Genomic DNA, 72,089 nt, shown 5'->3' on the forward strand with positions numbered 1-72,089 from the left:
TTCAAGTCCCCTCCAAAGACGTCAGATAACTCCACAGATATTGAAGAAGCTCTCGAGGTGAAAATGAGCCGCAGAATCGCGCACTGGAAAATGTCACGTGTATTGGGAATTGAGATTTTGATACGATCTCCGTATATTCGCGTTCGTGCGCATCGTGATATTAGAGACGGTGTGAAGCAATATCTCGTGCTGCAGCGGGGCACCAGCGCGCAACGGATGTGATTGTTCCAGCTACCGCGCTCAAGATGCTTTCAGGATGATCTGAATACCGGTACAGTGGCATATAACATAACAGAGGGCATGGATGATAGTCAGCACATAGCCTTATCAGAAGGCCATGTTCCTGGAGACAAGTACATCAGCACATAACATTATCAGAAGGCCATGGATATAGGTGAGAGTACACCAGTGCATAACATTATCAGAAGGCCATGGACCTAGGTGAGAGTACACGAGCACATAACATTATCAGAAGGCCATGGACCTAGGTGAGAGTACACGAGCACATAACATTATCAGAAGGCCATGGACCTGGGTGAGAGTACACGAGCACATAACATTATCAGAAGGCCGTCACTCCACTGTAATGTAGCCTATACTTCACTTCACGACATAAGAAGCCTGCCCTGATACTAGTACCTACTGTACCATATTGTCTAGGTCTAAAATGCCTTTTACCGAGCTCGATAGCTGCAGTCGCTTAAGTGCGGCCAGTATCCAGTATTCGGGAGATAGTAGGTTCGAACCCCACTATCGGCAGCCCTGAAGATGGTTTTCCGTGGTTTCCCATTTTCACACCAGGGACTGTACCTTAATTAAGACCACGGCCGCTTCCTTCCCACTCCTAGCCCTTTCCTGTCCCATCGTCGCCATAAGACCTATCTGTGTCGGTGCGACGTAAAGAACTAGCAAAAAAAAAAAAAAAGCCTTTCTTTTTGAGCTGTGACTGTTCGGGAAAAAGTTTATAACTGTTGTCACGATTACTATTTCACTGTCCCGTTTCTTTATACGGGGTCGGGAACGAGATGAGATGAATTTATATGGCATATTTTGTACGGCCGAATGGCCTTTCTGAAGCTAACCGCATTTGAAGGTGAATGAAAATGGATAAGGAGGTGGAAGGAAACAGTTGTGGCCTATGAACAGGAACTGTCCCGACATTTGTCTCGAGGTGAAGTTGGGAAACCACGGGTTACATCATCACTAAATTGACATTTAGTACCATGGCCTACAAGCGAAATCTTATGTATTAGTACAGACATATAAACACAGACTGACAGCGCCAGGAGGGCGAACGAATGTGCTTTGCCGCCGTGTTGACTTTACCAAGATACAAGTTTGACTCCGGTAAAGATTCGTGATAAGAAGGGAAGTGGGCGTAAACACGTATCCAAACTGCTAATTGTATAGAATTTGTATTTAATACTAAACCGAACAACATTATTCAAACGCGGTTACATATAAGTAATTATAATGATAGTCAACATTGCTCAACACAGAATACAGATGTTTGAATATACGAGGGTTGGGGCAACTATTTTTTTTTCTTTTTTTCTTTTCTTGAAGATACCAGTCCGGTTGGAAAATGTGACATATACAGACGAAAGGACAATGTGTTAACTACATGTGTGGACAATGAATAGCACTGAAATATCGTAACACACCAATTTATTACGGTAGTATACAGGGCAAGGAGCCTCCGTGGCTCAGACGGCAGCGCGTCGGCCTCTCACCGCTGGATACCGTGGTTCAAATCCCGGTCACTCCATGTGAAATTTGTGCTGGACAAAGCGGAGGCGGGACAGGTTTTTCTCCGGGTACTCCGGGTTTCCCTGTCATCTTTCATTCCAGCAACACTCTCCATTCTCATTTCATAGCATCTATCAGTCATGAATAAATTACTTTGGGAGTGGCGACCCCATCGTACTAATAGCCTATATATGATTCATTCATTACATCCCTGACCCGGTCAATGACTGGAAAGCAGGTTTTTCATTCAGTATACAGGGCAATATGGCCTTCCCAGTGCAAAAGAATGACAACACAGTACACATAAAGTTGACATGACAAACCTGGGTCTAAAGACCGTCAAAGTAGTCCCCTGCTACTGATACCACATGCTGCCAACGATGTGGAAGGCGCTGAATACCATCTGCCTCAGCATTTGCCGCACTATGTGTGAATCAGGTCACATGTTGGCGCACAGCATTAGCAATGTCCTCTCGTCTTGCAAACCACCTACCACGTAGTGGTTCCTTAATCTTTCGAATGAGATCAAAGTCACAGCGCGAAATGTCGGGAGAGTACGGTGGGTGCTCCAATTCTTCCAATCCCCAACGTCGCAGTAGCTGCCCTACACACTCTGCTTTATGTGGTTTTGCATTATCGTGCAGGATTATTGCACTGTCCTCAAGATCCGGACGTTTCTCCCGAACGCCACGTCGTACCTGTTGCACCAGGAAGTCCCTGTAGTACTGTGCGTCACTGTTCTGCCATGTGGGACAAAGTGGCAAAACAAAGACACCCCTGACGTCATACGCGACGATCACCATCAATTTGACTGGGGAAGGATTCTGACGGACCTTCTGCCTCCTTGGTGATCTACTCCGCGGACTGACGTTTCAGTTCTGGTTCGTATGCTCTGCCCCAAAATTCATCGATGGCAATTATTCGTGACAAGAACTGTTCGCCGTCCTGCTGCCAGCGTGCAAGGTGGTCGGAGTATATTGCATAGCGCACCCACCTTTGAACTTACGTCAGTGCATGCGGTACCCACCGCGATGCGATTTTGCGCAGTTGCAGCTCATTACGCAATATCCTATGGACGGCGCATTTCTCGATGCCACTTTCCCTCTCTAACTCCAGTAGCGTCCATCGTCTGTCTTCATCCAGGAGCTGCTCGATGACGGCACGTGCCACGTCGGTCCGCACATTGACAGGTCGTCCCGAACGTTGCTCATCACTGGTTGACACACGTCCTTGCTGAAACGTTCCTACCCACCGTGTTACTGTGCGGTATGGTAGACCATTATTCCCAAGGGCTTCCACTAATTCACTGTGACATTCCATCGCATTTCTCCCTCGGAGAACGGCTATTTTGATGTAAGCGCGCTGTTCAACACGGGTTACTTCCATCTCGCACGACGCTCACCAACCGACTGTACCACTATCAGCTATCACAGAGCCATCTGTTGTTCTGCATACACACTATGCCTGCAGAACTTCCACACGACACACATACGTTTGTGATCCGTTCACATATCTACAAGAAAAAAATGGTTGCCTTGACTTTTGCCCCAATCCTCGTAGCTAATCTATTATATTCTGACTTGTGCTCAGGGTTTCACCTCGTATTACCCGGTTCTTTAAGAGATGAAAACAAGCATTTTTTGTGGTCTTGGGTGGTTCCCTACAGTATTCTGTTACCGATCACCGCGGTTCGATCCCCGATACGAATATTTTGCGAATAAAAATTGGGAGTGGAAATCTTTAAGAACAATAACGAAATTACGAGAGAAATATGAGTCTTTTGAAGTTCTAACGATGACTGCAATTTTAATAAAAAGTTCCCTAACTGTGAGGGTACATCAAAGTGGGAGCGGGTATTGCAGACGCTTCCTCCTATGACAATCCACTGAGCGAAACCACACCAGATGCGCTTTTACCCCTCGCACGAGGCCCACATGACATGCCCTATGCTTTGCTCGACGTTGTGGAACAAACATATCATTTCCCAGCTGCTATGTGATACCATCTATTAGCATTGCTAAACATGTCTGTTAGGCGGCAGGAAGATATCTTCCAAATGTTTGATGGGCTGTACGCACGTGTCTAAATAAAATATTCATTTAGGACCACAAAGAAACATTAATACCAACAGTTGGGGAATAGAAACATATCAAAAGGTAGAAAAAACTGCCTTCAGTAAGATAATATTCATACATGCATTACTCTACTAATAACAAGCGTGTGCCGCCTTTCATGCACTGCGTTAATTGCTGGAATATTTTTTGTATACACAGGGCGAGTTGGCCGTGCGGTCAGGGGCGCGCAGCTGTGAGCTTGCATCCAGGAGATAGTGGGTTCGAACCCCACTGTCGGCAGCCCTGAAGATGGTTTCCACGGTTTCCCATTTTCACACCAGGCTGTACTTTAATTAAGTCCACAGCCGCTTTCTTCCCATTCCTAGGCCTTTCCTATCACATCGTCACCATAATACATCTCTGTGTCGGGGCGACTTAAAACAAATAGCAAATTATTATTATTATTATTATTATTATTATTATTATTATTATTATTATTATTATTATTATTATTATTTACTCGCTGTGGTCATCGAGGACCACGTTAAGTCTTGTTACATTTGGCAATGAACTTTGCTTTCTTTTGAACCCAGAATTCCCTCATTCTTTCTGAGTGGGCCTGCTTGCGTTCCTCTGTCCAAAGGACACCGTGTCTTCTCTTCAGTTGTTCGTCTCGGTTTAGCCCGTTCATCACTATCTTCTTTTGGAAGAAAAAATATCTGTCAAATGCGTCTTCCGGTTCGATTTGTAGCACTTGAAGGTCTTCTCAAGGTATTTCTAAGCCAAGGCGTCTTGGTTTTAGGTTTTTAATCAAACAGGTGAAAGATCTATTTGCCATCCATTCGTTTGAGGTGGCCGCAAAATCGTGTCCGTCTTTTGAGGATCGTGTTTGTAATGTTCTCTACTTTGTTATAGACTTCCTTATTGGATCTTTTTGATGGCTGCAGTTCTTTTAGTGAATCCCATGATTCCGCTAATCATCCCGCGCTCTTTTTTCTCCAGTTCTTCGAGGATTCCTTTATTGGCATCAAATACAGTAGAGAGAATACGCGACACTTCCGGATTTAGCAAGTGGCGCTCCTAGTGGCGTGACCTGGAAATTCGCGCTAAATTCAAATATCAATGCAAATATATATACGGAAATGGATAAATAAATTACGTCTAGAAAGAACGTGTTATTAAGATATTAACTTCAAAGTTGGTAAACCAATTCTGGATAAATGAATGAAAAATTATTTAACAGGTTATTGTTTAAAGACTGAAATTAGACATATAGGTAATCAAGATGTGAAATGGACTGCTGTGAAAGGGCTTGATTTTTCATTTATGCCTTACTTTTTTAGCTCTGCATTCCTGCCTGAACTTTCACGGCTAGATTTCTCTTTTTCTCATTTAAAAAACAATGTATCATCACATTAAGGCATTTATCAATAAAAATATCGGCACATTCCTTACCCACACGTGGTTCAGTTAACTAACATTTAAGAGCTGGACAATTTTCCTCTTGACTTGAAGCCTACCAACAGAAAGAAAATCAATAAATTTAGCCTCAAAAACATTCAAAATTTCCCTATAAGCAATGCTTCCCATTACATTAGGGTAAAGCAAATTTGCATCATCATTTTGCTTCAACAAAATATATATATATTTCTTAAGTCACCCAAATTTTCTTCAGTGCTTGACAACGCATTATGACATTCCAAATGGGGAAACTTGGAACACAATCAGCCACACACACACATATGCACATGCATTTTCCTTAATGAAATCAAAACCTCCGAAGTTAAGAACATTGGGCGTGGGCAGGAGTTGAATGGGTTGCCACGCGCTGTTGGTGGGGGGTAAGGGAATGGAGAAGCGGAAAGGAACTGGCCACCCTACCGCACGTAAACTCCGGCGGCTCAGGAACACCTCTGCGGAGGTTCGGACCTGCCTTCGGGCAGAATAACCCTTACCTTAAATCAAAACCCACAGACCACACCTACAACAACACATCGGTATATTGAAGGTTAACTGCTGCACTATACAATAAAATACGCTTATTATATTTTAAGCCAGTTAAAATATGGGTCGCGCACGTCAGAAGTTTAGGAAGTACTATAAAAATCTCGTGTCACTGGAAGAATATATATGCAATTACAATATTTACTTACATTTTGTTGTCACGAGGGAAACGGAAGAAAGACCGCGAATCCTTCTACACTTCATAGTTACTGCAGCCAAACGCAGCACATATATTTCCACTGATGTTGAGAGGAGATATACAGGAATGACACACGCTACTATTTACTTCTGTCAACTCATTGCAAACACATAAATAACACCAAAAACTTCGCAAACAAATTCACGTGCTCTTATGACAGAATCTGTAACTCCAGGTCACTCCGCTAGACAGAGCTCTAATCGCTGTCCCTCGACATATCGCAGACTGTCGCGTATTGTCTCTACTGTATTTGTTGGCATTTAAGGATAGGGTTTCGGCTGCATACATAACTGCTGGCTTCAGAACCGTTTCGTAGTAACGTATCTTAGCGTTTTGGAAAAGGCATTTTTTGTTGTAGATCGAGCGTGACGTTTGGTATGCTCTTCCTAGTTTGCGGATTCGTTCCCTAAGTGCTTCCTTGTCCAGTCCATTTTTCATTATGATTTCACCCAGGTACTTATGTATTTCTACCAGTGGCGGCTAGTGGTATCTGAAGCTGGGTGTTGCATCAACATTTTCAGTGTCACATTTTCATAGCTAACAGAACTAACAAGAAACTCTATTATCGTTAAGTAATGAACTACACTTCTACTAAAACTGTAATATATCTGCGAATTACAACCCAGGCTGTAACTACAGTTACCCTTAATAATGATGTTATTGGCTTTACGTCTCACTAACGACTTTTTACGGTTTTCGGAGACGCCGAGGTGCCGCGGTTCTTTTACGCTACATCCCAGTAAATCTACTGACACGAGGCTGACGTATTTAAGCACCTTCAAATACCACCGGATTGAGCCAGGATCGAATCTGCCAAGAAGGGGTCAGAAAGCCAGCGCCTCAACCGTCTGAGCCACTAACCGTCTGGCCTCACTTGAATTGAAAATTTGCCGTCCTGTGTTACATTGAAGCAAGATATTGGTAATATTGTGGGTGGTCTGGTATAGCATGGAAAATAAATTACCCAGCAAGTTGGCCGTGCGGTTAGGGTAGCGTAGCTGTGAGCTTGCATTCCGAGTATAGTGGGTTCGAACACCACTGTCGGAGGTTTTCCGCAGTTTCCCATTTTCACACCAGACAAATGCTGTGGCTGTGACTTAATGAAAGCTACGGTCGTCTCCTTCCAACTCCTAGCCCTTTCCTATCCCATCGTCGCCGTAAGACCTATCTGCGTCGGTGCATCGTAAATTAAATTTGTAAATTTAAAAAATGGAACTGAATTATCTTTGCGAGAGGAGAGAAAGTAGGAATGAAGTAATCTCCGCAGAGTGGGGCAATCTAACGGGGACATTTGGAACTGGATTTGCTAGTCTCGTGCAACTCCCTGAGACCGATACTGGCGAGCATGCTACCTAATGAGAATATGCTCGTCCTTGCTGAGGTACACTGCGCCGCGCTGTCCACTAGGGAGTTGCCGTAGGAAAGCAAACCCCCTGAGTTTGATTCGAAGCCAGCAGCGTTTGTTGGTCCGTTACGAAGCATTAGTACAGCAAACGACCGAAGATGGTTCATTTTAACATGTTTTCGAATACATGTTAGGTTTATTAAACTAAAACGTTACAAGAAAAGACGACAAATGAAGTGCAAAATTATTGGGAGTTTTGCAACCCTGCAACAATACCACGCACCGCCCCTGATTTCTACACGCCTGATGTCCGGTATTTCGTCGGAAGTTTTGGTGGTGCGTCTGTGACGTTAGTCATTACTTATGTCTTTTCAAACGATATCAGCAGGCTAGTTTGTTCGGCGATTTCCCATAACAGATTTAAATCCTAGCGGTTTCTACGTAGTTCGACAGAATGGCGATATCATCGGCAAAAGCTAGACAGTCTACCATGATTCCTTTGGATTTGATTCCCATTCTCAGTGGGCTATAGTCGATTTCCATTAATCTCGTTCGCCAGGTCCGAAATATATTCTGAAAAATACGGTTGAAAAGCATCGGGGAGAGAGCCCATCGCCTTGTCTGATTTCTGTTTTTACCTCAAAGGAATCAGAGACACATTCTTGGAATTTTATTTTGGATTTCATATCTGTCAGGGTGGCTTTAATTAATGCCAGCAGTTTCAGGTCAACCCCGAATTCATTAAGGATGTTTAGTCAGCACCTCGCGGTCTCTCGAGTCGTATGATTTCTTTGTTATGCCAAATTAAAGAGCGTGCTTGAACTTGTTAGCTTGATTTGACGGCTTCTTCTTCTTCTTCGCCTCCTCCTCCTCCTCCCAAAATCTCTTCATGAATTCGCTGTGGTATTTTACCGTTTTTCTGTCCACTGTTTTCCAGAGGTTTTTTAGCCTTTTATTATTATTATAGAGCGTTATGCCAATCTGTGGAGCGCGATAGAACTTATTTAGCTGATTTGTTTCTTATCTCAAAATCTTTCCATCTGGGCACTGAACATTTTCCTCCGTTCTCCAATCCATAATTTATTGGACGGACTGGTATTCATTTTCTCAGCAAAATGATGGTTGTTGACTGCTTTTTTGAACTGGAGTCGATCTTGAACAATTTCCTGAAGGTCTTTTTCTATTTCACTGAGCCAGTTGTTCTTGACTTTTATTGAGAGAGCAAGGTTGAGAATCCTTTTGGTGAGTCTGTCATTGTTCATTCTGAGAATGTGGACATAGAACTTTAATCGCCTTTTCCTGATGGTGTCGGTGATCTTTACAGAATGCTGATAAAGTTCCAGAGACTTCCGTTCATGGATGGAAAGGCAATATGGTACATTAACTAATTCTCACTAAAATATCTTGTTAATAAAAATAGCTTAAAGCTGTAAAGTTTGCCATTGTCACTGTTAATGTATCGATCAGGTGAAAGGAAGCATTGTGTTTTTTTTACTTCTTTTAACATCCTTAGATGATTGACTGATTGTAATATAAAGGAATAAAACTAGGTAGGTACTGCAAATGATAAGTTTAATTTTGTAGCCCAATATTTGAGCGGTTTTATCCCAATGAAAAGCACACGCAGTACTTTGCAAGGGATTAAAATATTCTAGCAGACCACTAGGCATATAATTACATAAAGATACACAATTAATTTTCCGAGGCTTCAGTACACGTGTCATCATACTTTTATTACAGTGGGTTCAACATTCCCAAAGGCATTTTAGAGCTACTGCCAGCCGAAACGTGTAGGCCGCTCCTAACATTGAGAACAGACACCTTTTGTAGCCACTCCTCTGGTGTACAGACGCTGCAGTTGATATGGGGTTTTAGTGGCATTTTCTCCACTGAGGGCCCATTTCCCTTCTATAAGGACTCCTCCGCCCTTAGCCGTTGGTCCTTATAGTGGGTCAGGCTATTTACCACCGCCCAACACTCGGCATGGAGACACCGAAATGAGGAAAAGAAGAAGCGTGGGAGTGTGTAAACTTCAATAAGAGATTGATATAGCAAAGCTAAAATGGTTTGGACACATGATGAGAATGCCAGGAGAGAGAACATCGAAGAGAGCATTCATAGATACAGAGGCTGGATAGAGGCCTAGAGGACGGCCTAGAATGAGATGGACCGGGCGAGTTGGCCTTGCGGTTAGGGTCGCGCAGCTGAGAGCTTACATCCGGGAGATAGTGGGTTCGAACCCCACTGTCGGCAGCCCTGAGGATCGTTTTCCGTGGTTTCCCATTTTCACACCAGGCAGGGGCTGTACCTGTACCTGTATTGCAAATAGAGGAGTTGATAGCAATAAAGTACTAGAAGAGGAATGGTGGAAATATCGAGTAAGGTAGACGGCTTTGGTACACTGCCCTACCCAGAGAGAATCTGGAAAAGGGAATGGAAGAAGAAGAAGACACAATTAATTCTGAATGTTGGTTAAGGTTACCAGCCTATCAAATTGTTTTAACTCGATCACTCAGCTGTCTTGACCTTGTTAGACTCTGCAAATTGAAGGTAAGGGTAGGCAGTTAATCAATACAAGGAAATTGCTAGAACCAGATAAGGGGCTGGAGCTGTGCTGGTTAACATTCCATTACCAACATAAACCACAGTTTTCTTATCGACAAGATTCTACCCCAGTGCACTGTCACACTGGGATAAGGTTACGATGTGTCCCCCTTTTCATCGGACAGTACCCGAATTTTAATTTTTGTCCCCAGATATCCCCAGATTCTCAGTGTATCAATATTGTTAACACTAAATAAAGCTTAAATGTCACATGCATACCTATTAACACTTGTTATTTTCAAAGATTGAAAATTTCTAATGTCGAATTAGAAAGTGTAAGTATGTCCTTTTAAATGTATCAAACTGTTATACATAGATCAAAAAATGTTTTGATTCACTTCCAACCAAAGACTAACCATCTCTTTACAAGAAGAAGAAGAAGAAGAAGAAAGAAAGAAAGAAAGAAAGAAAGAAAGAAAGAAAGAAAGAAAGAGACATACAGAGGTACCATATCATCATTACTGCCCAAAAGAACAACAAATAAGGGACTTTACAACAATAAAGATTTGCTTTCTCAATTTGGGTTACTGGATACGGTACATACCAGTACCTTTAATACCAAGTAACGTGTTTTCTTGCATTGATGAATGCCTAAATCCATCTTTGAATACTGTTACTAGATCATCAAAGGTAATGTTGGTCCAAATTGTCCCACTTCTCAATGGTGATTCCGCGTTGATCTTGCGGAGAGTTTGGTGGGTCGTGACATCCATAGTCTTCTTTAATTTATCTCTGGCTGTTCAATAGGGTTCATGTCCAGGAAACACGATAGCCACTCTAGCCACACTAATTTTGTAAGAACATGCTCTTGGACTTTTATGATAGTGAAACATTGGTTTTTGTCCGCACATGGTTTATTGTTTTTAGATTCAGAGGACTTTTATCAAGAAGACGTATATTCATAGTTTTAAGACAGTTGGTGCTATTTTTTAAGTTTAAGTCATAGGTTAATGTTTATGGATCCCGTTTTTAATTAGGTCTTGCCAGTTCTGTAAAATTTGTATGTACTTTATGCATTGTTTATTGTAAATTTGTCTATGTTTATTTTTCTTATTTTTGGCTGATGATGATGCACACCAGCATCGAAACCGGTACCGAGTATAATAAAATGTTATAATTTTTCTTATAACATTATATGGTATTGAATAGGTGGACCTCTCTTGTTTCCATTAAATTCTGACGGACATATAATATCGGATTTGGCACTCCAGCCAGTGATGCTTGCTCGAAATGCTTGTTGCTGAAAGCTAAGATTAGTAACTGTAACATTCCTCATGAAAAGAATAATATCATAACCGAGTTAAGAGTACATAAATTAAGGGCACAAGCATTTTATGATGTTCTACGTAATCAAAAAAATAATGAACTGATACTAACTTTTGACTGCTAAAAAAATTTACCTTTACAAAAATTACCAGACCAAGCCACATATTATTCCAGACAATTGTATATGTACAATTTTACAATCTGTGTAGGAACATTGCATGAGCGTCAAGCTATACAAAACACTTTTATATACCAGTGACTGGAATCATGTCGTCCGAAAGGATCTAACGAAATAGCTTCCTGTGTTTATGACAGACTTAATCATCTTGATCTTACAGATATCACAAAAGTTTATCTGGTTTCTGATGGCTGCGGGGGTCAAAATAAAAATAGTATCATGATTGGAATGGTTACCTATTGGCTTTTTAACGATTCCCCCGCACAAGTTAAAGAAGTGGAAATAGTATTTCCCGTTGTAGGCCAGTCCTTCATACCGCCAGACAGAATCTTTGGGAGAATTGTAAAGGAGATTAGAGTGAGGGACACAGATGCCTGCGCTAAACGGGAAGTTTTCTTTTGATGTCAGGCCACCACACCAACCAAACTGTTGAAGGACAAGTTCATCTGCTCATTCTTCTTCACGGAGCCAATGATTAAAGGAAGAAATGCTACGCCACAACTTCCGTGTGGTGAAATGAAATGGCGTATGGTTTTTAGTGCCGGGAGTGTCTGAGGACAAGTTTGGCTCGCCAGATGCAGGTCTTTTGATTTGATGTCCGTAGGCAACCTGCGCGTTGTGATGAGGACGAAATGATGATGAAGACGACACATACACCCAGCCCCCATGCCAGCAAAATTAACCAGTTAAGGTTAAAATTCCTGACCCTACCGGGAATCAAACCCGGGATCCCTGTGACCAAAGGCCAGCACGCTAACCATTTAGCCATGGAGCTGGACTACCTTGCGGTGTGATCTTCTAACAAGGTGGCACATGGTGCTATTATGAGGAAACTGTGAGAGTTTACTAGGACCATGAATAGAGGCAATCATCCAATTGCTTTGTCCCTTAGAAGCCCAGACATTACATGCTTGATTTTTTCCTGTGGGTTTAGTCAAGAATCAAGTGTACCAAATACTTGTACGGCTAAATATCTTCATTACTTCTCAAGTTATTAAATTTCCCTTTATTACACCTTTAAGGCTGTACATTGGACCAAGAGGAAAACGGAATGAACAAGTGCTTCTTGTAATACAAGAGAGGTAAGTCTCGCTGATGCCATCGAGAGAAGGAAAACTCAACTTTTCGGCTACCTGATAACACACTTCAATTTGTGCACCACACTGCTGGAGGTTGTGTTAAAGGCAGAATATCCTGGCTGGAAGAAGGCAGCTAATACATTACTTCCACAATGAGAAGATGATTTCTTAACAAATGCTTAGCAGACATATTTATTCCATAAAAGAATATCCCTATATTCATTAGACTCATCCTTATGTGAACTACATAATACACAATTTAGAACTATCAACAATGTGGGTAAAGATCAGAATTTTACAAACATGTATGTCACAACTGAATGTATAGAATGCTACTTCACAAGATGCAATATATTGTTTGTTCTTTGGAATATACACTCGAGCTAATGAATTAGCGTGTAGCACCCCCTTTCACCTTGATGGCCAGGCATGGACTCCACAAGACGTCAGAAACATTGGGGAGCCAAACTGGTTCATGATAGCTGCACAGTCTATCACAATCCACAAATACTGGACATGTATTGCTCTTGACAACATCTCAGATATGCTCAAAGGGATCGGGGCTTCACAGGAACCAAGTAAGCATCTGCTGAGTGGTCATCAAACCAGTCAGCAAGAATCTGGATGTGATGGGTGGAGCATTGTCTTGCTACAGCTGCAGAATGTTGGAGGCAGACAAAGGAGTGAACATGATCTGTCAGCAGGTTCCTGTAAAGTTGACCAGTGAGGGACATTGTCAGATGTACCAGAGGTCCCATTTCATTTCAGGTAAACATTCCCCATATAAGGATAGCCCACCAGTGGCGTGAACTGCACCTAGCTGACAAAAGAGATTTCCCTCATGTGACTGACAATACACTCGTATAAAGCCATTCATGTGTACCAACTGGTACCTGCACCTATTTGTCCAGATTACCTTTTCCAATGCTTCAAGCTTCTATGGTGATGTTCCCTTGCTCATACCAGTCATAATGCCTTGTGACGGATGTTGAGCAGAGGCTTTAATACCCTATGGCGATGAGGTAATTCTAGATAGTACAGCTGTTCACACGTATTCATTACCTAGAGCTGAATTTAACAATTGCTCTGTGGCTTGCTTATCTGTTCTTACGATCCGAGCTAGTCAACAGCAACCCCTCTCATCATTGTGTCGCTCACCATGATAGTTGACCAAGGTGGCAGTTATTTTGCCCAAATCCACATACACACAGTATAGCTCTTGGAAAGCCCAGTGCCTGCAAGCCTTCAGAGATAGAGTGGCCCATATGTGTCATGCCGACTACCTGGCCACGGTCAAATGAGCTGAAATCTCATGTCTAACCCATCCCATAGTTAACTGTAACTCATACAATCCATAAAAGGTCGGACATCCTCGCTGTTACATTTTCTGGGCCGAACACAGTGCCGTTTCCCTACCACGGCAGCTCTTTCTAATTCAATTGCTCACGAGCATAATTTATATCCCGTAAATATGAAATGAACCCACCCCTGGATGCTACAGCCCATATGGGCCTTTTGTTCAGCCCAAAGGCCTGCAGATTATGAGGTGATACATGGTCAGCATGCTGAATCTTCTCATTTGTTATTCTTGGCTTTCTAGACCGGAATCACTCCCACCGTAACATAGCTCCCGAATTGTTCTCATGAGGGCTGAGTGGACCTCAACCAGCCCTCAGATATATGTTAACAGACAACTGCTGTAATTAACAAAAGCAAAATTTTGAACCAGTCCACTGGGCCTGCTGCTACACTGGGGCAAAATGCTGGTAATTTCATGACTGAAAAAGCCTTAAGAGTTAGAATGATTTCCTTGTGTGAACTTAATTTTTTATACAAAAACCAAACACAGGCATTTATACAAGTGGAGGGAAATACTTCCCCTAGTGCGCCGTCACTGCATTATTCATAGGAGACTTGTAATGGTGTCTTAATAGCGCACTAGCTGCCAACATCCTGGAAAGGTGTAGCAATCCAACTGATGAGCCGACTGCTATACTGGAGCAAAATGCTGGTAATTTGTATTAATGAACTTGACCATATTCATCAAACCTGTCAAACAGTAGTACATGTTTACTTCCAAACCCACGCTGCAGTCAGTGAATGAAGGTCCATCCCAGCCTGTTAGCAAGAGAATATTGCAACGAGAACTGCATGTAATGAACATTCAGATTCAGTCACCTCACAAGAGGCCATTACTGACACAAGCACATAAACCTGCATGTCTTCAATGGGCCAGAAATGATCAAACGTGGACAGCAGCTGATTGGCAGAAGATAATGTGCTCTGATGAATCTCATTTTTGCCTGTATTTAATGACACACATTGTCCAGTGCCCCGCAGGCCAAATGAAGCATTTCATCCTGAATGTGTGCAAGGTCAGGTTCAAGCCGGAGGTGGGTTTGTGATGTTTTGGGGGTGTTTCTCTCTAGCATAGATTGGGCCAGGTCGCTGAGGTGACTGCTAACATGAACCAGCATGTTTATTTAAACATTCTTTCAGTAAACATCTGCATAATGAGTATGCTATTGATACCCGGATTTTTCAAAATGACAACAGCAAAGTTCATTAGGTTGGATGCATATGCGACTGGTTTTAACACTCCCCCACCCTATTTCATCCCAATTAGCCTGTAGAATCACCTGACTTGAACCCCATTGAAAATCTATGGGACATGTTGGAATAGCAGGTAAAATGCTGACATCAGCATCTCTGCAATTTGGTGGAACTGTGCAATCAAATCCTCAGTGAGTGGCTTAACCTAGATGCTATGTACCTGCACAACCTTGTAGACTCACTTCCTAATCAAATGCAGGCAGTTATCAAGTCCAGAGGCGGAGTTACATGCTATTAAATGATGCTTGTAATGATTTCTCCAGGGGTGACTATTTTTTTTGTCCAGTGAACTTATTTACTATATCTTAACATTGTACATGTTTGAAGGAGAGATGTATTCTCTTCTTCACTGATAAGATCTCAAAATCCCTACAGAGGACATAACCCTACAATATGTAATAATGTCAAAACAAACATTCACATTAAAATAAAATGTATATATACAAATCTATGTTAAAATACCAACAGTTCTGTTTCTTGTTGCAATCTAAAACACATTCCGAGAAAGAAATGGTTCATGCTAATACCCTAAAACTTGTTTGTTACAGTTCCAATCACTAAGCACTCCATTCCTGGTGGAAATGAAATGAAAATCCACAACCTGCTTCCAGTTTCAACCAGGTCAGGAATGGAATGAACGAAGCCCCCATCTAGCAGTAAGTATAGGAACCGTGCTGGCTGCTGAAGGCAGTCACACTCTTCTACAATGGAAGATCCATGAACTATTAGTGAACTCTATCTTCTTCTTCTTCTTTTATGACCACATAGGATCACTTTAGTCAGTCCGTCGTTCAGGTCTCTTTGAAGGGATTGTTCGGGCTTTGCGGTCCTCCCAGTACTCTTCAGATGCTCCGATCTTCGTGCCCTTTCCTCAGTTGAAAATATGCGTGTTGTTGGTTTGTTTTGTGTAAGGGTAAAGCAGAGGTTTGTATTCAATTTTATCTTATTTGTGGTGTCTTCAGATCCTCTCTTCTCTCATCCGTTTACATCCTGTTGTGGTATTCTTTGAGACGAGCTTGTGTCGTACTAGTCGTTTCAGAAGTCTCGAATCCTGCATCCTCATGATATGTCCAAAGAATCCCAGTCTCCTCTTATGCATAGTATCTGTAATGGGTTCTAGCTCTTTGTACACGATCTTTGTTAAGTATTAACTGCCACTGTCCATCTTTCTGGTATTTTTTGTTGATGCAGGTTCTTCCAATTCTCCTTTCAATTTTCTGTGCTTTTGTTGCGTATGTAGCTTCCTGCTTTATAACTATGTTGTAGTGTTTTATTTTTGCATTTATTGAAAGACAATTCTTTTTGTGTATATCCCATGTTAATTTTTGTGCTTTAGCTAATCTATTTGTTCTTGTCTGGACTGAGATTTTTTCATTTAGGTTGCATGATATTAGTTCTCCAAGATATTTAAATTTACTATTTTGATTTTATTACCATTTATGGTAACTTCTTTTAGTTGTGTGGGTTTTTGGGGCATAATTTCTGTTTTTTCAAATGATATTTTCAGGCCAATTTCATTTGCAATGTTTTGAAGTTCCGATACGTGGGTTTTCGCTTCTTTTATGTCCACTGCTAGTAATGCTAAATCGTCAGCGAAACCCAGGCAATTTGTTTTGATTTTTCAGCCAATCTTTATTTTGGGAGGACATTTCCTAAACCATTCCCTCATTACCATTTCTAGAGCACAATTAAATAATAGTAGTGAAAGCCCGTCTCCCTGCCGTTGTCCAGTTTTAATTTTAAATGTCTCTGACGTTTCACCCCTAAAATTCACTTTTGATTTGGTGTTAGTGAGAGTCAATTTAATCATGTTTATTAATTTGGGGTGTAGTCCAAGGTGTCTTAAAATTTTAAACAGAGATTCTCTATGGATGCAATCATAAGCTTTCTTGAAATCACAAATGTTATCAGCATATCTTTGTTTCTTCTCCTGTTATAGTCCATTATCAACTTAAGACTCATGATCTGATCAAGACAGCTCCTCTAGGGTCTGAAACCTCCTTGATATTCTCCTAGTTCTTTCTCAACTATTAAGGATGATTATTGAAAATAGTTTGTATATTATGTCTAAGAGCGAGATTCCCCTGTAGTTATTAGGGTCGGTTTTGTCTCATTTTTTGTGCAGTGGGTGAATGAGGGCTGTTGTCCAGTGTTCTGGTAGTTCTTCTGTAATCCAGATAGAGACAAGTTGTTGATGGAGGGCAACTTTTGCTGATGTTCCTGCATATTTCCAGATTTCCGCAAAGGTCCAGTCTTCTCCTGGTGCTTTGTAGTTTTTTAATTTATTCAGAGGTTGACAGACTTCCTTTATTGTGGGAGGGATTGATGTTCTCTGGTGGTGTTTTTATCGGGGTGTTGTGTCCAAATGAAGGAGTTCTGTAGGTTCCTCACAATTTAAAAGCTTGTTGAAATATTTAGCCAGAATTTCTGCATTGTCTTTATTGTTATGAGCCAGCTTACCATTTTCATCGTTCATCAGTAGGGTCGGGGGTTCATATTTTTGGAGCTGCTTTCTGAAGGTTTTGTAGTAGTCCCTTGATTGAGTTTTAGTGCATCGTTCTTCAATTACGTGCAGTGTGTCCTTATGATGTCTTTTTATTTTTCTTAAGACTTGGGTAGTTTCTATTCTCTGTTTTACTAGATTTTGATAGGATATTTCTGTCTTTTGGCCTGATGTCTTTTCTCCACTGTTTCATCACATTCACTGTTCCACTATTGGTGTTTTTTATGTGGTTTAATTGGAGCCAGGTCTTCTGCAATTTGTTTAAGGTTGTGTACTAAGTCTTCAAGTTTATCTGTGATTTTTATTTTTTCAGTTGCTTTCTGGTAATTTTTGTTGTTGATTAGCTGGATAGGATCTATTTGTCTTTTAGTTTTAAGGGCTTGATTTTGCTGCCTCCTCTGGGGAGTGAGTTTAATTTTAATTTTAACTACGTTGTGATCTGAACCTGTGTCTATTCCTCGGAGGACTTTGACGTTATAGATCTCTGCAGATGTGATCCAGTTGCCATTCTCCTTTAGTGTAGTCAGGGTGTTTCCATGTTTTGAGTTTTTGAGGTTTCCTCTTAAAACATGTAGATTTTGAGATTAAATTATGGTTTCTACACAGGTCAACTAGTCTCCATTTTTATTTGCTTTCTTGTGTACTGGCTATTTTCCAATGATGTCATGGTATTTTCTTTCTCTACCTAGTTGAGCGTTGAAGTCGCCTATTAATAATTTTACATGGTGTTTGGGGATGTTATCTATGGTCTGGTCCAATAGGTCCCAAAATTCTTCTGTTTCCTCATTGTCTTTTGAGGAGTTGTTTTTATCATTAGTGGGAGCATGGGCATTTATTATAGTATAGATTTTATTAGATGCCTTTAAGGTGAACGTTGAGAGTCGTGGAGACTGTGATTTGAAGTCTTGAACTGAGTTTATTATTTTAAGGCTGACCAAAAATCCTATTCCAAATTGTGGGACATTCTTCATCACTCTCTTCCCGGGTATACCTTTATAAAGTCTGTACCCTTGAGATTCCAAGGCATCCTGGTCAGTGTTTCTAATTTCCTGTAATCCCATGATAAGAATTTTGTGTTGGTCCATTATGTCGGTGATCACTTTTAGTTTACCGGTTTGCATGAGTGAGTTTATATTGTGTGTAGAGAAGTATGTTATCTGCTTTGGTTTGATTCTTGATTTTGTCTCATTCGTGTATGAGGTACTGGGGTATTTCCGTGCCTCTGACTTCCTGGTATCTTCTAGGTGGCAGCTCACCATATCCGAATGCTGCCTTCTCTGAACTCTTGGTTCAGCCGGTGGAGAATTCCTTAAAAGACCTTACATGGTTGACTGTCAAGGTGTCACCTGTATGGAACTAGGTCCCGAATTACAACTCTGGATGTGATCCAGTGAGGTGATAATAAGGCCGCTCCTCTGGAGTACAGGCGCCTTGTGCAGCCGCCCCTAACCTCGAGAACAGATGCTGCATAATGGATTCCAGTGGCATTTCCTCCACTGTGGGGATCATCAGCCCACCTAAAGGGGCTCATTCGTCCGAAGCCGTTGGCCCCCTTAGGGAGTCAGGTCATATCCTGTCGCCCAACACTAGGCGTAGTGAACTCTATATAAATAAAGTAATAAAAAAAGACTATTCTACAAAGTGAGGAAAAAAAGACTATTCTACAAAGTGAGGAAAGCAACGGGAAACTACCTCACTCCTCGTTTCCCTAGTACGCCTCTTCAGTGATGCCTAGGCCATCTATGACAGCTGATGGCAGAGCTGTTGAGGATCCAACCAGCCTTAGGGCTGAAGACTGAACATACATTCTACAAAGATACAAACTTACAGTATTGAAAAATGTATGTAAGCATGGTGGCTGTGCATTTCGCGAGCTGAGCAGGCGCTGAATGAAACTGTTAAGAAGATTGACTTGGGGCTGGCATATACTGTAAGTTAACTTTTTTTGCTTCACCGTTTTGGTACTATAACATTAATACAAACATACGCAATTTCAACATGATTAACATATAAATTCTAATTGTGTTGTTTTTTTTGCTATTTGTTTTACGTCGCACCGACACAGATAGGTCTTTTGGTGACGATGGGATAGGAAAGGACTAGGAAGTGGAAGGAAGCGGCCGTGGCCTTAATTAAGGTACAGCCCCGGCATTTGCCTGGTGTGAAAATGGGAAACCACGGAAAACCATCTTCAGGGCTGCCGACAATGGGGCTCGAACCCACTATCTAATTGTTTTAAACAGCAGTTCAGCCAGTAATGGAGTGCGTAATGCGCAATGATTGAAACTGTAACGAACAAGTTTTAGAGTATTAGTATGAACAGTTTTAATACAGACTTACATTTCTCAACAACGGGTACAAGGAAAGAAATATTTTAAGGGGATTTTAATGTTTGGATAGAATGCATATATCGCACACAGTATTTAACTTACCATTATGTTTAATGTCTCAACTGACAGATAAAAAAGGAGGCTATCTATTGCAAAAAAGTCTGAAATGCAGTTTTCCTGAAATAGCACTTCAAAGTACAGCAAAATTTGTGCTCAGTATATGACATCACATGCACACTCTTTTGTAAGATGGCGCTGTGATGACTCGCATTCTCAGTTGGAGGTTACCTGTCATTGTAAATACATCGTGGTCAGTTCTATAGAATAACAAATTTAATATTGGAAAAGAAAGATTGACGTCACACGCATACTCTGTTGTAGATGGCGCTGTGTTGACTCGCGCACTCAGTTGAAGGTTAGCTGTCGTCAATACATCGTGGTTAGTTGTATAGAATAAATTTAATAATGGAAAAGAAAGATTGACATCACACCATACTCTGTTATAAGATGGCGCTGTGTTGACTCGCGCGCTCAGTTGGAGGTTAGCTGTCATTGTGGACACATTGTGGTCAGTTGTACAGAATAACACATTCAATAATGTAAAAGAAAGATTGACACCACATACATACTCTGTTATAAGATGTCACTGCGTTGGCTCGTGCGCTCAGTTGGAGTTTAGCTCTCATTATGAATATCGTGATCAATTGTACAGAATAACACATTTAATAATGCAAAAGAAAGATTGACATCACATACATACTCTGTTATAAGATGTCACTGCGTTGGCTCGTGCACTCAGTTGGAGGTTACTTGTCATTGTGAACACACTGTGGTCAGTTGTATAGAATAACACATTTAATAATGCAAAAGAAAGATTGACATCATATACATACTCCATTATCAGATGGCGTGTTGACTCGCATGCTCAGTTCGAGGTTAGCTGCTGTTGTGAATACATCATGGTCAGTTCTATAGACTAACAAATTTAATAATGGACAAGAAAGATTGACGTCACACGCACACTCTGTTATAAGATGGCGCTGAGCTGATCGCGCGCTCAGTTGGAGGTTAGCCGCCATTGTGAATATTTGTCTTTTATTTCTAATAAGTAAGTATACAAAACCCTCAAAATCCTGTGGCCGTTACAATAATGACAGCCTAACACCAAATTTTTCTCAGAAGATCAGGAAATATGTTTTTTAGACTGCAACAAAAAACAGAACTGTTGGTGTTTGAATGTAGATTCCTACCTAGACAATTTATTTTAATGTAAATGTTTGTTCTGGTGTTGTATATTATTTATGCTCTCCTTAGGGATTTTGCGATTTGATTAATCGCTGTTTTTGAAACATGCACAGATGTAGTAACATGTTAGGATGTAGTAAATAAGTCAACAAATACTAATGTATATTAATTGTATGAACACTGGTAATTTCACGATTGAAAAGAACTAAGAGAGCTTGAATGTTTTTAACCTTTTCAACTGAAGAAATTAAATTATGCTTTCCTTCTGGGAGATTAAATTTTGAAAATTTTGAATGTTTCATATATATTTTATTGTTTTATCATAGGGCATGATGTTTTGCTGATTGTATAGAAGTTCTGGTTATAATCCATTCAGATCTGATGGAAAAGTAGTAATATTTTGAATTTAATACATACGAGTATGAACATTTTGTAATTTAATTGGTCTGTGGAGAAAGGAACTAACTACCTTTTCACATTTTCATGAATTACTAATAATTTCACTAAGATGTATTGTCTTGTGTTGAAATGGAAGAGGGTGTGTGTGTTGTATCTAAGGGTAGAAAACTCGTATCAACTTTCATCATCATCATGAGGAGAAAGGAGTTGTTATAATAATAATAATAATATCCGACTCATTGGCTGAACGGTCAGCGTACTGGCCTTTGGTTCATAGGGTCCCGGGTTCGATTCCCGGCCGGGTCGGGGATTTTAACCTTAATTGGTTAATTCCAATGGCACGGGGGCTGGGTGTATGTGTTGTCTTCATTATTTCATCCTCATCACGACGTGCAGGTCGCCTACGGGTGTTAAATCAAAAGACCTGCACCTGGCGAGCCGAACCCATCCTGGGATATCCCGGCACTAAAAGCCATACGACATTTCATAATAATACATTTAATGCAGCCAATGGACATGGATAAACTCACATATATAAAAACGTAAAATTTTCAATTAGACAGTTGTTAGTTGGTTATGCCAGTGACATAGTTCCTTTCTCCACCTTAAGGTGACAACCAAGACCAGCTACAACACTTGTTTTTGCAAGAAAAATGTACTGTCTAGAGAAACACAGTAAAAAGTCACAAGATTTTTTGTGTGGCATATCCTGACATGTTATGACACATCATTGATTACGTAACTTTAAAGAATAACACATTATAATAATCAACTACATAATTCCTCTTATTTATTTATAATACTAAAATACTGCATGAATTTGAGCTTCAGCGCACGACTCTTCATTGTAACTGCCTTAGGCCTCTTCATAAATTTCTGAACTAGATGTATGCTCAAAGCACTGGCTTGCTGTACAGGTTTTAAGGTTTAATATTTTTTCCAGAATTCTTTTTCAGGAAGTTTTGATCTGAATTAAGATTCTGCCATATTTAAAAACACCACCAGCTGATTGCATCTGTCATGCCAGTGCCCACCAAACATCAATTCTCTCCAGCTACTTTTAAGAACGAGAAGAAACCTGGGATTTTCAAAAAATACAGGAATACTAAATCTGCTCTCAAAATCAGGACATAAGTCTTCGTGATCAGGGGAGAGGGAGGAAGGACCAAAAATAGGGAGTCTCCCGCTTAAATCGTGGGAGTTGGCACATCTGGAAACAGCACACAGGGATGTACCCCATAATGAGAAGCAAAGCTTATGCGTATTGCTGTTAACGACTCAACAAAACCTGGAATAGTAACTAGCTGTATATTTATAGGCAGTTGTATTAATCATTCCTTTAACCTGGTAAAAATAAGGTACGATGACGGACTTTCCCAAGATATTAAACAGGGTTTACAAAGACGGAAAAGTGAAGATAAACAAAAATAAGATATTCGGAAACTGATGAAATACATTTAAGGAGAAGATGCATAACTCTATCAAAGAGGAGATATTGAAGTGACCAACCACAAGGAGTGATGATTTATTCGTGTTGCGTAGTGATCCGAACATGTTTTGAAAGATGACTTTTCTGATAAAAAATTAGATGTATGGCTTTTAAGGCGTTTGCTCTATTAACCAGCGTTTCGTCTTAGGTCTGAACTAGACTCATCAGAGTCTGACACATCCCACTCAACAGATGCAGAAGAAAGGAACTGTGTCTTTTTAAACACACAATTATTTCTTTAATCCCTCAGTAAATTTAATGATTCTCTTAAGAGTAGAATAATCGTGATAGGCCATGCATAAAAAATGGTAACAAAATCAATTTGTTCAGCACAGTATTTGATTTACAATTCAGTTGTTGTTTCTCTTCAAACTTTGAAAAAATAACTTAGTTCCTTTCTCCATCAACTTATTCAACTGCACACCAAATTTGAAACTATACATATAACAATTACCTCTAGCATTTTCAACATTTCAATTACGGGTCATCGGCATTAATTTTCATGATGTGCTTTTATAAAATTATATTCCCAAATCCTACAACCCGTAACCAGAAACAAACTAAGCTGCAGTACACATTCAAACTGCAATGCTAAACTACAGTGAAACCTCGATTCTCCGTTTTTCGAGGGACCGTGAAAATAAAACGTACAACACGGGAAAACGGAAAATCCGGGAATGAATGAAAACTATCAATTTGGCTAAACATCACAAAAATGAAATATGTATAATTATAATCTTAGAAAAACTCCTAAACCAAACCAAACTACAGCCCCAGTGGAACTTTGCCTGCCAAGCGACCGCTGCTCAGCCCGAAGGCCTGCAGATTACGAGGGGCGCATCGTCAGTGCGACGAATCCTCTCGGCCGATATTCCTGGCTCTGTAGATCGGGGTCGCCATCTCACCATTAGATACGGTAGCTCCACAATTAAAGGTAATCACGTAGGCTAAGTGGACCTGGAACCAGACTTATATCCAGGTAAAATTGCCTGACCTGGTCGCAATCGAACCCGGGCCCTCTGGATGAGAGCCGGGCATGTTAGACCGCGAACCGCATTAATTACCGGTACGCGAGTTCAAAATCTCGATACTTTATATTCAATTTTACAGGGGAATCTTCGTCAGTTTCCCGTGAAAACTTCTTTCAGTTCAGCAACTTTGATTACGCTAGCCAAACTCTTCGAAAAATCTAACAACGCCAAGCCAAACGACAATCGACCACAAGTAGCTTTTAATTCTCTCATCTAATAAAATAAAGCATATTAGATACAAAAGCACCCAAAATGATGGCGAAATCCGTTCATTTCTTAATCTTTCATTGTAATTTGGTCTCCGGTATACTGTTCGTAGTCAGTTTCTGGAAATCTCGTACCGCGCAAATTAGGCCTACATCGACTTTTAAAGGTTATGTTGAACTCGAAAACATGGTTTCGAATGTAAGTATCGATTCTTAAAAGTTCTCGAATACATTATATTCAATTCTGCGCGTCACAAATCCAATCAAATTGGAAAGATAAAAGAAATATCAAAACTTCAGAAATTACGGTTATTCGTGACCTTGAGGTCATCTGGAAAGTGCGCTCGCTGCACATGTCAGTACGAGTTTGAAATGATACCAATCATTTAAAATGTAACGTGTGCAAGTAAAACGACTGCGGTTTTTGGTATTTTAACACGAAAACGTAAAATTCCCAGTCTTACATTAGTAACAGTAATAGGCAATCCCAAGACCTCCCATGGCTGTTTTTTTTTTTTTTTTCAAATGTAATATGCAACATCTGTTTTCGTCTCGCTAACATAATCATGTACGATAATATAAAAAATACTGAATTTGTGTTAAGGAGCAGTTTCGATTCCTGCCTGAAAGCCCACTTAGGTCTGCAGTGCCCTGAGCAAAGTGCCGAAAACCCCTTCGGCAGTACGATCGAAAAAATGTAAATAAAACATCTAACCCTGGACATAATATGGACGTTTTATAAGTGCGAACATTTGACGAAACTCGTTCCGTCTTCACGCAGAGCTGTAGAAATGTGCCGTGTCTTCTAGCAATTGCTGTGGCCACTCTCTGCCCTATGATTTTCCGAGATTCTCTAAACAATACCAACCGAATGCGATGCTAAGATGGTCCCTTATGCAAGTTCACCGCCGATCGCCGAACGCCAAGATCCATAAATATGCCAGAGCCGTCCTTTCGTGAGATACAGTTTATTAAAAAACGATTGATCGAGGATTTGGCGTTGATGGGACTGGAATTTCTGGACGGTTGATCCGGGAAATCGTTTCTTCGAGGAACGGATAATGCGGGACTTTTACAACGTGATTTAATTACGATGCTCTCGGGACCACGTAATTTGAACGCATATTCCGGGAAAACGTACTTTCCGGGAACGGATAATCGAGGTTCCACTGTATATATTTTTATAATAACAAAATAATGATAAACTTTATACTCTTAATTTCCATGAAAATAAGAGCTACTCAACTGTCAACTGTAGAACTTAGAATTTGGTTAATATGAAAATCAACTTCTATTATAAAGCATTTAATTTGAAACACTGTATATTAACAAATAATTCTCTTATTTTAAAATCTTTGGTATAATTTGTATACAAAAAAAAAAAGCTACAACATTTTTTTTAAATCAGGCCAACAATATAAATTTACACCGTATAAATGATCATTTCTTATTGTACAATAATAGTAGATTGAGAAATAATCTCAGAGTGCTCGCAGCAGTGTTGAGATCAAGTAAGTGTTCGCTAAAGCCTTAGACTCTCCTTTCAATGGTTGATGGTTATTCTCGGATAATTTCGTGTTCTACTTCAGTGACTTGTAGATCTGGCTGAAAAATGGTATAGACGGTGCCCTGGGCTTCGTCAACAGCAATTTCTTGAAACTGGAGTACTTGCAAAGTAGCTGTGTGGGCTTCTTCCTCACCCTTGATGTCAGGCATTGAGGGGGCCATCATCCCAGCTTGCTCCTCTGTTGGCATTTCTGGCAGCTCGCTGGGCATTAACACCATCTTGTACTCGCACCTTTTCTTCTGCGAGTTGAGCATATCGTAATCGTTGTGCACTTTCGCAAGGTGGCGCGCTATCTTGGTACGAGTCGTGAAACCTTTATTGCACTGTTCACAACGGAAGGGGTACTGTTTGGTGTGCAGAATGACGTGTTTGTTCAACGTACTGGAGACACTGAACGTGAGCGAGCAATACGGACACTTGTAAGGACGCTCCCCAGTGTGAGCGCGACGTTTATGGACCGCCAGGATGGAGGTGTGCTTGAATTTCCGTTCGCAGATGTTGCATTTGTACGGCAAGGGATTGTCGTGCCACAGGCGGTGCATGCGGTACGTGCTGTTGGAAGAGAACTTGCGACCGCACAACTCACACATGTACCGCACTTCTTTGGTGTGCGTCGCCTTGTGCTCTTCCAGCACCACTTCCGAGTGCAAACCCTTGCCACAAATTTCACAATACACAGCGTATTTTCCTGTATGTACAGACATATGGTACTTCAGTCCTGATGGTGTCCTGAAGATCTTAGTGCACTGATCGCAAGGGAACTTTTCTTTATGCCTTTCATGCCTCTTCTCATGATCCATCAGCTTGACGGGATTTCCTATTTCCTTGCCACAAAAGCGACAATGAGGGTCCCTGTGGATGACATCTTTGTGCCTCTTGAGGCGGATTTCAGTCAGAAACACTTTCTCACAACTATCGCATTTGTAAACAAACCGTTCAGGATGGCTCAGTTCGTGAGCCTTGCAGCTGCGTTTGTTGCTGAAAACTTTGTGGCAGAATGGACACTGGTACGAATCTGGATGCCTGTCCTCCACATGTTTCCGCAAGTGCAACTTATCGATAAGTTCCTCGGAACACAGGCTGCAAGACACCGACCCGGAACGCCGCTCGTGATTCCGGAGGTGCCTCTTCAAGTTGTGGTAAGTCGTCAGGAACTTGAAACATATGTGACATTTGTAAGTTTTCTCAGAAGTAACAGGCCTGTTGGGATCGCCGTGAACCGTCTCCATATGATTCTTCAGTCGGCCTTCGGTGAGAAACTGCTTGTTGCAAATGTTACACGGTATTGTTGGATGGGACAGCTCGTGTTCCTGGCAGAGTTTCCGACTCTCGAAGCGTTGATCGCAAAAGGAACACTGATGCATCAGGAGATGCTGCACCTCCATGTGATGCTTGAGGGTCAGACGGTCATGAAGTACCTTAAAGCAATATTTACACTCAACTTGACCACTGGTGCACCTGTCATGTAACATGAGATGTCGTTTCAGGTTGCTGTGGGTTGTCAATACTCGTTCGCAGATGTCACACTTGTAAGTTTTCCGCTCAAGCGCTATGTGGCACTTAAAGTGACGTTTCATGTGAGTTTCTGATGGAGTCCTTAGACCACACAGGGAACAAACGTATATTTTTCTAGTGATAGAAGCATTGGGCTTCTTCTCGACCTCCTCTTGAGGAAGACTCTCGGCATCTTTGCTGGTCTCTTCTTCCATCTCGGCCGATTCACAGGTAAATGGGATCTCAGTACAGTCTTCTCTTCCATTACTGTATTCAATATCCATTTTAACATCATCCTCCGCGACGAGAGAACCATCCTCCAAGAACCTGAACAATTGGCTCTCTTTGTTCAAATCCTCTCGTTTAACAGGAGACTCTTGATGAAGTTCAGACTGAGTTTCGGACATGTAATTTGTAATGTCTTCTAAGGGCTCTTTCACCTCACTCCCTTCCTCAGTTATAATGTTCACGTCTGGTTCCAGAGCATTATTCTCTTCCTTGATACTTCTTTCTTTCTCTGCAGGACATTCCTCCTTTTCCTCTGCAACTGGCTGGGGAAGGGAAGACTCCTTGAATTCTGTTGCCTCTCCTGAATGCAGTTTCTCCAACAGATCTTCAACTTCATCATATTCGTCCTTCTTTGCTGGATCCAGTTCCTCGTCGGGCACTGTTAAAGTTTTGACGGCTTCAATTTTGACACTGAGAGGTTCTGCTTCCTCTTCAAGTGTGATCACTTCCTCTTCTTCATTATCACGGTGCGCTTTCACTGGTATATTTTTTTCACTGTTGTCCTCCACAGAATCAAGCCTATGGATTTGAAAATGGTGGACCAAACTTGCTCTGTTCTGGAAAGTTGCTGAACACAAGGAGCATCTGAACGTTCTATGAGTGTTCATGTGCTTTCTAAGGGTAATCTTATGCCTGAATTTTTTCGAGCATACCTCACAAGGGAAGAATTCAATTTTGACGTGCTTTTGCATGTGAACATCGAACACTCTTTTGTCTGAGTGCTGATACTTGCAGACATTACACTCATAGATGCGACGAGGCGGCAGGTCCTGGTTCATTTCGCTCTTGACGAGAGAGGGTCCTCCATGTCCCTTCAACACATGACTCTCTACCTCCTCTTGGCTCTCGAACTTCTGATGGCATTCCGAACACTTGTAGTAGATCTTTTTCGAGTGTAACTTTAAATGTAAAGTAAACTCATCCAAGCTTGACGAAGAGAACGTACAATTTGTACATTCGTAGTTGTCAGAAGGCCTGTGCAGCTCAACAGGGGAACCATTTTCCTCAAAAACATTGTTGTATTTCTCTTTCTTGATTTCATCCGTTTTCAGGAAACTGCCCTTCAATTCCGAGATGGAGGGCTTGATGTCCTTGTTCCAAGACACAGGGGGACTTGCACTTTCTTTGACAACAGGTTTGTTGGGAACTTCATCCTGAAAACAAAGATAAATATGAAGTTCATGTTTCAAACAAAATATCCTTCCAAAGTTCTAGCTTTTCAGGAATGCAACCAAACTTATTTTTCTATAAATATTATTTGCACATATTTTCTTAAGTTGGAATCAGATTAGAAGTGCTTGGTGAATACTGTAAGTGAAACTACTGAGTGTAAGCAACTACAGTGGAAAACGTCCATGCAAAAATACAATCAAGAGTTCTGAAGTTGGTAACAGTAAGTGGAGAATTTTACAATTATATTACAGCAGACTCTCGACTATCTGGCCTAGTTCCAAAAAGGAAAATCTCCGTAATAAAACAGGAATAACATTTACTTTGCCAAGGTGCTGCAAGCAGGCATCTGCTTCGATTATCCTATGAGCCGTATGCATAACACAAGTTGCGACATGAAAAACACAGATTCCCCCCTGCCCTGCTACCTGCTCTTTGTTTTGTCAGTTGTGTATCAGATGTCAACAATATACATTTGCTACTGTTTCTGGTTATGTTCATAAATTGTTTCTTGGTGTGCTTTGTTATATTTTTATTGAAGATTATGAAATAGATGAAAAATGATAATGACAATGGAGGAGAAACTACAAGCTATGAAGCAATGGGTAATGGTAAAAGACTATTGCTTTGGAGTTAGGAGTTTGGAAATGTACAGCTGGTGACTGGAAGAAAATATGAAAACCTACAACCTGTTTTCCAATCAACGACAGGGTCAGGGTTGGAATGAATGAAGCCCCCATCTTGCGGCAGTGAGAGGAATTGTGCTGACCGCCAAAGCCCATCGCACTCCTCCGGGACAATGATTAATGACTGATGGATGAAATGAAATGATATTAGAGAGTGTTGCTGGAATGAAAGATGACAAGGAAAACCGGAGTACCCGGAGAAAAACCTGTCCTGCGTCCGCTTTGTCCAGCACAAATCTCACATGGAGTGACTAGGATCTGAACCACGGAACCCAGAGGTGAGGTCGACGCGCTATCGCCTGAGCCACGGAGGCCTGACTGGAAGAAAAACAGAGCATAGATTGAAAAGTGGTGTGTTGCCCAAGCTAGTGGAAGTGGAATGGACGTAAGAAAAACCATGCTGAAAGCTAAGCATAAAGAAGTTTAGGAAGCTTTACTTGTTGTGACAGGAACACTTAAGCAATAAATAGCACCACAGAAAGAAAAAAATAACTGGCATTTGCCAGATTACTGCAAGTAAGGAGACTTTCGTGTTGGTGGTGGTGATTACTGTTTTAAGACGAAGTACAACTAGGCAACCATCCTCCATATAACGCTAATCAGAGAGCAAAATTGGAAAAATGAAGGTATCGGCCAAAGAAAGAGAAGGGCCACAAAGGTTGTGAAAATGAAAGACTCCCTAGGCCTCGAGTGCTCTAATGCCATCGGGGTCGGAAAAGAACAAGAGGACCAAGGGAGGTCGGACAGGATAGATGAAAGTGAGGAACCTAGCACAAGTGGAAGCAATGCCAGTTAGTGGGATGTAAAAAAAAAAAATATTATAATTCCATCCGGCTTTTATGTTAACCTTCCGCCATATTAAGTTGAATAGTCAGGGTCTACTGTATTTTCTCTGTCTTGTATCAATCATGTAATAGTTGGTAATAATGCAAGATTACACTGCTTTATAATTTGTAGCACAATGAGCCACTCCTTTCTTTCTCCATCTGAGTACAAATCAAACTTCATAAAACTAGCTCAAGGAAGAGCGATCAGAAATCACAACAATACAATGAATATGACAGAAGCATATTTATGAAATATTGTCAATATAATATTTTCTAACACACAACAATAATCTGCTTTACATCGCACCGACACAGATAGGTCGTATGGCGATGATGGGATAGGAAAGGGCTAGGAGTGGGAATGAAGCAGCCATATCCTTAATTAAGGTACAGTGAATGGTGGGGAAACACGAAAAACCATCTTCAAGGCTGCCGACAGTGGGGTTCGAACCCACTATCTCCCGGATGCAAACTCACAGCTGTGCGCCCCTAACCACATGGCCTGCTCGCCCGGTGTAATATTTTTTTGTCGTTCACATGGACTGGGGAGGAAACAAAGGGATGCAAGTAAATTTCTCCACTACACAGAAAAGAATAAATCATGGACATGTTTTTGGGCTTAGAAGGCAAGAGAGAGTACAGATTCTTTGGTTGTTCTCCTCTTAGTAGCCTCTTACAACATACCGGGGGGTAATCCTTTCACTCAACAAACAATGGAGATAAAGAGTTCCGATAAATAAAATAAATAAAATATGTAGCATCATAATCTATGTCTAAGAACATGGCATCAAGTTCGACATACAACAAAATGGTTGCTGATTTAGCACACCATTTTATCACCATAAATATTCGCAAGATATGCATTGCGAGAAATATTCTGCTGCCTTTGGTGACGCTACCACGTGTAAGGCACTTCGATGTGACCTACTGTTGATAAACTTCACCATAATAGGTATTTGATTTGATCCTGTATTGACTTGCCTAAATCTATTAAACTCAAAGGAATGCATGATGTTCCTGAAACATGAATGAATGAATAAATAATTTTTCAATTATGAAAAGTGTATTGACAAGGTGGACCCAACACACAAATAGTTTTTTTAATAGATTTTGATGTGACCTAGACGAAATGCCAGTCAAAGACAGTGGAAACTCATTTAAAACACAGTGCCATTTCTACCTACTGTATATAGGAGACAGAGTTCTGGCACATGATAATAACATGAGGAAGAAGATGACGAAGACTTATGATAGACAGGATGGCTCTGGTTGCCTAGTTATCATGGTGTCGGTTTTTGTGCATGCAAAACTGTCTACACTAAATTGATGATGTTAGATATACCCCAAAAAAATATATTAATATTAAAAACAAAACTAAACAAAAAAGTCCTTGAACTTAAAGGGAATTATACGGAAGTGGTTGTTATAGTGTTCTTGTATAGATCTGATGCCATTTTGGCTGCCTGCATGTCAATTTTTATGTTTCCTGGGAGCTGATTAGAAATGAATGAAGAACAGGTACTGGTAGTCTATCTAATTGAAGGAGGCAGCAAATGAAGATGTTCTATTGTGTTCACTCGTTTTTTTCCTTCTCTCCTCTTTCTGTACCTTCTTCTTCCACTGCTCTGACTTGTCACTGTGTTTGTTGTTTACATCCATGGGTATAACTTTCAAGGGCTCAACATGCGATCACCTGGCGGTGCTAGGCAAGCAACAGCAATCTGGCAGCCAGAGTATCCTTGTGATCTCCTGCCTACAATACATCAGAGCCCCCAAACACACACTTACAAAGCATTTAACTGCATTTGGAAATAATTTTCAATGCTGGAGACTTCAACCCAATATGAACAAAACTGTAGTGGCAGTTTCCATGTTCATAACAGAATAGCTAACAAGGATCTTACAATGTATTTTAATAACATTCTTTTACAGAACAACAGGTACATACGTGTTACTTTCGAGATAACACTGTCTTACAGAAAACATCTTCAAAACTTTGCTAGTAATGACAAAAATTCTGAAAATAAGATATAATATTAAAACACTACTTGTTCTAATTTTAAATGGGTAATTCTAAATTACACTGATGTGTTGTAGTATGAAAATATGCTTAGAATTAGCCATTTAAAATTAGAAGAAGTAGTATTTTCATATTATATGTTATTTTTATGACTTGATATGTTATTTTTAAAGTTATTTTTAATAAGATCAAGGTTCTTCAGCATCTGAAGATGACCCACACACAGGGTCAAAACCGGTACTGCAATGTAGAATGTTTTAAGTACGTTATAATAAATAATAATATTGATTAGGTGGAAAGTTCCAATCTTTATATTTGTGATCGTTGGAATTATCAATGCGGAAAATGAAGTTAACACATCATGAAATGGTTCAAGGGTTGGACAAACAACCAATTTTGAAATGGTAAAGGCAAAAGGAACTAATAATGCTGTTTTATTCCCAGGAACTCCAAGCAATCATGGGGATGTTCGCTTCCTCTCCTTCCTTGGAAGGAATGTTTCATTTTTATAATAACAGCTTTACATTGCACCGACACAGATAGGTCTTATGGCGACAATGGGACAGGAAAGAGATAGGAGTGGGAAGGAAGCGGCCGTGGCCTTAATTAAGATACAGTTCCGCATTTGTCTGGTGTGGAAATGGGAAACTACGGAAAACCATCTTCAGGGCTGCCAACAGTGGGGTTCGAACCCACTATCTTCTAAATGCACGGCCAACTCACTTGGTGAATATTTTATTGCTAATTACTTTATTGATAAAATTTGGAATCATTGTATGTCCTTCCCGATGAATATTGTAAATACAAAGTACTCAATAGAAAAGAGGAATGGTGGTGGTGGTGATTATAGTTTTAAGAGGAAATACAACTAGACAACCATCCTCTATATAACACTAATCAGAGAGAAAAAATGGAAGGGATCTAACACTTCGAAAATCATCTGCAGTTCCATTCGTAAAAATGTATACAGTGAAATACCTCACTTTGCATACCCCTATATCCTGGACACTCCTTTAGATTGGGCATACATTGAATTCCCCGTTTAATTCCCTATACATTTACATGTTCTAAATGCTCTGTACATTGGACACCCCTCCACTCCAGACATTGGATAGCCATTAAATGACAGTTTGGACAGGTTCAAAAAGTTTTGTTTTGTGTTTTATAATGGTTTAGTGCAAGCAATTTTGTCATTGAAAAGATACAAACAGACCTTTTTCCGTGATGGATTTATGTTGATTTATTTAAATTTCTTTTCAGTTGCCAGTTCCACTCCGATTTCCACTGCTACCAATTTTAATATTATTGGTGGAAATGTTATTTTAACTGAAGATTGGTGTTAGTTTTCATTTCTGATTAAAATAGTTGAAATATCAGACATTGTTTCATTATCATAAAATAATATTCCTAAAAAAAAGTGTCACTCACACTGGGACAATAAAGTGCCAAGCCACAGTATTCTGTGCAATAGTATTAAAAGTATGACTTTTGACCCTAAAAATAGCAACCCAAAAGAAATTATGCCTGCAAATCACATACAATGAATATTACTGAACCTTTCAAAGCTATTAATACATCATTCCCGTGAATGGTACGATTTCACGATTTTGAACAAACTTTCTAACTGCTCTCCCTTAAAATTAAGAAAATGTTGCTTGGCACTCTTTTGCCCCGACCCCTTCAATTGATGATTCTAAAGAGATGTGCCTTAGATATTCTTTAGAAAAGGAACATGCCTTTCTTGTGGCCTTATCGAAGGTTAACAGAAATTGCAGGAGTGCTAAACAAGTGAGTTGTTGGATTAGGGAGATCAAGTAGTGGAGGGGAGGGATGGGAGAGAAAGAAGGAAGTAGGAGGGATCATGTTCTATTAAGTAAAACAATCACTGGTAATAATTTTTTTTAATGTGTTCTGGAGGCAAAAACAATTTGAAGCTTTTAGCCAAAAATTATATTACACATATGCTGTTAAATTCAGAAATAATGGGCTTTACGTTGCACCGACACACATAGGTCTTATGTCGACAATGGGCTAGGAAAGGGCTAGGAGTGAGAAGGAAGCGTTCGTGGACTTAATTAAGACACAGCCCCAACATTTGACTCTTGTAAAAATGGGAAACCATAGAAAACAATCTTCAGGGCTGCCAACAGTGGGGTTCAAACCCACTATCTCCCAAATGCAAGCTCACAGCTTCGCGCCCCTAACCGCATGGCCAACTCGTTCAGTGATGCTGATAGTGGCAGTCGTTTTAGTGATCTAAGTGGTGGCAATGATGCAGCAGATGGTGCAGGTAACAGTGACATTATAGACATTCAAACAGAGTGGGCGGAATTTGGAATAGCGCAAAAGGTTCTTATTTACCACCGATGCTGGTTTGCATGAAAACTTTGAGGAGAACTCTGAACCCACAGACATTTTTGAGCATCTGGATGTAGCACTACATAAAGACCTAGACAGAACAAAGAAGAATTTCTGAGCATTTCTTTTCTGATGAACTGTCTGTTAGGTCATCAGCCCAGAGGCTGGTTGGATCCTCAAATAGCACCACCAAAGGTTATGCGGTTATAAGGAAACCCCAAAAACCAATGGCAGCACCAAAATGAGGCGTACTAGGCAAGATGAGGAGTGAGGTAGTTTGCCATTGCTTTCCTCGCTGGGTCAGAAAGTACTATTGCAGAACGACTGACCCTATGAGCAGCACTCTTCGTAACACTCAGATGCACTAGTCATGCTCTGAATGTCATTACTCAGCACTACCCATATCCCAGCAACTTCCATATTGTCACAGCCATGGATGTTGACTGGGACTTCGGTGGAAGCTACACTTTACTCTGGCCTGTGCCAAGAGATGGATGCAAAAGTACTGTATCCATCACGAAATGACACCAGGCAGTCTGATGAACTAGCAGAACTGATACATACATATGCATATTTGACAATTTTTATGTTTCATGTTAACTTTGCCCCAGTGAAAAAAAAAATGTTCATACTTGAGGAGAGAAAAATTACCAAAATAAATTACTCAACAGGTGAAAATAAATACTGCATTAGATAACATCAAGCCAGATTCAGGAAATCAAAATCATGTGCAGAACAGTTCCTGAACCTCAAAACTATTCACCCTTTGTGGAAATTTTGGTTGACTTCTATAAATCTTTTGATTCCATAGATAGACAATATCTCTTTCAGACCCTTACTGAATTGAGACTAAATAATAAGACCCTGAATCTCGTAAAGGCTACTATGACAAACACCAAGTCAAAGGTAAAATTCAGAGGGGAACTATCAAAAAGCTTTGATATCAGAACAGGTGTTTGGCAAGGGGATGAATTATCCCCTATTCTCATCAACTGCATGCTAGAGAAAGTTATTTGTGAATGGCCAAAAACTCTATCAGACAACTCGGGATTGAGAATCGGTTTCAAGAAGGACAAATTAAACATCAATTGCCTGATGACCTCACACTCCCAGCATCAAGTATGGAGGAAGTTACACACCAACACTCCTTCCTCAGTAAATAAAAGTTAAGTTAGGGTTGAGGATTGCCATTAGCAAAATAGAGTTCATCACCAACATCAGAAATGCACCTAACTCAATTCCACATGGGGATACAGTTATAAAGAAGACTGCATATGTCAGAGAATGGATAACCTCGAATGTCAGTGAGGATCTAGCCATGAAAGCCAAGTGTATCAAACAAGTCCAAATCCCTTACCCTTTGCCTCAGCCTTCAACACTATGAATCCGTGGAAAGATCTTCGGTACTGTATACATCAGAATGCTTGAACATGGACAAAAAGGGACAAGTAAGGAATCTGGAACTTAAAAGAACAAAAGATCCCGCAAAAAAAATCACATGGGCCCCATTAGAGAGGGAAGTAAATACAGAATCAGGCATTACAAGCTTTACCAAAATTTAGAGAGCATAACATCAGAAAGAGGAGTCTTATTTTCTACAGTCACAGTCAGAATGGAAAACAAGAGACTGACCTCAAGAATCTTCAACACCATTTCTAGAGGGAAGAGGACAAAGGACGGACGAAAGTGGTTTGAAAAGACCTGGAATTTTTAGAAATTGATCGAAAGGCTATATTCAACAGGGATAAATATAGAATGCTGATCAGAACATCCAACTAGTCACTGACAGCTAAAACATTGCATCCTGGAGTGGGAGTGAAGTGGACTCAGGAAAGGAAATCAACCCACAGTGCAAAGGTGAACAAATACTGAGCTAAGAAGAAAGCTCACCAGAGAAGAAATTCTTGGTTTAGGGGTTAATTATTGTGTTGATGGGATGGCCGTAACTCATGAGGATCACTGTTAAGTACGTAACTGTTAATATAAGGAAAAGATTTTAATTGGGGTAATCACATAAACAGGATTGTAAATCAGGGTTCCATGTGGTTAAGAGCACGCAGCTGTGAGCTCGCATTCGGGAGATAGTGGGTTCGAGTCCCACTGCCAGCAGCCCTGAAGATGGTTTTCCGTGGTTTTCCATTTTCACACCAGGCAAATTCTGGGGCTGTAGGGCCTACGTTAATTAAGGCCATGGCCGCTTCCTTCCCTTTCCTATCCAATCGTCACCGTAAGACTTATCTGTTGCAAGTAATCAACTTCATTTTCCGTATCAAAATTTAATCACTAAGTTTTACAATATTTAAAATTCTTCCACCGTTTTGATACTGTTTTTTGCCTTTGGCAAAAAAAAATTATTTGTCAACAGTACATGTTTCGTTCCTTATTTAGGAACATCCTCAGCTGTTATTGTAGCTTAGGTGAATTGCTAAGATTTAAAATACATTAATTTGCAGGTACGGTACATTGATTCATTTGAAAACTACTGAAAATACCAATTAAATTAAATGATATTAAAAACAATGTAGGGGTTAGTGTGTTAATAATGTGAGAGCGGATGATTACATAGTTGGTCAGCTTAAAAACTATGTCTATTCATTTGAATAGTTGTTAAAAATTTCATTTTGTTACATTAAAAAAGTCTGTTTGCGGTTAAAAGTTTTTAAAAATATTTGACTTCGTAACACTGTTCAAATTATTGAATTTTTTTTTTATATCTTCTGTTCCTTCCAGGTAAGGTGTTATATATTATGAGTTTGCTTATGGTGCCTTTGATTGAGTCTAATGTGGAACTTTGAAGCTGATTGCTGAACAATATTTGTGAATGGAGCTTCGTTTCAATTTCTTGCTATGGTAGACTCCAATTCTACTATGACCCTGGAGGGACGTTTGTTGCTGCTTTGCGTCTACTATACAAGAAATAAGGAACAAAACATGTACTGTTGACAAATAAAAAATTTTTGCCAAAGGCAAAAAAAGTATCAAAACGGTGGAAGAATTTTAAATATTGTAAAACTTAGAGACTTATCTGTGTCGGTGCGACATAAAGCCAATTCATTTTTTTTTAAATGAGGGTTACAGATCTCTTCATATAGTTATAGGGATATTTAGAGGTTGTAGTAAGGGTGTAAAGAGCCTCCCTGGCTCAGACGGCAGCGCGTTGGCCTATCACCGCTGGATACCGTGGTTCAAATCCCGGTCACTCCATGTGAGATTTGTGCTGGATAAAGCGGAGGCGGGACAGGTTTTCCCTGTCATCTTTCATTCCAGCAACACTCTCCATTCTCATTTCATAGCATCTATCAGTCATTAATATATCACTTTAGGAGTGGTGACCCCATCGTACTAACAGCCTATATATGCTTCATTCATTACATCCCTGACCCGGTTGATGACTGGAAAACAGGTTGTAGGTTTTCATTTTAGTAAGGATGTAAAGGAGAAGGCATGTAAGTCACTGGTAACACCCCAATTAGAGGATGGTTCTAGTGTATGGGACACTCACCACAATTACTTGATACAAGAACTGGAAAAGATTCACAGGAAAGCAGTGAACTGTTCTGGGTGATTTCCAACAAAAATGTAGTGTTACAAAAATGTTGCAAACTCTGGGCCAGGAAGACTTGGAAATAAGCTGCTCGACTAAGCGGCATATTTGCAAGAAATCAGCTTCATTTCCCGTAAAAATATTATTTACATTAAATCAATAAAAGTATATTTCCACCTTTTTGATACTTATATTTACTTTAAACAAATTAATTATTTATAGTACAAGTTTTCTTCCTTGGGAACATCTTCAGCTATGTTACAATGCATAGGTGAAATTACAAAGAATTTATCATCTTCTCAAAAAACATCCTAAAAAGTACCTGGTTATGCTTAAAAACAATATGAATTTAAAAAAGATAAAAATATTTAAAATCTGTTCTCTTCAGCTGCTCTTTTCCAAGGTGAATGTTGTCGTTTGGTTTAGTTTTATAAAAATGAGTCTCTTGGATTCTGTTTATTGCGGGATTCCTGAAGGTGATTGCTGTCTTATTGTTGTTATTATGAAAATATCTTGTTATTTCGGCAACATACTGTGTCCTTGGAGGGGTCAAGCAGCAATTGACGCAGCTTTCTGTCTTATGAAATAACAACATTGTTGGAAAAGAGCAGCTGAAGATAACAGTTTTTTAATAAAAACGGAACATCGACAAGAAAAAATTATTTTTCAAAAACTTTTTAAATAATAAACAACAAGGAAAACAGTGAACAAAAGTGCTGGAAACCAAAAAAAAAATTTAACACCTGTTGAAGTGAATAGAAATCGTTTTAAAATAGATTAGAATATAGGTAGATCCATTTCCCTTCACATTTCACTGTCCCACTCAACTCTCCTCACAGATTTTAATTATTTTTATCTTTTTTAAATTCATATTGTTTTTAAGCATAACAAGGTACTTTTTATGATGTTTTTTGAGAAGATGAAAAATTCTTTGTAATTTCAGCTAAGCACTGTAACATAGCTGAAGATCGAAACAGACTTTCAACGTATTAGGTCGTGTTACGCCGGCTGGCCATTTTTGTTCTGTACTTAACATCTCTTCAACACGTACTACATGTACGTAACATGACCTAACTTTACAATACAATACAAGTCTGTTTCGATTACAATGCGGTCGTGAAAATTCAATATTCATAGCTGAAGATGTTTCCAAAGAACGAAACATGTGCTATAAATATTATTAATTTGCTTAAAGCAAATATAAGTATCAAAAAGGTGAATATTTACTTTAATTGATTTAATGTAAGCAGAATGATTTATTTGAGCTGTCAGTGGAGAGATGGCTTGGAATGACTTTAGTAGATGAATAAGCTTGAGTGGAGTTTTTAAAAGTAGGAAAGATCATAAAATGATGATCAAGTTGGTATTCAAGAAGACAAACACTCTTTTATAGGAAGTGGTGGTGGTGATTGTTGTTTTAAGAGGAAGTACAACTAGGCAACAATCCTCTATATAACACTAATCAGAGAGAAAAAAAAGAAAGAGGAATTAGGGATTGGAATAATTTATCAAGGGAGATGTTTGATAAATTTCCAACATCATTTAATAACACAGAATTTGCCACCTGGGTGACAGCCCTAAATGCAGATAAATTGTGACTGATCGTCATTCACAGTCCGTTTGTGTCTCCATCTACCGGTTTGTTTTGAACTATGTGGTGTTCACTGGCTTTGTAGGTTGTTTATGAAGCAGTTCGGGATTTGCTCATACATGATTTAGACCAATGGTTCTCAACGTGGGAGGCGCACACCCCCTGGGGAGGCGTGGTGAGCGATGAAAAACACACACAAATTTGCTAAACAGTAAAATGTTGTGACAAAGAAAAGAATTTACTACAAAAAGTTATCTTCATCACCGCTAAATCATACGCATAGAAAAGAGTTTTTACTAAAATTATTATACTTAACAAGCTTCTTGATGATTGAAAGTTAGAAACTTCATTTTGTTCCATATTGAACTGGGATTACAGAAAATGAAAATGTTAAAGGTCCACCTTTTCAATACCATGAATGTTTATTGATGTGAATATATATCACATAACGTTTAAAGAAGGTTGGTACTAGTTTCGACACTCATTGCGCGTCATCATCAGCCAACAAATCAATTGAACAAAATGCAACTTATCAAATAGCAATATATAACACATGATAACACCTACAAGACAAATGTTAAACTATGACTAGTTGTCATAGCTGCTGTCATGTGTTTTATGTGTCAACTAGTCATAGTTTAACATTTGTCTTGTAGGTGTTATCATGTGTTATATATTGCTATTCGATAAGTTGCATTTTGCTCAATTGATTTGTTGGCTGATGATGACGCGCAATGAGCGTCGAAACTAGTACCAACCTTCTTTAAACGTTATGTGATATATATTCACAACAATAAACATTCATGGTACTGAAAAGGTGGACCTTTAACATTTTTATTTTACTGTAAGCTTCTTGATGACACTCAAAATCTACCATTAAATTTGTAAAGTGAATCGAAAAGCTTGATTTCAGATCCTTGAAAACCGAAGTTGGATGCTAGTTTCCAGACATTTCTTCGGATAGCTGGCAATTTCAATTAACATAAAATCCATTCAAAATAGAACTGGATTTGATTCCTCAATCCCTTCAGGAGCAGGCAATCGACCTAAAATGTGATTCCGAAGCAAAAGCCGAGTTTCTAAATTTGACAGTTGAAAAATTTTGGTATGGTTCATGTTTGTGGGTTACTGTAGTCACGTCCTAGTTCGTGAACCATGGGCAACGGCTGAGTGGCCTAGTAAGTGGTCCTGAGAGTCGGGATACCAGTTGCTATGGAATGGGAGTGGGCATCTCGGACATATTCTGAGTCGTGGTCTTCCTTGTGCTCAGGCGGCTAGGACTATACAATCACCGGTGGTCCATAACCCGTTAGAGGAGAGATCCTCACTTGGACTATGTGCAAGTAGGGCAGCATCCTGCTTCATGAATTAACCGAGCTCAGAACACTTTAAGCAAGCCTCGGACCTATGGGAGTAATGGAGTCCCACTCCCATTTGACAGGCGAGGGACTCCTTGGAAACAACTTGGCGAACGAAATGGAATTCGATGGGGAGCTATCAATATTAATGGGGCTTATGGAAGAAAGAAAGTAGAACTGGCTGAGTCAGCAAAGAGGATGCATCTGGATATGCTAGGAGTAAGTGATATTCGGGTAAGGGGAGATAACGAGGAAGAGATAGGAGATTATAAAGTGTACTTGACGGGTGTTAGAAAGGGAAGGGCAGAGTCTGGGGTAGGGCTCTTTATCAGGAATACCATTGCACGGAACATAGTTTCTGTTAGGCACGTAAATGAGCGAATGATGTGGGTAGATTTGTCAGTTGGAGGAATTAGGACTAGAATTGTGTCCGTGTATTCACCATGTGAGGGTGCAGATGAGGATGAAGTTGACAAGTTTTATGAAGCATTGAGTGACATCGTAGTCAGGGTAAACAGCAAGGATAGAATAGTGCTAATGGGCGATTTCAATGCGAGAGTTGGGAATAGAACTGAAGGATACGAAAGGGTGATTGGTAAATGTGGGGAAGATATGGAAGCTAATGGGAATGGGAAGCGTTTACTGGACTTCTGTGCTAGTATGGGTTTAGCTGTTACAAATACATTCTTCAAGCATAAGGCTATTCACCGCTACACGTGGGAGGCTAGGTGTACCAGATCCATAATAGACTATATCTTAACAGACTTCGAATTCAGGAAATCTGTTAGGAATGTACGAGTTTTCCGGGGATTTTTCGATGATACAGACCACTATCTGATCTGTAGTGAACTAAGTATCTCTAGGCCTAAGGTAGGAAAGTGAAATCTGTCTGTAAACGAATAAGGGTAGAAAATCTCCAGGACGAGGAAATTAGACGGAAGTACATGGATATGATTAGTGAGAAGTTTCGAACAGTAGACATTAAGCAGGTTCAGGATATAGAAAGTGAATGGGTGGCATATAGGGATGCTGTAGTAGAAACAGCCAGGGAATGCCTTGGAACAACTGTGTGTAAAGACGGGAAAAGGCGAACATCTTGGTGGAATGATGAAGTGAGAGCAGCTTGTAAACGTAAAAAGAACGCTTATAAGAAATGGCTCCAAACAAGGGCCGAGGCAGATAGGGAGTTGTATGTAGATGAAAGAAACAGAGCGAAACAAATAATTGTTGAATCCAAAAAGAAGTCATGGGAAGATTTTGGTAATAACCTCGAAAGGCTAGGTCAAGCAGCAGGGAAACCTTTCTGGACAGTAATAAAGAATCTTAGGAAGGGAGGGAAAAAGGAAATGAACAGTGTTTTGAGTAATTCAGGTGAACTCATAATAGATCCCAGGGAATCACTGGAGAGGTGGAGGGAATATTTTAAACATCTTCTCAATGTAAAAGGAAATCATCCTGGTGGTGTTGTGAACAGCGAAGCTCAAGGGGAGGAGGAAAATGATGTTGGTGAAATTATGCTTGAGGAAGTGGAAAGGATGGTAAATAAACTCCATTGTCATAAAGCAGCAGGAATAGATGAAATTAGACCTGAAATGGTGAAGTATAGTGGGAAGGCAGGGATGAAATGGCTTCATAGAGTAGTAAAATTAGCGTGGAGTGTTGGTAAGGTACCTTCAGATTGGGCAAAAGCAGTAATTGCCCCTATCTATAAGCAAGGGAACAGGAAGGATTGCAACAACTATCGAGGTGTCTCACTGATTAGTATACCAGGCAAAGTATTCACTGGCATCTTGGAAGGGAAGGTGCGATCAGTCGTTGAAAGGAAGTTGGATGAAAACCAGTGTGGTTTCAGACCACAGAGAGGCTCTCAGGATCAGATTTTCAGTATGCGCCAGGTAACTGAAAAATGCTACGAGAGGAATAGGCAGTTGTGTTTATGTTTCGTAGATCTAGAGAAAGCATATGACAGGGTACGGAGGGAAAAGATGTTCGCCATACTGGGGGACTATGGAATTAAAGGCAGATTATTAAAAGCAATCAAAGGCATTTATGTTGACAATTGGGCTTCAGTGAGAATTGATGGCAGAATGAGTTCTTGGTTCAGGGTACTTACAGGGGTTAGACAAGGCTGTAATCTTTCACCTTTGCTGTTTGTAGTTTACATGGATCATCTGCTGAAAGGTATAAAATGGTAGGGAGGGATTCAATTAGGTGGAAATGTAGTAAGCAGTCTGGCCTATGCTGACGACTTGGTCTTAATGGCAGATTGTGCCGAAAGCCTACAGTCTAATATCGTGGAACTTGAAAATAGGTGCAATGAGTATGGTATGAAAATTAGCCTCTCGAAGACTAAATTGATGTCAGTAGGTAAAAAATTCAACAGAATTGAATGTCAGATTGGTGATACAAAGCTAGAACAGGTCGATAATTTCAAGTATTTAGGTTGTGTGTTCTCCCAGGATGGTAATATAGTAAGTGAGATTGAATCAAGGTGCCGTAAAGCTAATGCAGTGAGCTCGCAGCTGCGATCGACTGTATTCTGTAAGAAGGAAGTCAGTTCCCAGACGAAACTATCTTTACATCGGTCTGTTTTCAGACCAACTTTGCTTTACGGGAGCGAAAGCTGGGTGGACTCAGGATATCTTATTCATAAGTTAGAAGTAACAGACATGAAAGTAGCAAGAATGATTGCTGGTACAAACAGGTGGGAACAATGGCAGGAGGGCACTCGGAATGAAGAAATAAAGGCTAATTTAGGAATGAACTCGATGGATGAAGCTGTACGCATAAACCGGCTTCGGTGGTGGGGTCATGTGAGGCGAATGGAGGAGGATAGGTTACCTAGGAGAATAATGGACTCTGCTATGGAAGGTAAGAGAAGTAGAGGTAGACCAAGACGACGATGGTTAGACTCGGTTTCTAACGATTTAAAGATAAGAGGTATAGAACTAAATGAGGCCACAACACTAGTTGCAAATCGAGGATTGTGGCGATGTTTAGTAAATTCACAGAGGCTTGCAGACTGAACGCTGAAAGGCATAACAGTCTATAATGATAATGTATGTATGTATGTATGTATGTAAAAATTTTGGTTAAACTATTTTTCAATATACCCACAAGTTGTTATGGAAGCTGCAAGGTTGTTGGTGCAGTTTTCATCAACATATCTATGTGAATCTGGATTTTCTATGCTGGCTTACATCAAATCAAAATACCGAGCATGGCTAGATGTTGGAAGTGATCTGAGGTGTGCACTATCACAGTTGGAACCAAACATTAAAAAAGAAAAACAATGCCAACCAGCCCTCTCATTAATCATTAATTCTGTTATTACAAAATAAAATCAAATGATGTAGTATGAAATGTTAATAGCACGCAATCGACCTAAAATGTGATTCCGAAGCAAAAGCCGAGTTTCTAAATTTGACAGTTGAAAAATTTTGGTATTTACTGTAATTTGTTTTATTCTCTGGTTGTCTTATTCACGACTTTGTTAAATGAATCCATTATAATGATTACTTTGAAACATGTAATATTATGTATTAAGCACTCATAATTAATAATAATAATAAAATCATTACAAAATATTTTTTGAGATATTAACCCTAACAGAAAAGTAGAACTTGTGTAAATCAATAATTCATTAGGGGGGGGGGGGGCATGAAATAATTTACTGATACAAAGGCGAGCACAGGCCCACAAACGTTGAGAACCACTGATTTAAACCAACTGAGGGACACCAACAGCCAGGTGTGTCCAGATCAATCGAGTGTCACTAAAGGTTACAATAGGCTAGCTCACCATAATCTCTTATAATGACAACTGGAAGAAAGCTCATGGGGTGTTAGCCACATCCTGCACTACTTCTTGAGCATTAATGAAGTTCAATAGTTTTAACTTAAAAAAGACAGATGTGTTCTGGGTAGAACTTCAGAAAAGGTGTGGTGCAAAGCAAACACAATTTAAGAGGTGATCTTACCTTGCATTACATGTAGGAAACATAGAAGTGTTCACTGCCACTGCTACGGACCCACCAACCCATCTTAAACAGTATCTTTAATTTTACAGTAAAACATCACAAAACGGAGGACATTTTCCAATGCTGAAATGAAATGGCCTATGGCTTTTAGTGTCGGGAGTGTCCGGGAACATGTTTGGCTCGCCAGTTGCAGGTCTTTTGATTTGACGTCCGTAGGCACCTGCACGTCATGATGGGAATGAAATGATGATGAAGACGACATATACACCCAGCCCCCGTGCCAGCGAAATTAACCAATGATGGTTAAAATTTCCAACCCTGCCGGGAATCGAACCTGGGACCCCTGTGACCAAAGGCCAGCAAGCTAACCATTTAGCCATGGCAGACTCCAATGCTGAAATTGTTCGGTATAGCATCACTTCCATAATTCAACATACACACAATATTTAACTACCAACTGGAGAACACTGAAAACTTGTAAACAGTACTTCTGGATGTAACTTATACACTGTTGTTATTGCTAGTATTATTAACGAGACCAATGGACTGTCCCAAAACAGTGTTCAGGGCCCCAACCCCTTCAAGAAGTTCTTGATTAAGCACACCTGATGTGTTAGCCAATGGTTTTTTTGTCACTACCTAGGAAACGCACAGACCAATAAAGCATACGACCTCTTCACCCAACCTTCACACAGATTTTTTCCAACACTGTGTCTCTCTCTACTCCCTCCCCAAGAAAGTGACAAAGGAGTATGGCAGGGGGCACAGGGGTACAAGAAAGCATCGTCTTCCATGCCTGCTATAACGCGCTCGTCTGGGACTTTTACTGAAATTACACCATTTTCTGCATGGGACATTCTTGTCCCATTGGTCCTTCTAATGTTAAATGAAAGTTGTAGCTTCTCCTTGTGGAGAATTATGTTATGATTAACTGAAATTAACTATCTGTGACAGGTTAGGATATAATACAGTCCAAGAGGAAGCAGCGTCTCAGTTCAGGCAGTAGGCCTATAGTATAATTCATGTCGAATATATGTAACGCACCTTTTCTTGAGGAGAGAAAATGTACCTATAAAAATTAACCTAAAAAATTATTTTAGCTCAGATACAAGGCAAGATAGCAAGAGATGTGTGCAGTACAAAGGCATGATGGTAACCAACAAAAAAAAAATTACACATATATCAGATCTGACATTGCTCAAAAAAATACCAGTTAAGTTACCTACTGTGTCAGAACAACAATCCTGTAGATGGTCTCTATGAGTGAAATGTAATTTCCTTTTTTTTCTTCTTCATTTTTTTGATATGATCAAACCACAGTTCATTAAGAATCCTTTAAGAGAAGCGATGGCCTGGTAACTGAATGCTCCTCTATGAAATAGAAAGCATCCCAGAAAGACATTTACTGTCCCCAAATATCCTTTCCTGGGGGATCTCAGAGGAAGCCCCTTCTTTAGTTTCATTCAGATCTTGTTTTGAAACCTTATAAAACATTAATAAAGACCTACTAAGTAAGCTGTCAAATCATAAGCAAGTTTGGATAGATTCCAGCTAATTATTACCTGAGCTTCAATACCATCATTCAAGTCTTCAGAAATATCCAGCTGCGTGCTAGCACCGAAGTCATCCAGTTTATATTTCACTTTCAGGTATCCAGTCAGTGCCCTTTTCACCTGCTCTAAATCGTACTCTAGTTTGTCGAGAAGATTAATAAGGGAATGACAACGTTTACACAGCATATCCGAGACGGCTACTATTACCATAAAGCTATCACCCATCAGCTGTCCTATTTTCGTAGGTAACCCAGTATTAGTGTATGGAGTAACTCCCATTAATAATGGGATACCTTTCCCACATATGAACTCGTCACATACAAAGCACTGAGTTGCAGATAACATACTGACGTTTCTCTTGAATACGAGGGGTGTAGACATCCTCTGAAAAAGAACAGGATTTTTCATTTTAATTAATGTGGCGAGGTAACGTGAAACTTTTATTATTATAACTAACATAATAACATCATATGGTAATTAATAAAAATCATCAAATCCATGCGACTTCGGATGACCGATCAACAACACGGATCGCCCAGTCATTCATACTGTACTCGTAGTAAGGATGCTTTCCTTCGACACGAACAAATTAGGAGCCGTTTTGGTGGTGTGAAGGAAAGGAGCTCCGAGTCAGGAAAGTAGCAAATCTTAAGCTTACGGGGAGAACACTCATTTTAAACAAAACTATTTTACCATTTGGGTGGATTTTTTCGCTCGTCGTTTGCTCATTGCAACCACAAAATATTTCAACTCGTTCTCAAATGCGGAAAACTATTATTCCCAACAGCTACTATTCTCAGCAGCCATTTTTAGATGGAATAAGACCATTCAGCAGTTGATTGGCTGAATCTCACGACGTAGTTCAAAAAATTGACGTTAGGGTTACTCCACAAGAGAATGGGAAAACTTTGCTTATTTCACGAAACTGAATCAAATTATCTGAATTTTTTTTCTTGTGTCTGTATACATTAAGATATCTTCATTCACAATACATTAATGAGATAGATCATGCAATAATGTTATACACTATATCTTACCTAAACAATGTTATTGACATTTTGTATGTTTTCGTACACTGCTTGCTACAGAATTCCACAATGTACCAAATAATAGCCAATAAAATAAAATCCCATATCTTTGTTTGAACGCATTGTTCATTCAATACGAGACAGTGCGTTGTGACCATTTCTTCTCTAACCTAACCGCCATGTTGTTACAACAACGGGTGTTCATATAACAGGAGTCTTTATAAACCTCTGTACAATAGCACTCAACGCTATCGAAGTTGTGTTATTATATGTGTCAACATTGGTCAAATGTCCATTAGTTGCCTACGACGTACCGTACTATAATGCCCTCAGTGGCTGAGTCCTGAGTCAGCCCTAACCTTTCCATGTGGCGAGCTTTAAGTGAGAGTAAACGGAGGGTCTTGCTAAGCTACTGTCATACAGTAGCAGAGTGGGCTACAGTGGCTGTACAGATTATTTAGAATAATGTGGAGGAAGAAAGAGATCCCAGAAGAGTGGAGAAAGGATTTTAATTATCCTGATATTTAAAAAAGGTGATAAAAAGGAATGTAATAACTACAGAGGGATCACCCTTATTCCCCATGTAGCTAAGATATTTGAGAGAATATTGGAAGGAAGACTGAGGAGGAAGCTAGAAGAAGAAATGGAAGAAGAACAATATGGTTTTAGGAAAGGCAGATCGTTTGACCTAATAATAATAATAATAATAATAATTGTGTGTGGCTAGTTCTAGCCGAGTGCAGCCCTTGTAAGGCAGACCCTCCGATGAGGGTGGGCGGCATCTGCCATGTGTAGGTAACTACGTGTTATTGTGGTGGAGGATAGAGTTATGTGTGGTGTGTGAGTTGCAGGGATGTTGGGGACAGCACAAACACCCAGCCCCCGGACCATTGGAATTAACCAATGAAGGTTAAAATCCCCGACCCGGCCGGGAATCGAACTCGGGACCCTCTGAACCGAAGGCCAGTACGCTGATCATCGGACATCGTTTGACCTGATCTTTACATTAAGACATATGATGGAGAAAAGATGGGAGTTTGGAAAAGACATAGTGATGATATTTATTGACACTGAGAAAGTTTATGACAGTGTGCCCAGGCAGTTGGAATGGGACACATTAAGGAAAACACAAGTTAAAAGAGTGAAAGTGCAAATGATAAAAGCTATGTACAAAAATTGTGTTAGAAGTGTGTAGACTAGTATAGAAAAAACAAAATGTTTTAAAGATGAAAATGAGTTCCAACAGGGAAGTGTACTATCCCCCATACTATTCATCATAGTCATGGATGAAATTCATAAGAACATTAAACAGAGATTGGGAAGACAGGCAACAAAAGCCATGATGTTTGCAGATGATATAGTGATATGGGGTGAGGAAGTGCAAAATAAGTAGATGTTTGGAATCAAGAGATAGAAAAATTTGATATGAAATTAAGCACAGAGAAAAGTAAAACAATAGTGATGAGAAGGGGAAGGAAGGAAGGAAGAGGAAAGATAAAACTGAATGGTAAAATTCTGGAAGTGGTCAAAAGTTTCAAGCACTTGGGAAGTGTTATCACAGAAGACGAAAAGATAACCAAGGAAATTTGAAAAAGAATACAGCAAGAAACCAGCTTCTACCAGAGTGTAAGGAGTATTTTGTGAAACCAAGACATCCCGAAGAAATGTAAGAAAGTATTATATTCAACCTATTATGAACCCATACTAATCTATGCAGCTGGATCGTGGACTACAACAAAACAAGAGGGGAGTAGAATACAGGCAGCGGAGATGAAATTTCTAAGAGGTATCGAGGGCAGGACCAGAAAGCATAGAATTAGAAATGAAGAGATAAGGAAAAGGACAGGAATCTTGAAACTTCAAGACAGAATGGAAACAAAAAGCTTAAGTGATATGGGCATACGATGAGAATGGGAGAAAAGAGAGTGACAAAAAAACTTTTTCAGAGAAGTTAACAGGAAAGAGACCACGAGGAAGACCTCGAAAGGGGTGGACAGATACAGTGTGGGAGTGCATAGAGAAGGGGAGGAAAACCAGAAGATGTGCTTAAAAAAAGGAAAAGAGTGGTGGAGAGACAGGCAGCGATGGAGGTCCTAGATTCACAACACGACTCGAGAAGCTGGAAACGAAGATGATGATAGTTGCTGTACTTCCGTGGTTTCATACTGCCTTCAATTCTTTTTAGCAAATTAAAAAACGTTCATGGTATCCCCTGCCTATCATAAGAAGTGACTAAAAGAGTCCCAGGGGCTCTTAACTTGGGAAGTGTTGGTTGGCAACCACAGGGCCCTCAGCTGAGTCCTTGCATTGCTTCCACTTACTTGTACTAGGTTTTTCACTTTCATCTATCCTATCCGACCTCCATTGGTCAACTGTCTTTTATTGGCTGATACCTTCATTTTTCAAAGTGTCAGATCCTTTTTTTCTCTCTGATTAGTGTTATATAGAGGATGGTTGCATAGTTGTACTTCCTCTTAAAACAATAATCACCACCACATTTTAGCAAATATTGAAATGTCCGCACTCTTCTTCTTTTCCTACCACTTTCTCTAACACCTTGCCCACATGTGGATCTACGGCCGGATGTCCTTCCCAACGCCAACCCTGTAACCACTATTCCATGTTTCTGTTTTGGTTGGTAGTGTAGTGTGCTGTCTGAATATAAACAGGAGAGTGTTGGGACAAACACAAACAACCAGTCCCCGAGCTAGAAGAATTACTCATGCGTGATTAAAATCCCCGACCCAATCGGGAATCGAGCCCGGGACCTTCTGAACCAAAGGCCTCAATGTTGGCCATTAAGCTAAAGGAGTCGGACATTGAAATGTCTGCAATGACATTTGGTTCTTTAATAGCCGAGGAATTTCTATGAATCTTTCTTCACTTCCTGGTGTAAATGGTGGAATTCACCAAATTTCTGCCTTTTCTTGTTAATTGGATGTGCGCTGTACCTTCTGTCAGAATTTGAAATCAAATACGATTTGCTTGCTACCGTAAGTTCATCATCACTAATATCTACTACTGTATTTAACCATTATGTCCATAGGTAACTACGAACATGTGCATAAAAATGAAATTAAATTTAAAGAACACACAATACGATCTTCTCACAAATGCTGCACAATCACAAGTGGATGGAAAATGTTTTCCTTTCCTCTTAAACGAAGGAAGAGCGAGGGTCTCCTTATTCTTTATTCAAATAGATATTTCATTCCTGCCCAGTAAGGGGCAGGCGGGCCACCAGCTAAACATGTAGCTCTTTGGCCGGTGAGTGAGTATATAAAAGTTGAATTTTGGAACCTATAGGCCTACATAGAAGTATGTCTCGTACATACTGAAAACAAAACAAAGTCAAATACAGAGTGAGACAGAGAAAATGTAAAACATACACAAGTATATAACAAAGAAATATTATGTGATTTCTTCCATGTCAGTCTATTTTTCATTGACTTCGGTGGGCACACAAAAGAACAGTCTCGTGCCGACTATTACAACACTTGATGTAAGCACTACAGTCATAACAGAATTGTGAAGAGACTAAAGAGAAAATGTATAGTAACTTATATAGGATTAATAAGAATAAGAATAATAAGCATAGTAATAAAAGGAATAGTAGTAATAATAATAAGAAGAATGATAATAATAATAATAATAATATTAAAAGATAAAAATATAAACACGCAACACATCGTACTGAGAGAGAAATGTCTTCATTTCATCTTGACATACGATACGAAAAACACTATGGTGGAAGCAGAAGGAAATGAACAAACACTAGTGAAACAATGAGGACGCGAAAAACACAGAATGAAGGAAAATGAACACGGATAGAGATGACACTGGTGGTGTCGTAAAGCACTCAGACACAGATACTGGAGGCCGGTACCACTGCCGCGAGGAGCATCGTAATATCCAGTAAAAGAAAAATTTAGAATAAAAAGGCAGTGGGACAGAGGGGGGAAGTTACGTGATAAGGGTGGGGAAAGGGTAAGAGATAGCAGGAGAGCGGTCATTATTAAGGATAGCGGTGGCAAGAGGAGAAAGGTTGAGGGCTTCTTTAATCGCAGAATGATTGATGGTTAGGGCAAATTGTAAGTATTTGAGATGAAGATCATGGACATGAGTAAGAATGGTGGGGAAAGAATAAAGAGGTTGGAAGTCAGCAGAAGGGGTGTCAGAGGGGAGATGGTATGCAATACGCATAGCATGTCTGTCAAGTTTAAGGAAGGTCACGTATTGTTGTCTGTCAGTTGTGAGCCAGGTCAATGAACTGTATGTTACGACAGGTCGGATAAAAGATTTATAAACTGTGAGGATTTGGGAAGGACGGAGGCCCCACGTTTTACCACTAAGAATACGTAGGGCTCAGAACCGTTGAAGGGCACGTTTGTAGACTTGTGTTAAATGATGTTTCCATTGAAGGTTGTTCTGGAATTGAATACCAAGGTAGATAGATTAGGGTATTAGTTTCTGTTAGTGGAGTATTATACAATGTTAAAAGAACTCGGTGATGGGGTCTAGAGAGGCAGGATTTTTTCCAGAACACAATAAATTGGGTCTTGGTGGGATTAACAGCAATATGCCAGGCATCGAACCAGGATTCAAGGAGGGAGAGGTAGGTCTGTAAATAACGAGTAAGAGTAACAGTAGTAGGTGTAAGTGCAAGGATAGCCAGAGTCTTAAAGGGGAGTCGGGATGTGGGATATCATAAGTATATAAAATATATAAAAGTGGGGAAAGGGGGGAACCTTGGGCTATGCCTGCAGTCATACGAAAGGAATAGGAATGGGTACCATGGATGAGGATCTGTGCTGATCGATGTTGAAGATAGTTGAAAATAAAGTGAATGATAGTGATAGGAATGGGAAGATGGCGTAACTTAAAAAGCAACCCAGCATGCCAGACTGAATCAAAAGCCTTACTCACATTGAGTAGTGTATCAGAAATGTTAAAAGAACTTGGGTGGGAAACTTTAAGTAAGAGAATGGAGAAAACTAGGATTATATAAGAGCCTATACAGGAGAAGCATGGGGAGATATCCGTGAGAGGCTTCAGTTGGAAAATAATTATATCGGCAGGACTGACCACAAATATAAAATTAGAAGGAATTTTAGCAGAAGCAATTGGGGTAAATTTTCATTCATTGGGAAGGGTGTGAAGGAGTGGAACAGTTTACCAGGGGTAGTGTTTGATCCTTTTCCAAAATCTGTACAGATATTCAAGAAGAGAATAAACAGCAACAGAGAAAATAAATGAAATATTAGAGGGCATTTGACCAGTGCAGGTTAATGTAAATAAAAAATGTGTGTTAAAAAAAATTAATTCCATCCCCTGGTCCATGGAGTTTGGACAGCCGAAGTAGGGGACTGCCTGTAGGGGTGAAGTACAGTGGGGACTTCGAGAGCCTTGGGACCGCTACGGTAGCTGTGAAGGCCCTTCAGGAACTCTGAAAAGTGGTGGCAAAAGGGGCTCTGGTTAAGACACAGCAGGTCGTTATGCTACTTAGGTTCCAAAATGGGTAATAAAAAAAAAAAGTAAATAAATGCAATGTAAATTTTAATCTTATACCAGTTGTATAGTATCATTTGAAGTAATTCCACATACTGTATATCAGTTGACTATATTTGTAAGTAGTACAGGAGATATTATAAGTAGAATTTTGTAAACAATATAAATTTATTAAGGATGAGCTGTGTGTTTAATAGAAAAAATTGTTAGTGTAAATTGTGTAATATTGTATTTTGGGAAAATTTCCTTCTTCTCTTGTTAATTTAATATTTAGTGCTTGACAATAATGTATTTTAGTGTACCATTTGCCACCGAGGTAGACACCTCATTTGCAAATAGAGAGATTTTGATTTGATTTTGAAAGCGGCAGTTTTACGGTGGCAAAGATAGGCATTGAAGGAGATTTGAAAGAGGTGATCTTGAGTGGAATGATGGGAACGAAAACCAGCTTGAGAGGATGGAATAAGACCTAGAGAGTCGAGATAGGAGGGAAGTCTCCTACTAGAATCCCTTGTAGGATCTTGCTAAGGACAGGAAGTAAGGAGATTGGGCGATAAGACCGAATGTCAGATGGGAGTATATGGGATTTTAGGAATAAGAGAAGGTTGGCGTTACCCCAATGATCTGGGTACGTGCCAGTATAGAGAATGTAGGTGTAAATAATGCTAAGAAGATCAAAAAGAATAGGAGGGGCTTCTTGAATATGACGATATGAGATGGTATCTGAGCCAGGGGAGATGTTTTTCCGATGTTTCAGGACAAGCCGGATGTCATTGGGTGTAATGGGAGCATTTAATGGATGAGTATAATCAACATCAGAAAAATGAAGGAATGAAGGTTGAAGTTCAGGGAGGTTAGGATCAGAGTAAGCAATGATGACGGGTTCGTGAGGATGATGGAAATTAGGCATATGGGAGGGGGAAAAAACAGTTTGATAATAGTCTGCGAAAAGATTAGCCTTGTCTTGGTCAGTTTGTGAATGATTGGGGGGATGTGTAATAGGGTAGCAAGGAAGAGGGTTGGTAGTTTTGGTTAGTTGTCGAAAAGTTGTCCAAAAATGTTGAGGGTCGTGATAATCAGCTAGCTCAGTACACTTGTCCATCCACATTTTACGTTTAATAGCTTTAATATATGAGCGCGCGTGGCGTAAAGTTCGGCGGTATTGTTGAAGCGTAGTAGGGTCCTTGGTCTGAGTATATGCAGTAAAGTAGTCATGAGCTAGCTGCAATAAACGGAGAGCTTTGGGGGGTATAGGAGGTTTGGAGGGGTGGTAGGAGTGACGAGCAATATGAAGAGAATCAGTGGTAAGGATAGTTTGCTCTATTTTAGAAATTAGGGTGAATAGAGTGGGAATATTAGTAGGCGGTACAGCATCACTGAGTAAGTTAGTGAGAGTAGTGCGATAAGTATTTCAATAAGTGTGATTGAAACGCCGAGTAGGGGGAGGGTGAGGAGGGGGTAAGGTCTGACAGGGAAGGATACCAGGAAAGGTGAGAAGGGCTGGGGCATGATCGCTACCTATAGAAACGAGCTGCCGGATGGTGATGGATGTGGCAAGGGAGGGAGAAAGAAGGAGGGCATCAGGGGTGGAATTATTGGCTGGGAGGGTGTGGAAAGGAAAATGGAAGCGCATGCCCCACAGAGACGTACATAAATTAGTGAACCCGGAGATTTTAGTGGGGGTATAGGAAGTAACATTAAGATCTGCAACTATAATATATTCAGAGAATTTAGCGTCTATGTATTTAATAAAATCAGAGGGAATTAAAGGTTTAGATGGTATGTAGATAGTAGCTACCATAATAGTTTTCTGAGGAGTAATTACTTCTAGTATTAGATATTCAGAGAAATTAGTAGGGAAGTGAAAGTAATGCTGAATAACAGTAAAATCCCGTCTGACGCCAATAGCCACGCCATCACGGCCTTGAGTCGAACGATCAGCGCGATAGAAAGTAAACAGGGGAAATTGAGGCATTTGGGCCGGTGTCAGAAATGTCTCATTCAGAAAATAAATACCCGGGGCATACAAGGAAAGGAAGGTGTCCAGCAGCGGCCAATTGGACTTAAGATATCTTATGTTAGCATAGTAAAGCTTCAATACGCTAACGCATAAAGTGAACAGTACTTAGGGGGGAAAATGTGAAATGCATCTTATTCCCCGAGTACGCCACGTCGACATGAGTGTTCAAAACCAATCGAGCCCTAGCTGGATCTGATTTAGCATGTGTGGGCGATAGAAGGGGAGGACATTCTGTAACACCATGTAACACGGATGATGTTCTCAGAACTCGGGGAGGGGAGGGTGGAGGAAGAGACAGGGGTAGGGACGTCTTGAGATTGAACAGGGACAACGGTTTCAGGATGATCAGGTTCAGGAGCAGGTTCGGAACGACACTTATAACTGAAAGCAGGATGATTTTGATTAAAATTAACACACTTTGGATTCGACTTATTAGGACAAGCATGAACAAGATGCTCCTCACGTGAACAGATGACACATACATCCGGATGAACACACGGTGTTCCGGGGGCGTGGTCGAACATCTGGCAGTCCCGCAGCAGATCTTCTGAGGTGGTGATGTTCTGGAGGGTTCCACCCGATGGCGCCGGGCGTAGATCATGGCGCCGTCTCGGAGCAGGCCGTTGAGACGTCGCGTGATAGAATGCGAACCAATGAAGTGGGCCCTTGAGCATTCCGAATACGATGACTCTGTAGATTTGGTGGCCCTCGAGTTGGAGTTGAGCAGCCACCTCATCGTCGGTGTAGTCTCGGTCAACTCCATAAGCAACCACAGATAGAATTGGTGCTGGTTGGGTGGGCGGTGCAGAGCGTTGTGCTGGACGCTGTGTGGTGACATTAGTGGCCCGTGCATGTGGCCCCAGTTGATGAGCTCCGATGTTACTCGTGAAGTGATGGTAAAATGCTTGGCAGGTTTAAAGATTATAATCATCCCTCGTTCGTTGGATTTCCAGTTTATAATCCTGAAGATTTGGCATGAATTTCACAATTAGTTGATAGATGCACCTGACGTTGGCCTTGGTGATGTCCAGATTTGTAAGCTTTATCAGATAGAAGCTGCCTGCTGTCATTTCTTGATGGATACAGTACTTTTGCATCCATCTCTTGGCACAGGCCAGAGTAAAGTGTAGCTTTCACTGAGGTCCCAGTCAACATCCATGGCTGTGACAATATGGAAGTTGCTGGGGTATGGGTAGTGCTGAGTAATGACATTCAGAGCATGACTAGTGCATCTGAGTGTTACGAAGAGTGCTGCTCATAGGGTCAGTCGCGTTGCAATAGTACTTTCTGACCCAGTGAGGAAAGCAATAGCAAATTACCTCACTCCTCATCTTGCCTAGTACGCCTCATTTTGGTGCTGCCATTGGTTTTTGGGGTTTCCTTATAACCACATAACCTTTGGTGGTGCTATTTGAGGATCCAACCAGTCTCTGGACTGAAGACCTAACAGACGGACAGATCAGATAGAAAGGCGGTTGAACAGTAGGCTGGAGCGATGGAGTAACAATACTGCGCTGGCGAATATTAGGTAGTATTGCTGGGTTTTGCACCACCTGAGCATAACTACGTACATGTTCAGTCATGTACGGTGCAGGTTAGTCCAACAGGATGGGCATTTGGTGGGCGGTCGATGGTCCAGGGCGCAGTGTGTGTGCGTGTGAATCATGAGTGCAGAGCAACTACGCGAGGAATACTCTAGTCCGCATAGTCGAACTTTAAAGGTCCTCTAAACATAGTGATGTGCGCAAGTGATGCCTGGAATCGCGGTACTCGACTCTTTCGAGTCCAGGCTTGGGCTCGTTTCACTTGTGAAGACTCGATGACAACATGACGTCACACGTTCGCTCTCTCGCCCGCTCTTGGTTGGATGGAGCATATGTACAAGTGGTCGCCGAGGTTTTATGGGATTGCGATGAACCGGTACGATATAAATATTCTTAATGTGTGAGCAAAATAAATAATCTGAATTTGATGATGACTTGCGAAAGATAATATTACAACTATATACGCATAATAAAGTACGAAAATATCCGTTCACGGCGTCTCTCACCCACTCCACTGAATATGCCCTATATTCTAATAATGATAGCATAGCTTCTCTGGCCTTCAGCCCAGCTTGGCAGGTTCGATACTGGTTTAGTCCGGTGGTATTTGAAGGTGCTCAGATACGTCAGCCTCGTGTCAGTAGATTTGCTGGCACATGAAAGAACTCCTGGGTGACTAAATTCCGGCACCTCGGTATCTCCGAAAACCATAAAAATGTACATAGTTGGACGTAAAAGTGGTGGTGGTGATTATTATTTAAAGAGGAAGTGCAACTAGGCAACCATCCTCTATATAACAGTAATCAGAGAGAAAAAAGGAAGGGATCCAACTCATAACATTATTATTATTTGAAATCACTGTCATGGCGTCCGGCTCCATGGCTAAATAGTTAGTGTTTTGGATATGATCACAGGGGTCCCGGGTTTGATTCCCGGCAGGGTCGGGAATTTAAACCATCATTGGTTAATTTCCCTGGCAAGGGGGCTGGGTGTATGTGTTGCTTCATCATCATTTCATCCCCATCACGACGCGCAGGTCGCCTACGGGAGTCAAATCAAAAGACCTGCACCTGGCGAGCCGAACCCTCTTGGGATCTCCCGGCACTAAAAGCCATACGCCATTTATTTATTTATTTATTTATTTATTTATTTATTTATTTATTTATTTATTTATTTATTTATTTATTTATTTATTTTTACTGTCACGGTATGCCTACAATAGTCTGAGGGGACAGGTGAATTGTTTATACTTACATCATCATACTTTCGGCAGATATAATGTAGGGTATTAAGATTAGGCGTCCAGAATGTGATGTATGTACACGAAGCAAATCATCAGACAGAACGTCATTCTGTTCTAGCTAAACAATGAACGCAATGAACAAAATACACCCTCCGTTTTGACATTTATCATTGCAACACATGACTGTGCAAAAGAACAAAACCGAGTGTAGTCTTTAGAAGTTGAGCGAAGGTCGAAGAATAGCGGCGGGATGTAAGCAGAACTTTTTTTTTTTAATTTGCTTTACGTCGCACCGACACAGATAGGTCTTACGGGGACGATGAGATAGGAAAGGCGTAGGGAGTGGAAGGAAGCGGCTGTGGCCTTAATTAAGGTATAGCCCCGGGATTTGCCTGGTGTGAAAATGGGAACTCACGGAAAGCCATCTTCAGGGCTGCTGACAGTGGGATTCGAATCCACTATCTCCCGGATGCAAGCTCACAGCCGCGCGCCCCTAACCGAACTGCGTGTTTCTGTGGTGATTCGTAGTGTAGTGTGTTGTGTGAATATGAAGAGGAGAATGTTGGGACGGACACAAACACCCAGTCCCCGAGCCAGGAGAATAAATCAGAACCGGCCGAGAATCGAACCCGGAACCCTCTGATCCGAAGGCTAGTACTCTGACCATTCAGCCAACGAGTTGGACAATAACAATAAGTGATACTATAGCACATGTATGTTTCTGAACGCCCTACACATGCATCTTTGCAATAAATTCTCTGGCAGTAATATTGTCATTATTTCGCACAATAATATTACACGTTTCCCTACAAGGACGTCGCGGGAATAATATTTCATAGCTATCAACAAATTCCTGGTTGCTACTTCCAGGCTGCACAATAATAATAATAATAATAATAATAATAATAATAATAATAATAGAACGCTGCAGTTATCGACATTAGAAAAGTTCCCCACCACAGTGTGGAAATTGTCCCCATCCCACGCTCATCTTCGGTCCTACATGTCTATCTTTCAAGTTGACGGTTTGTTAGTAAGTCATAAATATTTTGTCTTAAATCAAAGTATTGACGACCGATGACTCAATGAAACCAATCATCAGCAGCAAACATATTGCATACCACGTCACAGAAATATTCTGAGAGTGACCCTGAATGCCGTGCAATCCAGTACAATAGATGATAGTTCTAAGACGTGTCCACAGATAGCGACTCGAGTATACCGATTCTAAGAGCACATTACTCGAATCCGTCGCTTCACTATCTAAACAAAGGTTTTAAATTTATTTGAATTTTTAGTTCCCGTAGGAACTTTCAAAAATTGCCGTAGCCAACGGTATTTCACATTGACTAGACGGGGTATTGGTAAAAGTTTTCAACTAGCAATAATCGCACCTCGGATAAACCTCATTGGTTACGATATTGCCACTGCGCAAAGCTAACGAAAACTTTGACCTTTTACTATTTAAATGTTTTTGAGTACTTCATATGTACGAGTAGTATGTAGTATATTACATTGTTTCAAGAAAATTAACAAACATTATACAAAACGTTATACATTACGCAGTAGATACAAATATTTAACGACAAAATACCATAAAAATTATTACCATTTATGTTAGTTAAATCGTTGTGGTTATAAGTTTTTCTTAAATATAGTTAAGGCCTGGACGCCCGGACATTTATGTTAAAGCAAAGGAAGAGGAATAACCATGACGTCATTAAATCTAGGAGTAACGAAACTATGGCCAACTCGATAATTTACGTTATTTATTCAAGAAGGGTTAGCGATGGGTGGCTAATAAGCCTATTCCAAGCGTATTCGGCTCTGCTCCAGGGCTGATCATATCTCTGTGATAGATATTCTTTCGCTATATCAGATTAATAGCATACGATTCTACTTTTATCCTAATGGTATTACAAATACATAACCTCTTAGATAACTACTTCACTTATTCTTTACAGAATACATACACAGGAGGGGATTCCCTTGTCGCTGAGGCTCCGTCTCTCTTCGCACGTCGCCGTCCACTTTTTTCGGCTGGGTGGCGCTCTTCTCTTCGCATTCCCAGTTGGCCCAAGAACAAGCACAACGGGCAGACGCCTAGTTGGCTGTCACCTTCTGATCCACTATGTCTACATGCCTCGTCAAGAATGTGGAGACTACCTATTCCCCGAGGGAAATTCGGACCTTGTTTCACAACGAAGACCTTGCAGTTCAGTGGGTTCTTCGCCTCCAGGATGCCTTCTCTGGGCAACCTTCGCCTGACATTGTGCTCTTCTTTGAATATAAATTTCAAGGTCCACGGTTCCTGGAGAAAGGCTACCTCATCTCCTCGGCAAAAAATATGCAGTTGTCCTCACTCCCGACCGTATTTTACTACAATTAGCCTCTGATCCTAACTTCCCTTATAAAATTCCGCCTTCCTGTCTCCCACCGACTACTACTTCACCTCCTCATACCACTACTTCTCCCACTATTACTACCTCTACTACCATCACTCTTACTACCACTACTACAACCACTACAGTCACCGCCTCTCTCGAGCTTTCTCCGTCTTCTTCTCCTGTTACTTTAACGTCCAGCCATCCTTCTCCTATAATGTCTACCCCTACCACTTCCCTTGCTATTAGTACTCGGCTACCTCCAACTGACTCCCAGCCTGTCACAACTGCAGCTCCGCCATCTTCCCAGCGCAATGCCGACGTCTCTTCATCTGCCGATCGACTGCTTCGTCTTCCGAGCTGCGTTGTCCGTGGGGTTGACCCCGCTATTCCTGAAAGCAACATCCTCCATGAGCTCCAACGGACCGGCGTTCCAGCACAACGGGCGTTTCGCATCTTTAATGACGACGGCCCGACCTTCATGATTCGCCTGCAACTTTCATCAGCTACTGCTATCGACCAACTCATCACCACTGGGGTCCGCTTTCGTCAAAAACATTATCGAGTGGAACCTTCTCGTTCCCCTCCCCGTATTGGCCCTTCCCTCCCTCGTACCCCTTATTCCCGCTCTTCGTCTGCCTCGCCACCCAACCCCCCTTCGCCTTCAGTTAACCTCCCCGCTTCTCTTGCAACATTACCCTACTCCTTACTCACGCTTCCTTCCACAGCCGTATACTATCCCCTCTCCGTCTCAGTAAAACCTTTCAACCACTCATGTCCACCACCGACGATCCGGCGCCACAAGCGCCCTCAATGAGTGTTTTATCGAGTGCAATAAAGTGTAATTCAAGCATGTTTCTTTCTCTCCGTGTTTATTTCTATTCATTACGTCTCTATGGTTTCTTTTCGTGCTCGCTACCGAAGTACCCTGTAAGACAATTGAACAATCTCTACTAATTTACTCATATTTTTAGTTGTGTCTAGTACTACCATAGCAGCGCAAGAAGAGCTGCAGGACGATTCTGTTGTATATCTTTTCATTATAGTTGCGCAGAGTAAGCAATGATGCAGGTCTTTCAAAATTTTCTGTTTCAATTGTAGCCTCCTGTGCTGGGACATTCTACATATTATTTTACGTATGTGCATAACATACCCGCTAGAACTTGTTAATCTCACTCTCCACCTTTTTCGCAAGGCCTAAGAGCCGCTAGTTCGGCTGATGGCCCGCCCGCCGCACTTACGGCGGGAATGAAATAACTTACGTTTGTTTTTTGTTATTCTTTATTCTGCTTACTTGTCACGTCAAATAATATACCGGTTCATCGTAACTGCAGGTAACCGGTCGGAGCGCTAAAGCGAAGTCCAATATATATTACCAAGATGTACAAGCAGCAGAAGACTGAAGGGTCAGCGTATAAGACTTCGATTCCCGGAGGCTCGGATGCGATTCCCGGACGGGTCGAGGGTGTTTAACCATAAACAAGGGCTGGGTGTTTGCTGCCCGTACATTACCGGTATTGCAACTCACACACCGCATTAACTCTCCAATTTCTCATACACGGAAGATACCAGTGGCGGCTGGTCGTATCTGAGGCTGGGTGTTGCACCAACATTTTCAATGTTGCAATTTTAAATGAGAATCTAATAGAAATAACAAGAATCCCTAGCATCCGTATGTAATGAACTGCATTCATATTAAAATTGAAATATATCCAGCAATTAAAACACAGGAAATAAGAGTATAACTACAGTTATTCTTACCTCACTTGATCCCATCAATACTACGTCCCGCCTCACTATTTTTGCGACTGGGTGGCCCTCTTCTCGTCGCTGTCTCAGCCGGCCCAAACAATAATAATTAGGCAGACGCCTTGTTGGCTGTCGCCTTCCCACCACAACATGTTTACCTGTATGATTGAGGGCGTGGACCTCGCCTATAGTGACCAACACCTTGCAGCGGCTCTGGAATCTTCAAGTTTGTCCGCCTTCATACTGGGCCTCGACCCCATGATCCACCCTCCAAGCAGGTTTTGATCTTCCTGCCAGATGCTGACTCTACAGCTGGCTTCATCACTCACGGCCTGGCCATCGACGACAAACTGCATAAAGTGCTTCCTAACCCTAAAAACCTCCTCGAACCGTCAGTACTGGAACCTAACCCTGTTACTGTTTATCCCTCTCGTAAATCCCGTCACTCCTCACCTACCACTACTGTCCCTGTATCCCCTACTACTAATGTCCTCTCTATTACTTCTCCTACCCCTCCTACTACTGCCCCTACTACTACCCCTACTACTACTTCCACCTTTACTTCTTCTCCCACCAGTTCTTCGTCTACCACGGCCCTATCTACAACGGTTAGCCACCCTTCCCCCATTATGTCCACAACTCCCGTTTCCTCAGAACCCTCCCGCTCTCTTGCTTCTTGTACGGCTACTAACAGCTCGGTTCAGTCATCCTCCTCTGGCCGAACATCGGAACGGACGACCCAACAGCAATCTCCGACTCTCAGTTGTGTGGTACGTGGCATTGACCCGGCCATCTCAGAACAGACTATCCTTCAAGAACTTCAACTGGCAGGTGTCCCGGCCCAGAGAGCCATCCGTATCTTCAATGACTACGGCCCGACGTTTATGGTACGTCTTCAACTTCCGCCTCATGCCGACGTAGACCAGCTCATTACCACAGGCATCCGTCTTCGCAGCAGAACTCATCGAGTGGTACACTCTCATTCTCCACCCCGTCCTGTTCGCACTACTACCACCACCCTTCCCTCTAACCCTCCACTCACCCCGCCACCCACCCCACCCCCGTCATCGCCTCCTATCCCTATTTCACATTCAATTTTTACCTTACCGCCTTTCCCGATATTAGATCTCCTTCGCTTACTTGCCACATCCGTTACCAATTTGTCTACAACTCTCTATTACTTCCTCCTACAATACTATCCCGCTTCCTCCCCCTATATTTCAATGAACCCGTCTCTTCCTACGGCTCAATATCTGTAATGTAGTTTGTAATATTATGTACCATCTAATTCACATACGCGCCCAGGATAATTTCAAATAAATACATTCCTTGTCTCATTTCTCTTCGGTGTTCGCGGGGATTCTCTCAGTGCGGGGTGCTTTGCGGGGGTCTCCCCTGGGTCCCGCCTTGTCGTCTCGGTTCCCTTGCGCCACTTCTTTCGTAATCTCCTACTCGGTATTGTACCCTGATGAGATAGGCCCTAGTTTCATGATTTGGTTTTTTGGAAGATGAATACAGATATAAAGGAATATTAAATTGAATACAGTGTCAGTTTTGTGTGGACGGGAGAATTTCAACATAGCTAGACATATCGCGACTGTCCGTCGCCACAGTAAGCTTGTCATTAGGGGGAGAATGTTTCTTGGCCAGAAGATAAGAGGATTAAAGCTAGAGCTCACAACAACGAAGTAATGACTTCGAGGAAGTGAAAGAGTATATATTTCGGACCAAGGGCGAGCAGATGTATCACCAATACCGGGAATATGACGTACCAGTTTTCCACGCCCGAGGCATTTGGTGTTGTCAACGTTACAAGGAAGAGATTTCAAACTAACCGAAGCGGTGTTGACCAATGAGAAAATTTATCATAGGCCCGCAGATAAACCAACATAAGAAAAACTCAGAGTGAACTCCAGTTAGCTTCTCCGATAACAATAATTAAATTATTCCAACCACATGGTTGAATAGAGGGGATTTTTGTGATATCATTCCCATGTTGATTAATTGTAATCGTAATAAATTAAAGTAATGAATTCGTGGAAATGACCCACGCTATCTCGCCATTGGTCGAGATGAGCACGCCATCAGGGACGCCGAGTTAGCGCGCGAAAGGTGGAGGACAGAAATTAAGTGATATTTCCATGATCACCGAACGATATGAGTTCAGAATGCGACACATGAATGTGTATCGCCAGTGTATTAAGTAGGATAAAGCAAGAGATCCAAATCCACCTGCATATGCCGATTTAGGATAACCAACCCCCCTCCCCAGGAGGTGACCGCGGATGACCCCGGCGGGAAACCATATCGTCCATAAAAGTCCAGTAGTGGAACCTCACCCACCCAGTCGTTTGAAGTCACCAGTTGTGACCGGTCGTATGAAGTAGTTGAGACTCTGACACGTTGACTCTGTAAGTCAGTACCTCGGGACGCATTCGAAGTCAGTTAAAGCTGAAAGTGCGTGAGTTATTAGGAGAATGAAGACGAACAGTGAGATTATCCATAGTACCGAGTGTAAATAATCAGGACAACTATATGTTGAATTTAATGAATGTCATGTGATTAAATAATAAATAATTAACGGAACGCCGATAGTACCTTTGGAAGGCAGTGTGCGGAGCCTGAAGTAAATAGCTCAAGATAGACGGTGAATAACCATCCGAGCAGCGAACTATAGGAGCTAGGCGATTATCAAGACGGCTTAGAAATAAACCAGGAAGTGCCGGTTGAAGATGCGATACGCGCCGGTTCAAATGAACGACATTTCATCGTAATGTGTCACGACGTGTGTTTCGGACGTATATGAAGAGTATATTGTGCGAGTGTCAGGGGTCTAGGAGCACCTATAAGTGTTTTTTTTTGTTATTAGTATTCTTGTGTAAAATAGTGTAATAAGGTATTAATCATGGGTAGTCACCCAGAAGTGTTTTATTGTGTTAAATTTGTATTGTGCGACATGATGGACGAGTAGATCACCATGGGGCCGTAAGGCCTATACCTCATCCGCTACGAGACAATGGAATTCTACATAGGAATGAGTACACCATTTTGATATTTGGGGGATGTTATCGCGACTAAACGGGGTTCAGTGTAAATTAATTATGGTTACTTAACATGGTCCGCCTCCCAAGTCCATGATTTTTTTTTTTTGTTAGACGGACGAACTAATTTATATTAACGTAATAATGGGTTAGATTAATTAATTTGAGTATATGTTTGTTGTATATACAATGTAAATATGGGATATATTTCTTTCAATTAATGCATGCTGTTCGTAATTCTTTGACTTAAGTTCATTTCAAGTGTTAAATTCTTTTTTTGTGCTAACCCATTTATTTGAATTTCATTCACTGCGGTGATCATTTGTATTTTAATTAGGAATAATTTCTATTAGACAGCCAGATTATGAAAGAGCCAGAGTATGTAAGATTTGTGTTGCGTACGGAAGGTCATTAAAATACTAATAATAATAATGTTTGTGAGTTGACAAAGGAAAGTAAATTAATAATAATAATAATAATAATAATAATAATAATAATAATAATAATAATATTTGTGCGTTTGCGAGTTAAAGTATAATAATAATAATAATGACAGTGCCTCGTGAGTTAGCCAGTGCAAATATAATAATCAATGTGGAGATGACATGTAGCGTTAAAGACTTCCATTCGCGTAATCAGTTTGATTTTACGTAAATTTTTGATTTTACGTTTCTGGACTTTATTTTAACCATTAAAAATTTGTTTAAAAGCGATAAAGGCACGTGAATTAGAATGGTCACGATATGTTAAAAGCCCAGAATGATTTGAGCCCATATTTAGAGTTGGAAGTCATGAGGGACGAATATCCGTCGTGAAATAAATTGAGCCGTATTGTTTGTAATGATGAAATAGATGAATCTCAAGGCCTAAGATGATATAAATGCATATGCCGGTGTTATTAGTGGTAGAATCCACGCACCGAGGATTAATTTATGAATTAAATGTTTGAAGAGTTCCGATGAAAGGAAATGGACTTCAAATTGGAAGGAATAGTTTAGCAATCGCCGGCATTGGAGGTATTTGCCCAGCCGCGATGTGCCATAGGTTGTGAGATGTGTCTTGGGAGGACGTGTGTCCCCATATAAAATTAACGGCAGTACGAAACTGAAGGTACGGTCCCGAATACCGTGTTGTCCCGATCGATATAAAGCGGATCTTAGTGGTTCATAACGGGATTTAACATATGTGACTAAATTCTAAAGAGTGGAAATTAAAATATCATCTTTCCATTTTTAATAATAATAATAACAATAATCATACTCCAAGTGAATCTTGTCTTAAATCCAGTGCTTAGTGCCAAGATAAATCGGAATCGTAAAAGGGGTTATGCGTTAAACATATTAAGAGTGGACTACCGTGTAACAGGCGAAATTAATTTTTTTAAATTAATAATAATAATAAATATTTAAAAAACTACTTTTTTTTGAAGAATTTTTTTTTATTTTTATATTTTGGACATAATAATGATGTTGGGAGTTGAAATGAAAGATTTGAGATTTTTAACTAATAATAATAATAAATAAAATATTTGAAGAAGGAGAAGAAGAATAACCAATGAAGCTACTTTTTTGAATTTTTTTTAATGAAAATAATAAGAGCGAGAAGTTGAAGTATTATAGCGAGGATGATTACGGGTTACGATAATCACGATTTCCACTATTAATAATAATGTTAATAATAATAATAATAATAATAATAATAATAATAATAATAATAATAATAATAAAAATATTTATGAGGAAGCTGATCATTAAATTGTGCGGATAAATTACGAGGAAGAACGACCCTTCGTTTGAAACGTCGGCAAGGGTTGGCATATAATCATCCCGGATGACAAATGATAATAATCAAATACAGGATTATAATTGAAATTAATGATAATAAAATTAATTGATGGTAGTCAAAGAATATGATAATGATCAGATAAAGAATGGTAATGATATTATTCAATAATCATAGGAGGATATGATAGGGACAGTCGTCCTGTGTCGAACTGCTCAGAACCACATGTTGGGTTTTCACGGGGAGATTATTAGCGGTAGATACGTAAATAACCCACGGTTGGCACATGTCTTCAGGGTCAGAGCATAGTAATGAACCTTTCCGTACGTCTTGTCGTATTGACAAGTGTAAATATTGAAATAGGCTTTGAGTTAATGAACTCTACCTGGCGTGTTTGTGAATCTGGAAATAATAGGCTAGAGTTTGTCCGTATTATAAATTCCCGTTTTTTCGAGGCGATAACATTTTCCACGGTGGGTGTCCGGCTCACCAGAATGTACATACCGGAAGTGTCTCATGTCCAAACGGAACGAGGAGACAACAGTAAAATGTTACTGTCGTGCCCTCGTCTCCGAAAGAAGATCTCCAGCGGTGAAACGTCCAATCATACAGATGTGAATTCGATCCCCAGTAACCATTTGGGGCGAATTCACCAGATGTTTTACACTACCAGAGTAGTGAGGTAAAATCCAAGTATTATGTCATTTAATTTTCAGGATGAAAGTGTCCCAATGTAAAATTGTCATCATGTGTAGTATGCAAAATAAGTGAATAAATTGCTCCTCATTGCAATTTCAATAGGAAACAGTTTCCATATCTTTTCATTGTAGTTAGTCCAGTATGCCCATGGAATTTAAGTTGTCACTTCCCAGTCCTATTGTGGAGTCAAAAATTTGTATCCATGAATGAGTCGTCCCCCGTAACCTTAAATTTGCATGCCCCGTTCATCCCTGTGTTCATTTGATGCGCCGATATATATTTTTTGATTTTCTTTATATAAATTTTTTTATCGTTTTCGAACTGATCACCCCTGAGATAAATGCTAGTCTGGGACTCAGGAAGTGAGCGGGTGCAGTATGTACAATACATACTTTCTTTAATGATGTCTATTTCTACTTCTTTTCCTTTCCCACTGGCCAAAGAGCTCCTTAGTTGAGCTGGTGGCCCGCCCCCTCCTATATTGGAGAGGGAATGAACCAACCTTCTGATGATGATGACCTCACTTGAGGCTTTTTGTCGCAGTCTCCTTTTAAGTGGACTCAGATATTCTCTCACATATCCTATATTTTTGTGCGGCCGGGGTGACGCCTCAACTATACCATCTCACCTCGCCGGGCCAAATAGCATAATTGGCTGTCCCTAAGTAGGTTGACGGCCTTCCCCAGCAATGTTATCCACTTGCATCATCCAGGACATTGATCCCGATATCCCGGAAGAGGACATCTGTGAAGCCCTTCTCTCGACTGGTGTCTACTTTGTTCACCGCCTCTACAACGGCACCGACCCAGCACCAGAGGTCCTGCTCTACTACACATCTGCCGCTGCCTGTCTCTCAGTCCAGAAAACCGGCGCTCTCATCCATCACCGCCTCTACTCCGTGGTTTCTACACCGGCTCACCTCCAAGCTAAGATTGAAGCAGACGAAGAACTGGCTGCCAGTGCTGACATACGCCTCCCAAGTCCCCACCATCCCCCTTACCAGTGTCTTCCTGCCCTTCCCCTCCTCCTACTACCACCACCGTATCTACTCCAGCTACCCTTACTACTCCTTGTATCGTATCTGTCACCACCACTACTATGCCTACTACTACCACCACTACCACCAATGTCGCCCATACCTCTGCTTCTCTTACTACTCTAACTATGTCTCATCCTTTCCTCCTTTCGCAAGCTTCTCTCCCCCTCCCTCCCATCACTGTTCAAACGTCTCACCCTCCTTTTACACAGCCATCTGCCGAAGGACATACCGCCGCTTCTCCGGAGAACATGGTACGCCTACCTCAGCACATACCGCCATCTATCTACAGCTGCGTCATCCGAGGGATCGATCCCAGCATAGCGCCTGCCGTTCTTGCCCACGACCTCCGCCAGGCAGACATCCCTGTACAGCGCGCCTTCCGCATCTATAACTCAGACGGACCTATTTTCCTGGTGCGGATTCAAGTACCCACTTCAGATGCCGTCCAGCGCCTCATCGCTTCTGGAATTCACATCTATGGTCGCCATCATCGTGTGGAACCTTCGCATTCTCCCCCACAACCCCTGCACCGTCCTAACACACCTCGCAGTTGTCCCCGGCCTGACCTTCCTCCTATCTCACCTCGTCCACGTCTTCGATCACCTACTGTCCCAACCCTGCCACCCTACTCCACTCCCACTCCACCAACCCCAGAACTACTCCACCTTCTTCTTACTTCCCTCACCAACTTCTCCTCATTCTACAATACCTTCGCTTTACACCTTTTCCCTAGCCCACTCTCATAAATCATTAGGCTATATCAATACTCTGTATCATTCATATTGCATCTCTGTATTTTAATTTAATGGAAACAATAAAAAACCCATCATAATACTAAAGCCCCCTTAGACACAAGGCCTTTCCTTTCCCATCCAGCATTCTTCACATCTCCTTTTCCCAACTCCCAATTTCCACACATCTCCTCCTCTCCACCCAAGCTCTCGGCCAGAGGGAGGGCGTAACCCCTCAGGTAGCCCGCCCCACCCATTTAGGGTGGGGAATGAAAACTTTTCACACACACACACACACACACACACACACACACACACACACACACCTCATTTGAATTGAAAATTCGCCATCCTGTTTTTCATTGATGCAAACTTGTCAGTCCCCCGTTGATTGAAGTCTGTGATTTCCATCAGCAGATCTCTTTCTATAGATAGCATCGCCAAGGCCGACAATCTTTCCTGGGTCATAGAGTTCCTTAAGGAAGTTTTTATTTTATTCAAAATAGAAAAACATCTTTCTGCTTCGACAGACGTCAAAGGGATTGTAAGAATTAAACTTCAGCAGTTTCAAGCACTCAGTTCAGTGAACGTCCTCTCTAGGTTGTTGGTTATTATAAACTCTGCTAAACTAACAGTACCCGACAATGATCTGAATTCTTGTGCTAAATAGGGGCTGCCTGGCCGAGGCGGTAAAGGCGTGCTCGGTTCGCCCGGAAGGACGTGGGTTCGAATCCCCGTCAGGAATTACATGTAATAAATATCCCGTCAGGAAGTTGTAAAATTTAAGAAACAAAATTTCCACTTCTGGAGGTGCATATGGAACTGAGGTTCACTCATCCTACACAAAAAATGAGTACCAGGTTAATTCCTAGGGGCAAAGGTGGCCAGGCATAGGGCTAACCACTCTACCCCATCATGTGCCGAGGTTAACAATGGTGGAAGCCTTTACCTTCCACTCCTACAAGGGCCTTCATGGCCTGTACGTAGGTGACTTTATTTGCTTTCTTGTGCTAAATAGATGGACGATAGTTCATGGCGTAGTTTCAGTTTGTCCAAAACCGTATACACTATTTGTTGAAACTAAACTAAACAAACACCAGCAGCTTTGTGACGAACTCTTACTCACAATTTAGAATCCATCAGTTTTAATAATAACACGCAGAAAAATTATCATCATCATCATCATCTGTTTACCCTACAGGTTCGGCTTTTCCCTCAGACTCAGCGAGGGATCCCGCCTCTACCGCCTCAAGGGCAGTGTTGTGGAGCTTCAGACTCTTGGTTGGGGGATACAACTGGGGAGAATGACCAGTACCTCGCCCAGGCGGCCTCACCTGCTATGCTGAACAGGGGCCTTGTGGAGGGATGGGAAGATTGGAAGGGATAGACAAGGAAGAGGGAAGGAAGCGGCCATGGCCTTAAGTTAGGTACCATCCCGGCATTCGCCTGGAGGAGAAGTGGGAAACCACGGAAAACCACTTCGAGGATGGCTGAGGTGGGAATCGAACCCACCTCTACTCAGTTGACCTCCCGAGGCTGAGTGGACCCCGTTCCAGCCCTCGTATCACTTTTCAAATTTTCGTGGCAGAGCCGGGAATCGAACCCGGACCTCCGGGGGTGGCAGCTAATCACGCTAACCACTACACCACAGAGGCGGAGCACAGAAAAATTATCTAGAACCAAAACACTCAATCACCTGAAAACACACCAAGACCTGCACGTGATAAATGTAAACATAACGTCTACATTAACACCAACAACTCCATGTCGCAATAGTCCAGCCGTTTACCAACATGTGACAATGGTGGCACAAAGCTCGTTTTACAGTTGGCAAATGTATAACATGAAGTTATGCTGATGAGAAGACGTTTCCTCTGAAAGTATATCCTCAAAACAAATTTTGGGATTTAATAAAAGGTTATGATTGCCCATGAAGTACCAATGTTGGTAACATTGTGAATGGTGCGGTGCAGCTTACCCTTACCCTAGTGGCGTGGAAAAGAAATTACCGTTGCCAGTGGAGAGAAAGCAGGGATGAAGTCATCTCTGCAGAGTGGTGCAATCTAACGGGGACATTTGGAGTTGTTTTTCGATAGGGGACTTGCTGGTCTCATGCAACTCCCTAGGACCGATACTGGCGGGCTTGCTACCTGATGCTATACATCGTATACAGGCTTAGGCTTGACCCTGCTGAAACTAAATAGCAGCGCGCTGGGCGCTAGGGAGTTTGGCATAGGAAAGTCAACCCCCTGAGTTTGATTTGAAGACGGTTGAGTTTAATGGTTCGTTACAAAGTATTAGTACTGTACATCGAACGACAAAAGATTTTTGGTTTTAACACATGTTAGGTTTATTAAACTGCAAAATAGGAAGAAAAGACGACAAATGAAGCGTAAAATTATTGGGAGTTGTTCAAACCTGCAACAATTCCACGCACCGTCCCTGGAAGATACCACCTGCCCTTGTCGGAGGGTCTGCCTTACAAAGGCTGCACCAGGTCGGCAATAGCCACACGAAATTCTGATTGGTTCCGCAGGCAATGTCTCCATCTGTCAGCAAGACATGGATTTGAATACCGGTTCGTTCGGGGAC

General features: G+C 40.9%; 1 protein-coding gene and 1 non-coding gene across 3 annotated transcripts; both read right to left on the reverse strand.

Annotated features, from left to right (window-relative positions):
* Nucleotides 1-25,472: 25,472 nt before the first annotated feature.
* Nucleotides 25,473-47,537, reverse strand: LOC136884507 (zinc finger protein 160). 2 transcript variants are annotated; one of them, XM_067156725.2, is made up of 3 exons: nt 47,423-47,537; nt 46,739-47,113; nt 25,473-28,797 (listed from the first exon to the last, which is right to left on the reverse strand). In XM_067156725.2, exons 1-3 carry the CDS (start codon nt 47,456-47,458, stop codon nt 25,852-25,854), a joined length of 3,357 nt encoding a protein of 1,118 aa, XP_067012826.2. In that variant the 5' UTR covers nt 47,459-47,537; the 3' UTR covers nt 25,473-25,851. The 2 variants fall into 2 exon arrangements, with proteins under 2 accessions (XP_067012826.2, XP_067012825.2); XM_067156724.2 differs by lacking the exon at nt 47,423-47,537 and having other exon boundaries at nt 46,739-47,268.
* Nucleotides 47,538-59,370: 11,833 nt separating this feature from the next.
* On the reverse strand, nt 59,371-59,511 carry LOC136884600 (U4 spliceosomal RNA). Its single transcript, XR_010861387.1, has one exon. It is a non-coding gene; the product is annotated as a U4 spliceosomal RNA (small nuclear RNA).
* Nucleotides 59,512-72,089: the final 12,578 nt, after the last annotated feature.

Source organism: Anabrus simplex, chromosome 12 (genome assembly GCF_040414725.1).
Source record: "Anabrus simplex isolate iqAnaSimp1 chromosome 12, ASM4041472v1, whole genome shotgun sequence".
Lineage (NCBI taxonomy): Eukaryota > Metazoa > Arthropoda > Insecta > Orthoptera > Tettigoniidae > Anabrus > Anabrus simplex.

Coding starts and splice junctions, on each gene's coding strand:
- LOC136884507 (XM_067156724.2), bottom strand. CDS start 47,188: ATGTTAGTTATAATAATAAAAGTTTCACGTTACCTCGCCACATTAATT. Junction 28,798..46,738: donor ATGATGGTATTGAAGCTCAG/GTAATAATTAGC, acceptor CTTTGTTTTCAG/GATGAAGTTCCCAACAAACC.